Source organism: Diabrotica virgifera, chromosome 5, assembly GCF_917563875.1.
Source record: "Diabrotica virgifera virgifera chromosome 5, PGI_DIABVI_V3a".
NCBI lineage: Eukaryota > Metazoa > Arthropoda > Insecta > Coleoptera > Chrysomelidae > Diabrotica > Diabrotica virgifera.
Genome location: NC_065447.1, coordinates 223908844 through 223980932, shown reverse-complemented (window position 1 = coordinate 223980932; position 72089 = coordinate 223908844). Strand labels below are relative to the sequence as shown.

At 33.4% G+C, this 72089-nt stretch overlaps 2 protein-coding genes across 2 annotated transcripts; both read left to right on the top strand.

The window, feature by feature from the left end:
- The first annotated feature begins 8596 nt into the window (after positions 1-8596).
- LOC114336721 (T-complex protein 1 subunit delta) lies at positions 8597-33402 on the top strand. Its single transcript, XM_050650757.1, has 10 exons — positions 8597-8851; positions 8988-9040; positions 9101-9190; positions 14314-14481; positions 17967-18120; positions 20977-21284; positions 21394-21625; positions 26431-26723; positions 30382-30561; positions 33254-33402. The coding sequence occupies exons 1-10, from the start codon at positions 8743-8745 to the stop codon at positions 33269-33271; spliced, it is 1605 nt and encodes a 534-aa protein (XP_050506714.1). The 5' UTR covers positions 8597-8742; the 3' UTR covers positions 33272-33402.
- Positions 33403-39665: 6263 nt separating this feature from the next.
- On the top strand, positions 39666-61506 carry LOC114336722 (TBC1 domain family member 23). Its single transcript, XM_050650756.1, has 5 exons — positions 39666-39831; positions 39959-40067; positions 54102-55116; positions 59234-59691; positions 61019-61506. The coding sequence occupies exons 1-5, from the start codon at positions 39803-39805 to the stop codon at positions 61409-61411; spliced, it is 2004 nt and encodes a 667-aa protein (XP_050506713.1). The 5' UTR covers positions 39666-39802; the 3' UTR covers positions 61412-61506.
- Positions 61507-72089: the final 10583 nt, after the last annotated feature.

The window sequence follows — 72089 nt, the reverse complement described above, 5'->3', positions numbered from 1 at the left end:
CTGAATATTTCAAACGTCATGGGCAAGACATTTTTTAGAGCCATTTCCACAAAAACTGACGATTTTTCTTTAACTGTTTTGTTTCTCATTTCTTTCATGTTATGAAAAATTTTCATTTCGTAAAAAAGTGACTCCCCATCCAAAGAGTAGTATTCTGAAACAAACTTGATGCTTTCCTCCACTACTTCATGTCTTCCCGACAATTGGCTCAGGTGGTTAAGTATGTACATCCAAATTGTTTTTCTGCAGCCTATTTTCAATTTCCTGTTCCAAAGTGTCAAGGAGTGGGAAAAAAACGGTAGCTTTTAGGTGCTCTTAACCATTTCAAATGGAGCTTTAGAGCCTCCGCTAAGTTTATCTGGGATTTTTCCTTTTCTTCTCCTTGGGAGCTCCGCTGGACGAAACCCACATTTTTCAGTAATTCTAGAGCAGTAATCAACAGTGGCGGCTCGTGATTTTTACAATAGGGGAGGCTATACCTAACTGTAAAATATCTAGACAAATTTGCACTAGCAAAAAAATGCGCCAAAAAATGTAATTTAAGGCCCCATCTTTTGACCATTTTTTATTTACATTTCATAATATCATCCTAATTCATAATTTCATGATATCATCATTTTAAAAATAGTTAGTCTAATAGTAAAAGTTTAATACCAAAGTTTGTGTCGTTTATTTGTTAACAATTCCATCTATTTGTAGTAAATAGATACTATGCATATCAAAATAAATACAGATTTGAAGTCTTGCAGTCCATACATAATGAAGCTTCAAATTTTTAAGATACTCAACTGAATTTTTTTAATTCTAAACGCGGCCTACTGCGAATTCAAAAACACGATAAATTACCGATATTTTGCTTTGAGTTAGAGATATCGGAAAAAGTTATTTGAGTAAGTTGTTCCAAATATTATTATAACCCCACATACCAAATTTCATAACAAAATTCGCACTTTTAGATTTTTCATTATTTTTAGTCAGGACCCTAAAATTCGTTGTCCCGAGACGCACCCAACCACCCAACGGAGCTGAGAAGCTACACTGCCTCCCTTGGTATATCTCCGGGCAACGTGTAATGGCGCCGTAGATGCCACTGTTAGGAGACCGGGTCTCCTTAAACGCCTGCTGCGCTGCACGGAGCATTAGCAACGGAGAAAGCTGGGCTTCTCGGCTCCGTTCGTGCATCTCGGGATAACCCAGGGTCCTGCCTACTATAATATGTAATAAAACTGAGACGCGATCATGCGTTCTAATGCTAATGCTCCGTACGTATGGATAATTAGTGATAATATGGAATTTACACGTTGTATAATATAGTGAGAGTAATTGTTGTTTTCGCGATTCATGATAAACAAAACAGTATAGAGTGTGTAAAAAATTTATGGGGAGGCTGAGCCTCCCTTGCCTCCTCTGACGAGCCGCCACTGGTAATCAAACAGTAAATAAAATTTAGTTTTGTGGGTCAATCTTTTGGTGGCAAAATAGGAGGGTACAAAACTTTGGGGTGGCAGCTGCCACCCCCGAATTACGCCTATGAAGAGAGATGGTACAGGAACTCGTCGTGGCTACAGAAAAAGTATGTTTAAATATAAACATCTTGAAAATAAAAATAATAACAAATTTGGTAGGTACCCAACCAAAACATCAGTATTTGTTGGCAAGAAATAGAACTCGTAGATAAATATAAATACCTACCTAAAACATAAAATTATGATTGGCAAGGATAATCATATGCTTGAACTGAAGAGAAAAATCGGTCTTGTGTAGGTAGCATATGGAAAACTGAGAAAGACTTTTAAAAGTGAGCTGCTCACATGCCTAAAGAGAAAAGTATTTGATCAATGCGTCTTTCCAGTGTTGATATACGGAGCAGAAACACTTACCTTAACAAAAGCCTCGGCTACCGAACTGCGAGTCACACAAAGAAAAATCGGGCGGTTCATGTTAGGAATAACTCTGCTAGACAAAATAAAAAACGAAGATATCGGAAGAACCACCAAGTTGGCTGACGTCATCGAAAGGATAGCCAGACTAAAATAACGATGGGCAGGACACATAGCTAGAATGACAGAGGGGCAATGGAAAAAGAGGTTATTGGAATGTAGACCAAGGGAAAACAAGAGACCACCTACAGGATGGACTAACGATTTAAGAATGTTAAATAAAATCTGCATGAGAGCGACGCAAAATTTCAACGGTGTTAAAGACTCGAGGAAACACGAGAAATCAAAGGAGGGGAAGGCCTATGTTCAGCAGTGGACTTTTGAGGCTGTATGATGATGATACGTTTTTGTTCGTATTTTCGTATTAGTCCTGTCGCCAGGGGGGGTACAACGGCCTCGTTAATTCAGATGGACTTACCCAAGTTTTTTTTATGTATTTTGACCCGTAGAACACGAATTTTTTGGGTAACAGTTGATCCGGATGTCGATAAGATTGTTATAGACCAAGAACTTGAGGAATCAAATAACAGCGATTTTTGGCAAAACAAAACAATATTTTGTATTTTTTGGGTCATTTTAAGCAAAAAATATTTCTACAAGTTTTTTAGTAGGATGCACAGTTTTCGAGATAAACGCGGTTGAACTTTCAAAAAATCGATAAACTGCAATTTTTAAACCCGAATAACTTTTGATTAAAAAATAAAATAGCAATTCTGCTTAGCGCCTTTGAAAGTTCAAGTCAAATTATGTCGGTTTTGATTATTTGCATTGCTAAAAATTTATTGTGTTATTGTTAAACAAAGCTACAAACAACTAGTGCGTGAGTGATGTTTCTATGATTTCGCATTTAAAATCGAACGAGTAGGTAGAATAGGTACTAGTGCAATCAAGACTATTTCTACGTTACATGCGTTAAAACGCATGTAAAAGCACGGGAAACCCTACGTGTTTATAGCTTTGTTAAACAATAAAAAAATAAATTTTTACCAATGCAAATAATCAAAACCGATATAATTTGACTTAAACTTTCAAATGCGGTAAGCAGACTTGCTATTTTATTTTTTAATCAAAAGTTATTCGGGTTCAAAAATTGCAATTTTTCGATTTTTTTAAAGTTCAACCGCGCTTATCTCGAAAACTGTGCATCCTACGAAAAAACTTGTAGAAATATTTTTTACTTAAAATGGCCCAAAAAATACAAAATATTGTTTTGTTTTGCCAAAAATCGCTGTTATTTGATTCCTCAAGTTCTTGGTCTATAACAATCTTATCGACATCCGGATCAACTGTTACCCAAAAAATTCGTGTTCTACGGGTCAAAATACATAAAAAAAACTTGAGTAAGTCCATCTGAATTAACGAGGCCGTTGTACCCCCCCTGGCGACAGGACTATATACTGTTCTAATATGTTTTTTTATTTTATGTTTTGTTATTTTTTGTAGTTGGTGCTGGGCGCCCATATAAAAATTTTTAGGGGGGGGGGCGCAGACGTGAAGATGTTGTACATTACATTTTTTATACTTTGGATGACAATAATAATATATAGTTTAAAGCACCCCTGCCCATGGGTATCTCCCATGGTGTTACAATGTTCGACTGTTACATACAATTATCGACCAGTTACAATGTATCAAACTGTGTGTTCATATTAGTGTAGGTATATCATAACAGTTTCAATAGTTAAAAAATATATATCAGAAACCAAAACAGTTACAAAGTTTTTTTCAAAATGTGGTCGATCTCGCCCGGACTTAACCTGTACCTGTATAAAATAATTGAACTAACCTTTTGAACATTGGTCTATGATGTATAGCTCTGGATTAGCTCCACATACTTGGTTCGGTTTGCCTGTGATATTTAGTGCATATAAATTAAAGGTATGTTCTTGCGAATACGTTAAAACGATTGACTTGAAAAAGAAGTTTTTTAAAAAATATAGAAGAGTATTGTACACCATATCTTCCTTTTTCATCTGATCTAATTCAACATACAGCAAGATTTTAGCACGTGGACTGTACATCTCACCATTATCAAGCTTTTTCACTATCGTGTCAAATTGGGAATTTTCATCAAGAAAAAGTATGTAGTAAGATATGTCGTAGACTTTGTAACGAGATTTTAAAATAGACGATAATGATGTAATTTTTATTGTAAATGACTTATTTGTAGAATGTATATTTTTTACCACATTATTTTGTATTTCTGCTGCAGGAGATTTAAGAAAATTATCTGTAACTATGACTACCAGAGCAGTACGCTCCTCTCTTTTTTTGGTAAATTGATGGAGTATAATATCCTCTATACAATTAGTAGCAACTGCTTGATATGAATATCTTTTGCAGTTTAAACTACTAGAATATCCAGCTAATAAGAATATCACGACCACAGAACAGACAATATTATTCATTTTGACTGGCTTGAACGTTACTGACTTCCAAACTTGTAGAAAATCAGTACAACATGCATCATTGCGTGTTAACGTAGATAAAAAGACATAAGAATCATTTTATGCAATGAATTTATGAAGCAAATCGGTATTTTATTCACAAACAGAGCCGTAATTAACGCTAGTTTCAGAAAAATACAGAGCATGTTCATATAACTTATTATACCTCGATTGCTATCATAGAGATGTGGTGACATTTGATTACTTTTATGGTTTCTAATTATACTTAATTTATAAATCAGATAATCGCAACAGGAGGAGATTTCTTTGTTCTTTCTTCTTCTTCTTCTTCTTCTTATGCAATCCACTAATGGATGTTCGCGATCACGTTTGACCATTTTTCTCTATCCCTTGCAGTATGTATTAGGTCTCCTATGTTTTTTAGTCCTGTCCATTGTTTGACATTACGGAGCCATGACATTTTCTTCCTGCCCACTCCTCTTCTTCCTTCGATCTTTCCTTCAATTAAGGTTTGTAGAAACTGGTATCTTTCATTTCTAATTAGGTGCCCCAGGTATGCCGTTTTTCTCTGTTTAATTGTGCACATCAGTTGTCGTTCTGTACCAATTCTTCTCAGGATTTCTTCATTTGTTATTCTTGCGGTCCAGGGAACTTTAAGGATTCGTCGATAGATCCACATCTCAAATGCCTCTAGCTTTTTCATTGTGTTTATTTTTAAAGTTCATCCTTCCATGCCATATAGGAGCACCGACCATATATAGCATTTTGTGAATCTTAGTCTTAGGTTTAGGTCAAAGTCAGAGTTCGTAAAAACGTTTCTGAATTTCATGAATGCACTTCTCGCTCTTTCTATCCGACATTTAATTTCCATATCCGACATCCAGTCTTCACATAGCCAGGTTCCCAGGTACTTAAACTTTCTTACGCGCCCTACATCTTGGTTGTTATATGCTAGTCTTGAATTTTGATGTTGACGTAATTGACGGCTGATTATAAGGAACTTCGTCTTTTTTATGTTGATGCTAAGTTCCATGTTCTCGCTATGCTCTCCAATTTTATTAAGAAGGTTTTGGAGGTCTTCCATATTGTCTGCTATTAAGACCGAGTCATCCGCATATCGTATATTATTGACCCAGGTACCATTTACTTTGATGCCGCTTTCGCATTCCTCAAGAGCTTCCTGGAAGATACTTTCTGAATATAGATTGAACAGTAGTAGGGAGAGAATGTATCCCTGTCTTACACCTCTGAGAATTTTTTGAGCTTGCGTTGTTTCATTATCCACCTTGACGACAGCTGTTTGATTCCAGTAAAGAGCCTCTATGCAACGAATGTCTTTTTGATCTATGTCAAGTTGTTTTAGTATATGTACGAGTTTATGATGTTGTACTCGATCGAAGGCTTTTTCATAATCTATAAAACACATCATTACATCTTTCCTTTGATCGTAGCAGTTCTGAGCTAGCACTTGGGTTGCAACTAGTGCTTCCCTGGTACCCAGGCCTTTTCGACATCCAAATTGTGAGCAACCAATAACCTTATAGCATTTTGTGGAGATTCTGTAGTGAAGAACTTTGAGGAATATTTTTAAAGAATGGCTCATCAGACTTATCAGTCGGTGCTCTTGACACTTTGTTACGTTGTTCTTTTTTGGCAAAGGGATAAAGGTAGATACAAGCCATTGGACAGGGAATTTTCCTTTTTTATAGATTTGTTCTTTCTTACACAAGACTAAAATCTCGGGTTCGTTCGTTCGTTCCCATGAGATATTTTTGCATAATCACTTTCGTGAAACACCCCTAAATAAGGCTCAAAAAGTCGCCCCATGCGAAAAGTGTTCCTAATGTATTTAAACTTTTTTTAAAGGCTCGAGCAATTTTTTATACGCGGGCTATCCAGAAAATAGGTTACGTTTTGGAATAGAAAAAAAAACAAGTACTACAAAAACATTTTATTATATACATTTGAAAAAGACACCCAAATTCTATTTTTCTACATAATCATATCATCTCCCAACAAATTCAGCCGCTTATCATAGCCGTGAACTAGCTTTGAAATATCATTGTCATAAATTTCTGCTGTCTGAGACTTCAACCAGGTATTCAATGCCGTCCCGTAGCTCCGCATCGTCATCAAAGCACTGCCAGATCTTCATTGCTCGAAACTGGTGGTAGTCGCTAGATGCAAGATCCGGACTATAGGGTGGATGAGGAAACACCTCCCACTTGAATTGAAGAGAAAAATCATCAATCGAGAAAAGTCAACAATCAGTCACAATGCTTGGCCATCCACTTCGTTCTTCATCTTGCTCATTGGTTCGGCTATTTTTGAATTTAATGCACCATTGACGTACTAAACCTTCAGTGATCACATTGTTTCCATAAAACGCACAAATTTCAATTGGTTTGTTGTTTTTTGGCCAACAAGAACCGTATTATCATTTTTATCCGTATTTTATCATTTCAAACAGCTGTTGTAAAATAAAAAGAAAAGACAGTGACTTCACGCTAGCACGGCTGGACAGCTACTGAACGGAGGAAAGCCAAAGCCATGATATTTAAGATGGTCGCGCAAGCCCCGCCCCTATAGTGGCTACATATCAAAACGTAACGACATTTCTGGATAGCTTTTGTATCTTTGAAGTGAATACTTCTACTTCTTATCGCTCGGTATGCCTATGTGTTTGCACGGCCTCAAAATAATATTTAGCGTGGTCGAGAAACGTATAGTAACCTTGCCATATACAGCAATATACATTAGATTAGAATATGTGAGGTCGTTAAAGCCATACGCCTCACCACACTTCGACCTAGAGATCTTTTGTGCATACCTTAATCTAGTTGACCTCTTCTAGGAGTTTTAGTGGTTTGCAAAACAGTGCTACGTAGTTGCATAGTATGTTCTGCCGTTTCTTTTTCGTTGTCACAGAAACGACAGTTCTCACTGTCTGATTTGCCCATTTTTAGAAGATATCTCAGAGGCCAGTGACCAGTGAGAAGGCCACTGTCCATTTTACTCATTTCGAGAAGGCGGTCTATTGCAATAGGCCAATAGGCGACACTTTTATGAGATTTTTGCTTGCCTTTGTCATGGTGTGTTAGACCAATGTAGTTGTAGTTGGTTGAGTTTAAAGGTGCGGCGTTAGTCTCTGATATGGCTGCACACACATCAAAGTTACTTTGTTGCGTTCCCAACTTATTGAGGGATTGTTTACAGTCACAAACTGACTTTGACCTACAAGTAAATGACTAGAGCCTTTAAGGCAGCTTGGCTAGCTGATAAAATAAAAACTTTGGACCTAATATCTATTTCATGTATTTCTGCCTGAAAGATTATTGGGTTGTATCCAAGAAATTTGGATAGCGTAAAATTGTTCCCAGTAACTGCCACTCCTGCCTTTTTATCTATCTATATCATACCGTACATGTGTGAACCTAATCCCAGTTTCGGTTCAACTTTTTCACCCATTTAGTGGTTCACAGGAATGAAATTTTTCATATAACGAAATAGTACAGTTAGTTGATCGGTATGTCCTTCATTAGGTGTCGAGTCAAGAGAAACTGAATAATATTTTGACTTTTTGATCCTTGAAACTATTTTTTTATGTTTGGGGCTTTGTGACCACAGAATGTGGGGCGTGGGGGCCATAGGCAGCTGCCCAGCGTGCTCCTCTTAAATCCGGCCCTGCTGGGTCAGATGTGTCTTGATAAGCAAGTGCCTAGCCGCTGAGGCTGAGCCATGGCTGAGCTACACTCAGTCTCAGTTATACATTATATCTGAGGTATTACATTAGAAAACATCACACAGTTTCACAGTTATGCATCAGAAAAACTTATATTTTCTTTATTCCCAGAACTTTGCTATAAGAAGTTCTAAGTAGACTTTATGAGTTTTGTTTTTTTTTTCGTTTGAGAAATAAATTGACCCACAAATGAATGATTGTCTATTTTTGGGAATTATTTTTCTATAAATCAATATTTTTCATAACTTTACCACACCCTCCTAAACCACCATCATAGACCATAGCACACTGCAAGCACACTGTGATAGCTAACCACTGATTAGGCAACCGTCATTATAATTCATTAAAAATAATATTGATCATACACAAATATTATCTTGTAAATTTTGTAATTTATTAATATATAATATATTGATCAAAATCTTCAAATTAGTTAAATTAATATAGATTAGGAATTTACTTGAAAAAAATAAAAAAAACTTTTTTGTTGATACTAAATTTAATTTGGCAATCCTGCGTGAGTCATGCTCTTTTGACTTTTGACAGCACCAAAATAATCCAATTTTAGGGAGTGAAATTTTCAAGAATATAATCTGTAAACATCGGCTTCAGGAATATCTTTTTTAAATAAAAAACAATAATAAAATCAAATATGACTGCGCCTACAGCCGGTGGTGATACAAATAGAGGAAGAACCGTTGCATATAAGGACAAAAGTAAACCCGCTGATGTCAGGACCAGTAATATTAACGCCGCAAAAGGTTTGTATTTAAAAATGTAACATAATAGTACTGCAAACATAATTTTTAAACTATTTTATGTCCCTTCTATTGATTACATGCATTGTTTCTGTAATAAAAGAACTGTCACAACTAAAAAATTGATCTAAACTTTCAGCTGTTTGCGATGCTATCCGTACAAGTCTTGGCCCTAGAGGAATGGATAAAATGGTATGTAATCCAATATAATCAAATAAAGAGTTGTCTAAGTAAAGTTCTTGTATTTTTTAGATCCAGGCTGGAAATGGTGAAGTGACAATTACCAATGATGGAGCTACAATCTTGAAACAAATAAACCTCATTCACCCTGCTGCTAAAATGGTTGGTATTTTTGAGTTTTGTACTTACTTTATAGTACAGTATACTCTCTTTATAACAAATACTGGTATTACAAGGTTCTACTTATAACAAGGTACATTAGGTGTCGCATGAAATTTCTATTGAACTATAACACCTTGATAACAAGGCATATTTGGCTATAATGAGGGAAAATGAGATTGAAGAACATGTTTCTTTACCCATTTTTGGCATGGTGATGGCTATAAATAAATACACTAGCTGCCTGTTTACAGAAATGCCTAAAATCTGTATGCTTATAAAGGGATCATCAAGAGATGTAATAAACTCCACCGCCTTTCAACTTCTTTCTGTTTATCCACCAACCCTTTTTCAAAAGTGCCATTCAAACAATATTTAGCATAATATTACTAATGGCTTCGCTAGAAGAAGTTAATCTCTTAGAAAATTACTTATTCATGTGTGTGCACAATGTTATTGTTGTCTGATACAACAAGGTAATTAGTCTGCAATTTCAGTTCTCGTTATAGTGGGAGTCTACTGTATAACCAGTGTTGCCACAGCTCTGTTACAAAATTTCAGTAGTACTGCTCTTAACTTTTAGGTAGAAATCATCAAATTTCAGTAGATTTTATGTTTTGTTTCTTTTGCTATCACGTTGCAAAAAAACAGTGATATTTTAGGTACAAGTGTGTATTTCTCAGGTAAAACAAATAATATTTAAAAAAAATAACCACCTTTTTCAATAATAAACTTTATCTAACTTTACTTTCAGAAATAAAGTATAACAAAGTAAATAAAGGATATGAGGGGTGTAAAATCAAAGGCGGCAATCTCCACTTCTTCATGTTTTGAGTTAGGGACGCCATTTGTTGCGTTTTTTAATTATCTGTTAGATAATACTATTTGTAAAAACCAAAAGCGGTCTTAACTGTATACAAATTGCAGTGAAAAATTCATGTTGGGATCAAAAGCGGCAATATTTATAGCCGAGTGCATACCAAACACGGCAATCTCTGCTGCAGGTCAATAAGAACCACGTCGCGCTCGCACGTGATCAACTGTGAATGTCGTGAACTCTGTTGAAATCTATGAATATATACCAGAACTTCTGGATATTTTGGTTTACGTGATATGCATATAAATTGCTTTTACATTATTGTTCAATATCAAAATATATTTTTCTTCACTAAGTAACCGGCACAATGATGTTTAATTAGTTTCAAAACTGATAATATCCATATAGTTCATTTTCATATCCGTCAATTTCAATGCGTTGCAAACAAAAGCGGCAATCTCCAAACAAAAATATTTAAAAAAAGGAAAATAAATAATTTCTTAAGCTTCTCTTTCTGGACATCTGATCACAAACCAAATTTTATATAATTATTTATCAGTTTTATTGTGTTAATTTAATTTTGCTAGTTTCTACAGTTTTTCGCGGTTTCCCAAAATTATGGAAATTGGACATTGCCAACTTTGATTTTACGCCCCTCATATATGTATGAATAGTATAGGGACCTAACGGCAAAAATTAACTGATGAAATATATGAAATGTACTTGCCAGTTGTCATATAATTTCTAATCGCTCCTTCTCAAAACCATAAAATAATGCTCTGTCGTTCATTTGTCATAACAGTTCACAAAATCATAACAGTTTTGGTCTCTGATATAGAATTTGGTATGGAAAAGTCCCCAGTTTCAGTATTAAGTAAATTTCGCTGTTTTCTTTTCATTAAGTTTATAGCAGAAAAAATTCTTTCAACCTTGGTTGACGAATGCCGAATACAAAGCAGATTAAACACAAAAGTTTTGAACATTTGTATTCCATCTCCTAATTTTGAATGTCTACCAAGGGTACAGCTTCTTCTCAAAAGGATTTAATTTCCTGCTTGTTTTGTAGCATTTGCCATTCTGTATCTATCGTTTGTAATCAGGTCCGGAAATAAGTTTGTTATGTCAGATATTGAAGCAATTGATAATGAAAGAAAAATTTAATGTACTTTATTCTTTAATTATGTCAAAATACTAAGATTTCAGTATAAAAAATAAAGTCAATAAGTGTAAAATAAAATTGACCTATATCGACACCCCCCATCGAACAAGGTTGTAACTCATTTTTAGCGATTTTACAGAGGCAAAAAACAAAAACATGAATTTTTAAAAATTTGTAGCGAAATGATTAGACTCTTTTACACTAATGTGATATGATATTTATAACATAGTAAGGGTTGTGTGAGATGTAATCTTTGTAATTTTATTAGCTATTGAAAATCTTGAGTTTGATTGAGATACAACCTTGAGATTAAACATGAGTATTCATAGAAAAATGTTGTAACTCGCCTAACAACCATTTTACACTCTCCGTGTCAATTATTTTTCCTGTTTAACTATTAAAAGGTTGTACGTTTTAAGTTATGTGCAATATAGCTAGGAGAAAATTAGTTTTTATAGTACATTAAACAAAATATCAATCTACAGTTTACACAATTTTAATTGGAAATTATAAATTTTACAAAAACAATAATATTCTATCACTATGAAAAAAACATGGTATAAAATATCTTAAATTTTTCGCATTTTTATTGCATATCTGTAAATATTTAAATTTAAACCATTCTACTTTATTACTTTACTCTTTTACTATTTATATCTACTTCAAAATTAACATGTGTTTGCTTCTGATTTATTTCAGTTACGGATTTAGGCTTTCCTGATACTTTGGCATATCATGGTTATACATTGGTGTGGAGCATATACAACTTAATGGTTTTTTTTTTCGTTTTTCTATCATTGAATCACCCTCGTTTTGTGAATGTGCTATTTCAAAAAATACATGTGTAATGTTAATATTAAACTTTTTCATTACATAGAAGTACATAGCAAACACTGATAGCAAACAAAACATATACTTATTTTGTCCACTGCAACTATCAAAAAGGAAAAAAAGTCCGTTAAATCCTTTTTTACTTTTATTCCGATAAATTGACTTATGAGATGCACCATATGTTTAAATACTTTATAAATTAAACATAAGTGCAACAAAGTTGTAACTCATTTAAAAACCTTGTTAATCGTCAAGTATAAAGAAAGTAAATATTTAACATAGGGAGTATCCAGTTGCCTTTTTCACGCTAAAATGGCACACGTAAGTTAAAATACAACTTTTTTCAATGGAGTATTAGCCAAACTATTGAGAATTAAACTATGTCGTTTATATTGATGTGTGCGCAATTTTTTTCGGAATTCGCCTGTGTTGAAATTTGAAAAAAAATCTACCTTGAGTTACAACCTTGTTCGATGGGGGTGTCGATATCGTCATCGTCACGGCAAAACTCACTAAGTCCATTTTTGTCAAAATTGAGATCCCTGTCCTAATCAATTCACAATATCAATTTTCATAGTCTGGCAGAAATATCGAAGTCCTAGAAAGTATGTAGAGATGGTTGCCTAAATCACTGAATATGCATAAGTCCAAAATTACCATTTTCTTGTCAGGTAGAAGCCATTAAATGTTCATTTTCTCAGATCTGTTGATTTGGACTTAGTGACTTTTGCCGTGACGACGACGATATATACCTAGATAATACCTAGAAAAATTAAATTGACAGTATACAAAACACTAATAAGACCAGTACTAACATATGCTTCAGAAACTTGGTCACTAACAGAATGACCAAGAAATGCTTAAACTTTTTGAGCGAAAAATACTAAGACGAATATACTGAGGCATAAAAGAACAAGGTTTGTGGCACATGCGTTACAACTTGTGAGTTGTATAGGAGTTTTAGAGAACTTGACGTTGTAAAATTCATTAAGGACGTCTTAGATGGATAGGCCATGTAATCAGACAAGAGGAAGATGCCATAGTCAGAAAAATTTTTGACCGAAGAGGGCCGATAGAACAACTTAAAATCTATTGGTAGAGCATGGAGAAGAGTTGTTAGAGACAGGGAGTATTAGCGAATGGAGGATTGTTCTGAAGAAGGCTTTGGCTCATAAAGAGCTGTAATGCCACTGATGATGATGATGAAGTGTAAAATAAGTTAAATTCTGCTGTTTTAAGATTTCAATCTAATATAAACCTATTTTTAGTTTGATATTAACAGTATTCAGGCAGATATACATAAGTCTCAAAATCATAAATAAGTGGTCATAAAATTGATATCTACTGAACATCTGTGGCAAGCTGATAACTGCAAATTCAAGGGTTCCAACTAGTGATGTAACGAATGTCATTTTTTGAACATTCGCGAATACGAATGCGAATATATGTTACCGACATTCGCAAATGCGGATCCGAATGCGAATATTCAGTTTTTTTAATTTGTTTCTATTTTTGTAATGTTTCCTTTTATAATGAAAAGTTAATTGATATTTAGTGTAAATCAATCTGAATCTTAAGCTTTATTATATAATACCAAATAATAAAAAAAGTGAAGGCTGATAATGTGATTATACAAGGCTAAGTTCTATCTATCTATTGTCCTTCATTTGTCCAAAGTTGAACGTAGGTCTACGTAGGTCTCCCCTTATTTTTCTACTCTTCTCGATTCAGTGCTAATGCTGTCGATCTGATCCCTGCATATCTTTTTAGGTCATCCGACCATCTCATCTGTGGTCTGCCCCTTTTAGAGTAGCTGCATGTTTGAGGTTAAGTTACCTTTTCTTAATAAAAAAGATGAAAAGTGAATAGATTTTGATTCTATTAACCTAATATTATCTTAAAATTATTTTTTTTCTGGTTTTCATATTCGCAAAACATTCGCACAAATTTCGCGAATGCGGATGCGAATATGTAAAAGCATGCGAATATTCGCGAATGCGAATACGAATATTCGTTACATCACTAGTTCCGACACAATTGCCAAATCAACTGGTTAAACCATCAGGGCAATTGTTAACAAATTTTCTATTAACTGCAATAATAATTAATGTCTAAGCAAACAACAAATATTTATTAGTTCATGTTTTATATAAATTAAAAAAGCAGAATCCATAAAATAATAGGGGAAATTAAGAATTTTTATTTTTCGGTAGAAAAAAAAGAGAAATCGGTAGATCTACTGAAAAATCCATGGACGTATAAATAAAGAAAAAATCGGTAGCTACGGCGTCGCTTAGTACAACCTTTATTGTTTTCTAGTTGGTAGAATTATCAAGGGCCCAAGACATTGAAGCAGGAGACGGTACCACATCTGTTGTTGTAATTGCAGGAGCTTTGTTGGATGCTGCAGAAAAGTTATTACAAAGGGGAATTCACCCTACAGCAATATCTGAATCTTTCCAAAGAGCAGCCCAGTTGGCAGTTGATGTAAGTAAAATATTTATAACAGAATCATTTAACAATTCAATATAAGTCTCTCTTTAACCCCTTCAATATGGTGGTGCACCCATGTGCATCATGCTTGACTGTCACACTGTGACATTCACACAGGTGTATCATGAGTGTGTGTTCGCCATATATGGTGGTGCAGACGTCTGCATCAGGTTTAACCCTTAAATGCCCGTGATATGAAAATAACCATAAATGCCCATGTGGGGTCTCCTAGGGACCCCACTAAAATTTTCAATTTAGTAACGTCATTTAGCACTGACTAAAAGGAAAACACGGTTAAAAATAATTTTAAGCATATTTGAATAATTTTTATTTATTTTTCATACAAAATTAACGGCTTTTCTAGAAACAAATTATTTTCAATTCGAACAAAATTAAAATTAAATAATAATATAAGCATATAACTTTTAGTTGCAATTTTTACATACAATAGTTTTTTCTTCTTTTCTGTGCACCTGGCATATAAATTTTTTGCAAAAAGAGCAAACGGTATTCACTTTTCTGTCACAGTTTCGCGGACACTGGTAACAACGAGCACGTTTCTTAGCTGAATGGACGGATTGAGTTGCAACTTCGGTAGTTGGGTTTACCATTGGTATGCCACAATCTTTTAGAGCAGATTTTACATAGGCTTTATGTTTTATATATTTCGCTCTTTTTTCCATGTTGTTTCGAGCAAGCTCAGCCCCTAATTGTAACAGGAAAATACGTCTTCGTGAAAAATTATTTTTCTTCCAATCAGGATTTTTTTCAATGTATAAAATATAGGCATTTAGTGCACATGTCTATAATATTCATAAAGAGCCTGAATGGCCAACGAGCAGTTCTTCTTTTACAGGAATATTCCCTAATCAGTTTGTCGGCATTATCAACACCACCCTTGGTATTATTATAGTCTAAAATCATCAAGGGTTTGTTTTGAGAGTCTTGACAAATTATGTCACTATCGTGTTGACTTGAAAGAAGATGTACCATCCTGTGTATTTTAGGTATGTACGAAACCATAGCTAATTCTTTAGTAAAAGCAAATATTGACGACTCCGCAGGTCTTTTTGTCAAACTTAGTTGTGGTGGTGTATCAGGTTTATTTTTGCGGACGGTCCCAAGTAAAGTAAGGTTTTTAGATAAAAGATATTGAGCAAGAGGAACACTGGTAAAAAAGTTGTCAGTTGTAATTCCTCTCCAACTGCCATGATATGGTTCCACCAGATCTTTCACAACACGAAATCCCTGATTTTTCTCTATTGTACCACCTGGTAGTTTTCCAAGGTACACCTGAAGTTTTGATAAATAAGATGTTTTAACATCCGCGGCAGCCCAAATTTTTATCCCATAGCGGCAAGGTTTTGATTTTATATATTGTCTAAAAGGACACTTTCCTCTAAAACTCACTAACTGTTCGTCAACGGTTATATGTTCGTATGGTTCAAAGGCTTTGTCACAGTTAGAGACGAACATGTCCCAAATTACTCGTATCGCCGCTAACTTATCCTGTTCCTTCCGCTCCACCCTGGTCACTTTGTCATCAAACCTCAAGAAACTCGATAATTCTTCAAATCGGTTCCTAGCTAATGCGGCTGTAAAAAATGACCGGCGTATTGAGGTGTCTGTAGACCATATCTCTCGTGTCGATTCTTTCCCACACCTTAAAGCACCAGCTTTGATAAGTGCTCCTAAAAAGCTATCCAGTTCATTGTTGGTAAGTACCGTCCACTCTTTTTTGTTATTCGGATGTTTTTCGTTCCACTCTTGATAACGCCTAACAGCTTCTTCATTAGTATGAAGGCATATGACATTCTTCATCTCTTCGGTCAAAAATAAATTGAAATAGTCTAAAAACGTGTTGGAATTTTTACTATAGTTTGTTAAGCCTGGATGTACATTTATAATATTTTTTTGTTGCCTCTTGGATCTCACGAAAGGTAGGCTATTCCACTGCATTCCAGATTTGGATGTATATGTTGGACCACTAACCTCACTAATATTATCGTCCACTTCGGTAGGTTCTGCATCTGATTCCTCGTCACTGTTGACTTCTAAATTGTCCTCAGTTTCCGAAACATTTTCCTCAAAAACATCTTGCTCTTCGCTATCTGATTCGTCGGTAATCTCATAGTCGAAATCGGAGTCTGATATCCCTTCTTCTATATTTCGGATAATTTTTTCATGTTCTTGGTCGCTTATTGTCATTTTCATTCTCTTACGGTCCATTTTTCAATGTAAACTGACGAAAAATGTTAAAAATAATAAAAATATTCTGGTGCCTCTAAATGCCCAATCGGGGTCACAGCGAGACCCCACTTATCTGAATCTCTCTTACAGACCACTGCACCTCACGAATGTTCGTGGTATACTAACAGAAAACGTAGGAGACACGTTCACACAAATACCTGATTGCGCGGTTGCCAAATGTTTCAAATAAAGATATTATAGCCAAAAATGTATGTCTGGGGTCCCATAGTGACCCCGATTGGGCATTTAAGGGTTAAGGTATTTTTGTTCGATCCGAATGTTCATATTCAAATCTAGAGGTGGGGAAACCCGCCTTTAATTAGTTGTATCCGTATATAGGAGCGAATTGCCATATGACGGTCTGGCGCGAAGGGGTTAAACAACATTTTTCATTTGTGGCTTCTTTTAGTTATCTAGAAGTTCCTTCATCTAGTTATCTTCATAAGGTTTTATTTATATGGCCATGAGATCTATATGACAGAAGAAATTGAAAAGACACTACATTACAAATAAGTAAAGATGAACTCAATAAAAAGTGCCAGAAAAAGGAGAAAGACTGAATAAAAAGTGCCAGAAAAAGGAGAAAGACTGGATTACCAGTGTATTTCTCAAGTTGTGGATGGTTTCATCAATGATGGATAGTAGTTTATTTGATGAATAAAGTTATTCAACTAATAAAACTGACGTTTCTACATTTCACCAACATCAAATAAGATTTCTTTTATTTATTTATCAAATAAATGTTTACTCTTCAAATAAATTGACAAGTTAGCTTATAACAGTGAAAATTCGTCAGTTTAACTTTAAATTATCAAAATTGTACTGAAACAAAATAAAAAAATGTAATCGACTAATAAATAAATAAGAGCGAAAACGTTCTGTCTTTTAATGTAGCCCTTTATTGGGGTTTTAATAAATATACCTTTTACACAGAAGTCTTTCTTCAATTTTTGTAATTAATGGTATACAGCCAGTTACGGGAAATTTTTCCTTATGGATTTTAATAAATTTTATTCCACGAATAATTCACTGATTTATTTGTTGTTGGTGAAACCGGCCTTTAATGCATTAACATGATCAAATATTGTACAGTCTTAAATATTATTCTATTACTTTTTCTTTCATAAAAAATCATATAGACGCTTTATTTTAGACTTCTACAGTGACTTTACACATAAAATAATTGTATTTGCCCTATGCTATTTAATAACTACTTTTACCTTTTGTAGATTTTGTCAGACATTTCTACTCCAATTGAAATTACTAATAGAGAATTGTTAATTAAAAGTGCATCCACTTCCCTAAACTCAAAAGTTGTTTCCCAACACTCAAGCTTTTTGGGTCCACTTGCTGTCGATGCAGTTCTTAAAATTGTTGAACCTGGTAAGTAAAAATCAAGCAGGCATATAAAATTAAACGAAGACATTTTTATAATCATGTCTTTGTTACTCAGCGCCATATCTGAATGTGGAATTTAAAAACTAATCTTTTGGTTAAGAACTTTACAAGAAACGAAATGAGATAAAGTTTTTCCAAATCTGTAAATATGTTGCTTGAAAAGAATGATCTTTATGTTGTTTTTTTTTTTGGGAAAAAGTCAACATTCAACTGTCCAACAAAGAATTTTTAGCATAGTTTCGATAATTTTAAAATTTTCGGGAGAGAGCGGGATGGTAAAACTATGCAAAAACAACAAAATATTCTCGTTTTCTGTACGCCTATGTTTTTGAAAAATCTTCAAATTTTTCATATTAAAGTTTTGCAAACTTAAATTTTCTAATTTACCAAAAGCAAATTTTGGCAAGGCATTAGTTTTACGTCTTTTCTTCAACAAATTTTCACTTTTACGCAAAGGAAAAGTTTTGCCATACATAATATTGTATTTCTCCGGATACTCAAATATTATCGATTTTTCAGCTAGGGTGCATTGAAATTCTAGTTTTTAGTCTATCAAGTCTAGTGAGCCGGCAACATCGTCTCCAATAGTTAATTTCCATGGTTTTAATTTTCAATTTGTTTCCTTCATTTATTTCTCAAAGATTCTTAAGTATTTGGAGGTTTAAGTTGATTTTATTGTTTCACATTTCAATTTGAAGGCTTGCTGGTTTTCCCTTTTCAACTAAGTACTCAGTTTTTTGTGTATAATTTTACACTGGTGTACCCCTCTTCCAATTTTATAAGCATACAGTTTATATCACTCTCATCTTCTGCTAAAATGGCTTGGTCGTCAGCGAAGTGTATCATGTACAATCTCATCTTTGATTGAGATGCCCATATTGAAACACTTCTTTCTCCACACTAAGAGCACCCCATTTAGATATATTTCAAAAATTGTAGGTGCTATGCAGTAGCCATTCTTTACACCCTTGCTAATAGCAATTTCTCTGGTTAATGTGTTGCAAGGTTTTAATATTTGCCGTCATATTTATGTAAAGCTGTTGTACCATTTTTAGTTTTTTTGTGTATTCCTTGCTACTTAGAGTGTTGAAAGTAGTACACGATCATATCAATAATTATGAATAATAATTCCCAATATACAAAGTGTTTGGTAAAGAATGGGCCATAGCTTAACCTTAGATTCTCGAGGTCAAAATAGGTCGATTTAACCTTTAACTACCCGCGCATCAAGTTATAACATAACTACACGCGTGGCGTACTTTGTACGCCACAAGAAAATACACTTAAAAACAGCGGATTTGTTTAATTTTTTTTGAAAAAATACACTTAGTTGTTTGTTGTAAACCTTATTCGGCATCAGTGAATACTTGGAGTTCCTTTTCAGTAAGCCAATTGGGATTTATAACTGGAATCATGGAATAACTGGATTCCATGATAAATAAAATTACTAATAAAAAAATTTTTTAAATGGATTTTTTACAGGAGAAAGTATTGTTTACAAAGAAAAATATATTTTTTGCCATAATGACTAAAAAACAATTAAAATATGTACTTATATTACGACTTATAGTAATATAATCCTGGGGTATATTGTCCACCACCGGAAACAACAAATAATAAAATGTAAATTACGATCTTTCCAGAACGCCGATTATAACGAAACTAAAACCAAATTGTAAAGCACATTCCAGTGATAGGTTAGAAAAATAAGCAAGGTCAAAAATTAAATTTTTAAATATATTTCCAGCAGAATTCTTATATCTGGCGTACAAAGTACGCCAGCGCGTGTAGTTAAAGGTTAAGCTAACTTACTTAGTACGAAAGTTGATAATAACCGAAAGTTAAGCTTTTATTTTATTTATTCTCGAATATTTCCTAACAGGCACGGGATAATGAAAAGGCACGAAATTTGGTAAGCGAAGGTTTTTTGGGACAAGAAATCTAAATTCGCCACCAAAAATGATGTATTATCCAGAGGGCGCCACATACGCCATTCAGCAATCATTTGCTCAATTTTTTTTATTAACCACTCTACATACTTTTTGAATTAAAACCAGTTAAAACTTTTATTCTCTTAACATTTTTACTTAAAAAAGGTATACTACATTCATCTCGCTAAACTCAACCGTTTTCGAGATAAACCAATTTTAAATCTGCGAGGCAACATAATTTTTTGCATAATATCATTGTAGTTACATCTGAAAAATAACTGAAGGCCATAAAAATTTCCAAAAATGTATCGCAAATTTCTTCAAATGGAATTATGGAATTTGCGATGCAAAGACATAAATATGAGAACTGGCACAATTATTATGGTTTCAAGTTTATTTTTCGGGTGTAACTACATTGATATTATGCAAAAAATTATGTTGTATGATTTAAAACGCGTTTATCTCGAAAACAGTTGAGTTTAGCGAGATGAATGTAGTACACGTTTTTAAGTAAAAATATTAAGAGAATAAAAGTTTTGATTCAAGAAGTATGTAGAGTTAGATGTAGTGTAAAGGGATAAAAAAATTGAATGTATTAAATGAGCACTGAAAGACGAATATGGCGCCATCTGGGTAATACATAATTTTTGGTGACGAATTTAGATTTCTCTTTGAAAAAAAAAACCACCGCTTAGCAAATTTCGTGTTGTTATCCTATGCCTTTCAGGAAATATTCAAGAATAAATAAAATAAAAGTTTAACTTTGACACCCTGTATTTCGGTTATTATCAACTTTCGTACTATGGCCCATTCTTTACCAAACACCCTGTATAATAACCAAGTAAATAATTAAAAACATAATAATTGTACACTTGAATGATTTGATCATAAATATACTTTTTTATTTTAGGTAGAGAACAAGCTTGTAATTTATCTGATATCAAAGTTATTAAGCAACTTGGAGGTACAGTAGAAGATACCGAATTAGTAGAAGGAATTTGTTTCCCTCAAAGATCTGCAAATGTCTCTGGACCAAAAAGGATTGAGAAAGCTAAAATTGGTTTCATCCAGTTCTGTATTTCACCTCCAAAAACAGATATGGACCACAATGTCATTGTTTCTGATTACGCTGCTATGGATAGAGTATTAAAAGAAGAGAGAGCATATATTTTGAATATTGTCAAGCAGATAAAGAAAGCTGGATGTAATGTACTTTTGGTAAGTAATAAGTATACATAGTATTAGAATTTTGATAAGTAACATACTTTTGAATTATTAACTTCTTTGCCACAAAATTCCATATATATTTATTGACACTCCATTGTAGGTTCAAAAATCAATTTTGAGGGATGCAGTTTCAGATCTTGCCTTACACTTTTTGGATAAAATCAAGTGTATGGTTATTAAGGATATTGAAAGAGAAGATGTCGAATTTGTATGTAAATCTTTAGGATGCCGCCCTATTGCATCTTTGGATCATTTTGTTGCTGAAAACTTGGTTACTGCTGATTTAGTTGAAGAGGTTGGATTGGCAGGAAATAGAATGGTCAAAATTACAGGTTCGTATTATTTTGATTAACATCTTCAAATTATAATCTTCTTAATCGGAAATTAATAACAATTCGTTACAAAGAGTTGATTACGAAACATTACCAAAGTCATGAACATAGGTAGAATTGACAGCTATATTTTGCTTCCCATGAAAATAAATGATTTCAAATAGATAGAATGAATAAAAAACGGTAGATACTATGGTTCAAGAATACTTGTCAACAATATTCTTGTGAGGGTATTAAGCCACAGTCCGAACAAGCACTATAAATAATATTCTAAAATGATCTTCTAATAGTGAAATTTTTAAACGGTAATATAACTTAATTTCATCGTTATTATTATTATGGCAAAAGCTACACATTAACACTAAGACGAAATCAAGAATTTTTAAAGCTAGAGTAAGCCCAAATGTGACATCAGAAATATTACTCAGAATAGCCAAAACACAGAAGCTTATGGAAACAGCACATATGAGTATACTGAGAGGAAATATAGAAAATATGCTGGAAGATCAAATAAGACATGAAATACATTAGAAAAAAATGTAATTTACAAGAATTGTGGGATAAATGAAATAATGATCTGAATGGATGTCAGAATGGTCAATATGGTAAGGAACAAATTATCAAACGGTAAAAGTAGTATTGCCGACTGCTCAAAAAATGGAGTGAAAACCTATAGATGTATCAATCCACCAATGAACAAATATAACTGCTTATAGGTAGAGAAGAAAAAGTGGAAGTATCAACATCAAAATTAATGTAAAGTTTCATAATGCATAATTGACTTTTTCATACTTCAACTCTATTGTGATGTACATAAAAGATGATTGTACGTACAATTGGCTCATGTCAATATTTTGAGGTTTATATATTAATAATTAGAATAAACTGTACGTTATTATGTATTTATACACATATACAAATAATCAATAATATAAATAATTTATTTATATTATATTTATTTATTAAAAAAATCAAAAACTAAACTTTAATTATAAATTCACAAAATTTGGGAATATTCTTGCTTCCACCACAAAACTTATTTTTTACTATAATAATAAGACCATTTGTATTATAAAATAAATAATAAGCATATACAGTAAAACCTGTCAGTAACGGCTACTAAAAATGAAAGAACTATTGGCCGATATAGAAAGGTGGCCGGTATTGCCAGTTTTTGTAGTCTACATATAATTGGTTTGGGGAATTTTTAAACTAGCCGTTAGTACAGGTCTTCGGCTTTGGCAGGTGACCGTTAACACAGATTTTACTGTATACATATTATACAGGGAGTTAAGATGTCACCAGGTGATTTGTCCACCTTCCTGGAAATGGCAGGATGGATAATGAACTAAGGACGACAACCCCCTGGGAGGATGTACAATGGGTCAATTGTGGCCTAAGTGCTGTGGGACTTGACTCACACTCCCTACTCTACAGATACAGAGAGAGATACAGGGAGTTAGTAAATAAGTATGAAAAACTTTAAGGGGTAATTCTACATGAAAAAATAATGACAGTTTGCTCTATAAACGTATGTCCGCAAATGCTTCTTTCTGAGATATGGGGTGTTGAAATTTTTATTTTAATCTGCGAACTATTTTATTACTTAAGACCGTTTGAGCTATGGAAATTAAATTTGGTGGGTTTTAAGAGGTAGTTATTGCGTATTTTTTGATATACAAATAACAATTTTGTATTCATCATTGGCGCGCCTACGGCTAATGGTCTGAATTTTTTTAAAGAAAAAAATAGTACGCTAATGAGATATTTTAAATTAAAAATTATTTTTGTATTCCGCGTGCAATTTATGATTTATGATTAAGAACCTTTCTTGTCTTTTTTTCATATGGTGCACCGTTTTTATGCAAAAAAATTTAAACATCTTCGCGCGTATTTTTTATTTAGAGAACATTTATTTTTCATTTCGTAGAACAATAACAGAAAATATTTCTAAAAAGATTTTAACTATGTGCAAGGCTACAACAAATGTTCAAAATGACCTTCTTAAAGGTGGCAGAGTAATTTTATATTCACCATTGGCGCGCGTACGGGTAATGGCCTGAATTAAAAAAAATAGTACGCCACTGAGATATGTCAAACTAAAAATCATTTTTGAATTCCTCGTTCAATTTGCGACAAAAAATCGTTCTTGTCTTTTTTTCATATGAAGCGCCGTTTTTATGCAAAAAAAATAACATCTTAACGTTTACAAAGTAATTGAAATCAAAATAAAAATGTATACCATTTTTATTCATTCAGTTGCGGTGCGAAACCAAAACTGTCTTAATTTTTACTCAGATCAGAGAGTGCAGCCAGCACTCTTATCGACGATTTCACCTCTTTTTAGAGGTTCATCAGAGACTGCATAGGCTGCTTTTCTCTGGCCCAGGTAAAAATCTTCGACATATCCATCTCCCACCGCAACTGACGAGATGGTAGTAGGTGCCTAGCGGCATCTGCTAAATAAAAGACTAAGTTTTTCAACCTAATAAAAATATTTGTAAATTAAATATTTTTAAAAGATTTTTAATTGAAAAACTTTATTGGCCCATTTCCTGGTGACAACCTCCAAGGCTTCTACAATATGCAAGCACATGGATGCTGCAGTGAAGACTAAGGGGAAGGAATTCTACACTATGCAACGGGGGTTGTGAATTGCATAGTGTAGAATTCCTTCCCCTTAGTCTTCACTGCAGCATCCATGTGCTTGCATATTGTAGAAGCCTTGGAGGTTGTCACCAGGAAATGGGCCAATAAAGTTTTTCAATTAAAAATCTTTTAAAAATATTTAATTTACAAATATTTTTATTAGGTTGAAAAACTTAGTCTTTTATTTAGCAGATGCCGCTAGGCACCTACTACCATCTCGTCAGTTGCGGTGGGAGATGGATATGTCGAAGATTTTTACCTGGGCCAGAGAAAAGCAGCCTATCCAGTCTCTGATGAACCTCTAAAAAGAGGTGAAATCGTCGATAAGAGTGCTGGCTGCACTCTCTGATCTGAGTAAAAATTAAAACAGTTTTGGTTTCGCACCGCAACTGAATGAATAAAAATGGTATACATTTTTATTTTTATTAGTATTACTCCTATAGAGTAACTAGGTCCATTTTCCGCTGGGCTGCAGACGGGGGTTGTGAATTGCATAGTGTAGAATTCCTTCCCCTTAGTCTTCACTGCAGCATCCATGTGCTTGCATATTGTAGAAGCCTTGGAGGTTGTCACCAGGAAATGGGCCAATAAAGTTTTTCAATTAAAAATCTTTTAAAAATATTTAATTTACAAATATTTTTATTAGGTTGAAAAACTTAGTCTTTTAATTGAAATCAGTTCCTATTAGGTCTGGGTCCCGCGTATGAAAAAAAAGTTGATTAATAGCAAGCTGAAAATTTGTTAATAGCTTAAAGGTATCTAGTCGGATAAACTTTGATATATGGGAACACTGGAACAGGGGCAGTTTTAATTGTGGAACAGGTTAAAAATTTGGAACGGTCACACCACGAAAACAGCACATTTATTTTGTCCGACAGAACAGACTTAAACTGTCCGAACAGAGATTAAACTCTCATGCAGAAATCAGACTGCTATTTATTATCACATGGGCGTTTTAATGAGTGGAACATGTAGAATATGTCAAATGACAGGAATTATGACCGGTGATAAATAGCAGTCTGATTTTTGCATGGGAGTTTAATCTCGGTTCGGAGAGTTTAAGTCTGTTCTGTCGGACAAAATAAATGCGCCGTTTTCGTGGTGTGACTGTTCCAAATTTTTAACCTGTTCCACAATTAAAACTGCCCCTGTTCCAGTGTTCCCAGTGAGGACTTTAAAAATGATTTTTAATTTGACGTTTCTCAGTGGCGTACTATTTTTTTTCTTTAAAAAATTCGGACCATTACTTGTAATGGTGAATATAAAATTATTCTGTCACTCTTAAAGGAGGTAATTTTGAACATTTGTTGTAGCTTTGCACCTAGTTAAAATCCTTTTAGTAATATTTTCTGTTATATATATATATATATGTATTTTATATTTTAGAGTTCTTGATTATGTATTAAGAAATGAAAAATACGCGCGAAGATGTTTTATTTTTTCGCATAAAAAAGGTTCTTTTTCATAAATTACACGCGGAATACAAAAATAATTTTTAATTTGAAATATCTTAGTGGCGTACCATTTTTTTCTTTAAAAGAATTCAGACCATTACTCGTAGACGCGCCAATGATGAATACAAAATTGTTATTTGTTTGTAAAAAAAATGCGCAATAACTACCTCTTAAAACCCACCAAATGTAATTTTCATATCTCAACCGGTCTTAGAGCAATAAAAAAATTGACAGTTTAAAATAAAAATTTCAACACCCTGTATCTCGAAACGAAGCATTTGCGGACATACGTTTATAGAGCAAACTGCCATTATTTTCCATGTAGAAGTACCCCTTAAAGTTTTTCATACTTATTTAATAACACTCTGTATATAATTGGAACATGAAGTTACATGAAAATAATATAATTATTATATAAACCAAAATCTTAGGTCATGAAAACTGTTAATCATGCATAGTTTTGTCATTATATTTCAAAATGGGTGACACTTACCTTAGCAACAGGAACAGCTACGTTTCCTGGAAGCTTCTAGTGACGACTTAGATGCCCCAAACGCTCAGCGACGGATTCGCGCTATTTAGAAAGAGAGAGCAATACCTTTAAACTGCATGTGTCAATTTTACGCAGACTATCATTCTAGTGTCAAAAAGCTTACAATGTGTCATATTTTATGGATTATTAACATTACGATCATCTTTCAGGTGCACAAAATGCAGGCAGGACAGTAACTCTGCTGGTTAGAGGATCCAACAAATTAGTTCTTGAAGAGGCTGATAGATCTCTTCATGATGCTCTCTGTGTAATTCGTTGTCTTGTTCGCAAGAAGGCACTTATTGCCGGAGGAGGAGCGCCCGAGGTTGAGGTGGCTCTTAAACTAGCGGCTATGGCCAACAAACTGGAAGGCATTGATGCCATTTGCACACGCGCATATGCGAATGCCTTAGAGATTATACCATTTACCTTGTCTGAGAATGCAGGATTAAATCCCATACAGGTTAGTATAATCTAAAATCTAAAAACTATTTTTAAAGATGATACACTGCAAAGTATGGGAATAAGTATGTAAACGAAGAGGAATTTTAGCTGTCTTTTATAAGTTTTTTTTTTATTTTCGTAGCTCATTTATGTACACATTCATTGTATATTTGTACACAGTTGTTTACCTTTCAACATTTCTTTATCATCTTATTTTTGCGACGTAATTACTATTAGTCCAGGAAATAAAGCATTTTGGCTCGCACTTTTTTCGTCCAGCATGGATTTACTTGAAATTTTCACAGAAGGTAGAGAATAGTCCAAGGATCATTTTCTATATCATGCCGCTGTACGCTAAAACCTTGGGGATGGTTGCCACCCCATCTCGGGGGTGGGAATTTTTTATTACATTTGAACCATATAAATCGATGTAAAAAGTAATTCTAAGAAAAAAATCTTTTTTACATTTTCTTCGTAAAACTAATATTTTTCATAATTTGAAATATTCAAAGCCAAATAATGGAAAAACTTTGCATTTTTCGAGGAAAACTTAAATAATCTTTTTTCAAGTATTCAGTTAGACCTTTCAAAAAATAATAAAAAGTTTCTAGTCAGAAAACTAAGCGACTTATGATCAAAAAAAGGTCAATACCTGCTTTTCTTTGAAAAAATCAGTGAAAACTACCCTCCTAATTAAAAATTGGTGTTCACCTTTCTGTAATTTCTTTGATATTTGAATTATCAATACAGCCAAGAAGTTTGACCTATTTAAAAGGCCTAATTTTAGAAAAAATGGAGTTTAAAGAAAAATTAATTTTTTGCAATTTTTCATTTTTCACCTTTTACTTCAAAATATCTCCGAAAATATTGGAGATACGAAAAAATGATTGACTTCTAAATTGTAGCTTTTTTAATACTAAAATTCTTTGTGCATAGATTTTCATTTCAATGAACAGTTAGCGAGATATAGCTGTTTAAAACCTCTATTTAGGAGCAAAACATCCCCTTATTCGAGCTCTTTAAACCCACTAAAATTAAAAACTAAGGGATCTTACGAAATTTAGTTTACACAGTTTTATAACTCTTTAAAAATCGTACAAAATCATTTTTGGAAAAACTTTTTATCGAAAAAAATGAAGGAGCTATGTTTATAAAACGAATTTTTTTTCGAAAAACTCGAATAGTCCGCTTATGGATAATTTTCAATGTATGTATACAGAACCGGTTCGTATACTGGAAGATGACTAAAAAACTATTTGTATTTGTATTTTATGGTACATATTTGTAAATTCGTATTTTTGTGTAAATAAATGTTTTTGTAAATCTTTAATTCTACTTTTTTTTCTGTAAAGATCTATTAAATTAAATTATCTACTTATAAAAATTGTAATGTTATTAAGGGTGGTTTTTAAGGGTTAAAATATGATATTATATCCTAAAGTATAAAACAATCATTATTTAACCAATCAAAACCAAATTTTACCCATATTAAAGTTTACAATGTTTTTATATAATTTTTGACAATAAGGGGTAGTTTACACCCCTAAAAATAATCAACGCCCTTTAGCATGATATATAATAAGTACAGGGTGAGATGATCCTAATCCAAAATTTTTATGTAAATCGATGCAAGCCGAAATTATTCTTTTAGGATAAGTAGATTTTTTATATGTAGCTTCAACAAGGGTGGTTTGAAGGGTTGAAATATTATGATAGTATATCTTAAAGCATAAAACAATCATTATGTAACTAATAAGAACCGAATGTTGACAGTGTTAAAATTTAAAATATTATTTTATAATTTTTTACAATTAGGGGTAGTTTTCACCCTTAAAAAACCAAAAGCGTACAACGGCTCAATAGAAAATGAACTAGATTTAAACAAATTTTTGTACAAATCAATGCTGGACGAAAACATTGCGAGGTTTTGCCATTTTTTCAGTTTCATTTCCTCGACTATATTAAATTGTCGTTCCTTCAATTTCTTCTAACAGCGGTACAGGCATTTAGTCTTATGGTTTCCAAAAACTTGGTTATTTCACTCCCTTTTCTGATCCCTTGTTTTTTCTCTCTAATCGATCACGCCTTTTTCTGAAAAGTTTTGCTTTATTGCTTCCAACCTTTTCTTCTTTGGATGTCCTCTTATTTTTTCGCCATTTCTCCCTCTTTCAGTATTGTCTTAACACGGGAACAGTCGCGCTCTTTTCTGTCACGTAATCGGTCGCGCGTTAGATTTTATCTAACAATACGATTTTACAAATTTTTATTTTATAGTATTTTTATTTACTTGTTATGTTAGAAATATTATTTCTAACAATTATTAAGCTAATTGGCTCTCACCAGAGCCATAAATTCCACACAAAAAAAGAAGAAGACGAAGAAGAAAAAAATAAACCTACACATTACTACACCCTTCCTCGAGGAACTTACGAGTCGAAAGTTATGTTGCACAATTTTTCATCAAGTTAACAGGGCAAAAGGATAAAATGTTAGATTTATTCTAAATAACGGCGCGACTGCTCCCGTGTTAATACTTTTGTTCTCTGGTTGTCTAATCTTCGGGCTCAGTGGAGGATGATCTTCAGTTTATTGAAACACAAATAGCACTTAGCAATTTTATTGATATCGACTCACACCACGGTAGTAAACCCTACAACCCCGAGAGACCGTTTGATGTACTGGTATGTTGCTTGTACGCGAATTAGTTGAAGACTCTATTTGATGCTACATATTGATTCTAGTGATTGAAGTTAAAGGCACCTCTGGCCTGGTTTAAGTGATTCTTGAGAATGATTCTAAAATGTATTATCTCTTGTTGGCAACATGAATTGGGTCATAGCCCACACGCCAAAAATAACGAAGGTTTTTAATTAGTCAGCTAAAATTATGTCCATTGCCAAAATAGTGTTTATAAATTGCTACAATTAAACAAATGAAATATCCCGCACATGTTTAAATATGATAACAAATTGGTTCGTGTGATGTACGGGGTGATAAAAATATACTGTTCAATATCGGATATTAATTCTGAATATTTGGTATTGGACATTGGCATTCATATAATGTGTTCAAGTACATAATATGAATGTTCTCGGTCGTCTGTATTTCTCAGAAGATTTTCTCCCAGAACCTTTCTTTCCCAGATCTTTACTTTCTTTTCTTCCTGCTGATTCATAATCCACGTTTTGCTACCATACACCGCAGTGGGTTTGATTACTGTCTCGTTGATTCGCGCTGTAGCTGTTCTTGACACATTTTTGGCGTTCGGTAATAAATTTAGTGACCCTACCGCTCCACTCCCCATTATATGTTGTCTATCTCCTTTCCTTTTTTCCCCTGTATCTCTGGAATGTCTGGAAAACTTTTTCTAAGTGTTTTTTTATTCTTCATATTATCACCACCGTATCCGGGTACACTATGCACTGTTCCTTGCTATTGAAAATAGTTTTGTTTGTGCTCATATTAGATCTTCCTACGATTGGTTCTAATATTAGGTTGATAGCAGATCACCTTGTTTTAAACCTCTATTCCCTGTGAACTGACTTGAAAAGATTTCTTCCATTGTTACCATATTTCTCGTGTTCCTTAGCGTCATTCTCACAAATGATGTATGCCTTACTATGTACATTATAATTCATCTGCTTAATATTTGTAAATATTTTATATATCTATTTTAGACCGTTACTGAACTAAGAAACAGACACGCCAAAGGAGAGACATCTGCTGGAATAAACGTTCGTAAAGGAGCTATTACAGATATTCTCGAAGAAAATGTTGTTCAACCACTTTTAGTTAGCACTTCAGCATTGAGTTTAGCTACAGAAACTGTGAGATCCATCTTGAAAATCGATGATATTGTAAGTATTACATAAAATATAAACTACATTAAAGGTTTTCTCTATACTACAATCAAAATAAGGATGCACTATGCTGTTTTTAAACCAGGAGGAGTAATTCAAATTTACCGCGCCGTAAATGCTTGTTTGTAATTAGTTGAACCTCAGGCAAGTTTACTCCTCTGTTATGAAATTTTGACACTAATGACATTTATGAAATTTTGACACTATCGGCATTTCATAGGTTAATTAAGTTATCAGAGATTTTTGTGTTTTCTGCGTTGTTTTTAGAACTGTTTAGCGACATATTAATATAATATAATATTTATGGATTACTGTCGAATGCCGATATGATCAACCAAAAAAAAGGTGTATTTGGTGATTTTTCTAGTGATTTTCTTAAGTCTGAATCTGTCTTTTTAGTTTACTCCTCCTGGTTTAAAAACAAATCATAGAAATAAGCAAACCAAGACACATTGAATGTTAGGAGAGGTACTCTCGAATCATGATTTACATTGTATAAACTTTGTAAATCATGATATAATATATATTATATAATTTTTATGGGGAAAATTTAGAAAATTAATTTATGTCAAAGACCACGAGATCATAGATTTTCATCGCCCTGTATATGGCCAAAAATTGTAAATAGTATAATTTAGTCAATAAGCATTGTTTCGTGGAAAGTGAAAATCGTTCAGTATTAATGATTCTATGACCGGACTTATACAATTAATACGGTCGGATTAGAAAGTACATGTATTCGCTTTGAAGTGAACAATAGGACGTTTATAAATGCTTCTTAGAAGGAAAGACGGTAAACACAATTGTTGAGTTTTTAAATATCGGGTTTTTATAGCATGTAGAAACACAAAAGTAATTTTGGTATTTCCTGGAATTTGACGAAACGGAAAAGTTGTATACAAAAATAATTTGTTCTTAAGAAATGAAAGTAGGGATGCAATGTGTAGAGAGGATGTTTTGTGATTGGCGAGAGAGACGGATGGGGGGAGAATACGAGTGTTTGAGTCTGAGTTTGAGGAGGAAAAAAGTTTCACTGTGTAATGAAGATCTGGAGAGAGCAGTTCAGTTTTTGAAAAGTAAGAAGTCTGTGTAAAGTGTTGAAGTTGGCGGCCGTGTAAGCAGAATCGTGTTGAAACGAAATCGTTGATCGAGTTGAGAAGTTAAATCTCCTTGTGTCCGAAGAGATTCCTGTTTCTGTCTGGAACGAGTAGCCGGTTGGTATCAATTTGCATAAGATATCGAGCAGAGAGAAAACTGAAAGATTTCGAGCGAGTGCTGTTGTTGTTTGTGAAGCAGTTTGGACGAGAAGGATCGTCGCAGCATCCGAGGAGCACGTGTGGGAGAAACGAGGACTACACAATCCAAGAGAAGAAGTAAAGAAGAGAAAAAAAAAGGTTAGTCAGATTATTTGTGAAAAGGAGAGTTGTTTTATATCACATATCATATTTGTTTAATTTTCTATTGAACAGTTCTGCAGCATCATTTAGTCATTCATAAATTCAAAGAAGAAATAAGTAATCTATTCAAAAGGTGAAAAGTAATTTTTTTTATATAGTAGTAAGAACAGTCTAACGAATTATTTAAATGAACAATTTGTTAAAAAAGGAGAAAGCAGAATTAAAGATTAATTTATTAGATAAGATATAGTTGCAACAAAATTGAGTTTTAGCATACATTTAAATCTTATATTTATGGTATATTGGATAAATAAATAATATTTATATAATTTGTATGACATTGAGTATATTTATTTTCCCTGTTCTGTCCTGGATGAAGTAAGCAACTAGAGATACTAGAAGCCACAAACTAAAGGTAATACATTAATATAATTTAGCCCTGAGAATAAATTTTATTGGAAAGTTTTATTTAATTTTTGTTTGGTTTCCATAAGTAATAATTAAAATAATTAATTAATTAATCGAAATAAGAATATGCTGATTAATCTCATAACAGAGAGAAAATACAGAGCATAACAATATGTTACAGTTCAAATTAATTATCCAGTTAGAGTTGACTATTTCTAATTGAAGTCAACTCAAACGGCTGGTATTAGTAAAAGTTGATTATAAATATACATTGAAGATTTTTATTCAACATTTACTAGTAAAAGTAGAGTCCAACTAGAAAAGGTATACTCTTTCCAATGCCATTTAGTATTAGTTGATTCACACAAACAACCGATTCTACAAATTAAATGTTACTGGATATGTTCAAATCGTGATAAGTAGTTGAAACGGTCAAAACAAAGAGACGCACACTCATCAAACAAGCATGTGAGATTATATTCCTATAATCAACATTTACTGAATCGATCCAGGAATATTTAACTCAAACTAGTAAGAGTTGATCCTATTTTTCCCGCGATCTACTTTTACTAACAAGCGTTCTTAAGAGTCTACTTCAACTAGTAAAAGTTGAATTAAATTTTTCAAATCAACTCTTACTGCTCGTTTTAGTTGGAGTTGACTCGAACTAGGAATAGTCAACTCTAACTGAGAATCAACTTGAACTGTAACATATATACATTATAAATCATGATTTGGGAGTGCTCCTTGTAACATTTAACGTGTCTTGGTTTGTTTATTTTATGTGCATCTTTATTGTGATTTTAGTATATTTTTATATATTAACCCTTTCAGATTAATATTAAAATTATTACTAAATTATTAATATTTTTTTCTCTTTTTAGGTTAACACATTCACATAAGATCTGCCACCTCTTAGTGACCTATTTTAACTTTCGAACACATCTCAGCTTTAATTCGTTTCATGTATTACGTATTTTCATAACGGTATTTAAAATCTTCATTTTATTAGATTACTAAACGTTTATTTCTTGTTCTTGTTTTATTTATTTCCTTGTCCTTTAAATACAATAAATTAAGGAGAGTTCTATATTGACAAAAATATTTGGATGGTGCATTTGGAAGTGTTTTCCTTCAGCTTATGATAAAAAACACATGATCGAATTGAGGTGTATTTGTACGGTATACTGGTAAACGCAAGCTGCAGTGTAAGAAAATTGAGAATCTTCACCACAATCTAACCACATCTACTAAGACTAATTCAAAATATTACAATAGCACAGGAGAATAATGCATAAAAAAGAACGAAAACCGCATGGGCTCTTAATTACTAAATATAGCACTAAAACTAACAAGAATTGCTCTATAATATCCTCTACAATGACATACTACTAGAGGAAGATTTAGGAGAAGCGACAGGCTACCGCGGATGACCTGGTATTAATTAATATTAATATTTTTTATATTTTGACGACGACACCCGATTTGGGCCTCGAAACGTTAATAAAATCATTTTTTTAGTAAAATAGCATACTTTAGCATATTTTTTGGGGGTATATATCTTTGGTTCAAGATACAAATCAATACTTCGCAAATACACCAAATCAATAGTGTTGAGTTAAGCTTTCAACTGGTGTCCGTCAGGATCAGACATACACACGGCTCAGAAAAACTGGAAAGCTAAGCTTTGAAAATTTTGTTTTTCAACCTACGAATTGCGCCAATAACTGAGCGTTTGTAGGACTCTAGACGAATCTAACGGTGTATACCTCATATCCGGGAAGATTCGAATTTCACAGTTACAGGCTTCATAAGTATGATCAAATCTATTTCCTATGGAAGCTCAATAATTCCTGTAATACCTTCAGTTATCATACTTACCTTAGATGCATCAGATACTACTTGTCAATACGTTTCACTCATTTTTAGTGATCAAAATCGGTTAAGCCGTTTAGACGTTATTAAGCTACAAAAGTATAATCCAATTAACCATTATTCCCGAAATGGTTTATGCCGTTGTAGTGGTTACGACGCTAAATTTCATCTGACAACGGAAAATCCGAGTTCATTTAGCGGCTATCCCAATATTTTTTTTCAATCTGTTTCGAATAGAAAAAAAAATCTAGTTACATTTGATGGACACTAGATCATTTGGGAGATAATGCGACAAAGCCGACCATTTATAAAGCTTAACGTGTAATCGAGAAACATTGCTTTCAACTTCATACATTTAATTTATAAATAACTTTGAAAAACTCCTGATACAAGAATAAAAAACCGCTAAACGCCGTAAAAATGAGTGGCGCATACAATATTCTAGCTACAAAAGATCTGATATGAATAAACTGCTTGTCAAAAGTTAGGGATATAGAAAATTCTGCTGAATTTTTATACTAAATTTTTTCGTGAACAGATTAACGGATTCCGCTAATTTTTTTTTATTATTTTAGACTTTTCTTTAGTATTTACACAGTTATGCAAAGGTTTACTCAAACTTTTTTTTGTACTTATACCGGGTGTATAGAAAAGAAATGTTTTTCTTATGTAAGTTTGACACACCTTGTAGGGAGAACGAGGTACAAATGTGAGTATACATCAGAATCGTATTGTAGTCTTATATTTTGTGAACATTTTGTTTTTTGAATGTCCCTGATATCTTTAGAAATAAAAAAATAGAGGGTTTTGTAATTTAAGATGTGTTTTAACCGAAACAAAAGATTGAGACACCTTGTAGGGAGAAAAAGGCACAAAGGTGAGTATACCCCGATATTATGTTGTAGTCTCATATTTTTTTAATTTCTCTGATATCTTTAATAACAAAGAAACTAGACGATATTAATCTTTAATATGTGTTTTAACTGACGACATGCGTCACATCACACATGTGAAACATAGAAAAACATATTGAAGAGTAATACCATCTAGTTTCTTTGTTATTAAAGATATCAGAGCAACTGAAAAAATAAAATATTCAAAAAATATGAGACTACAACATAATATCGGGTTATACTCACCTTTGTGCCTTTTTCTCCCTACAAGGTGTCTCAAACTTTTGTTTCGGTTAAAACACATGTTAAATTACAAAACTGTCTATTTTTTTTGCACCTAAAGATATCAGGGACATTCAAACAACAGCATGTTCACAAAACATAAGACTACAATATTATTCTGATGTATACTCACATTTGTACCTTGTTCTCCCTACAGGGTGTCTCAAACTTAACACAAGAAAAACATATTTTTTTCTTCCACCCGGTATAAGTACAAAAAATAAGTTTGGGTAAACCTTTGCACAACTGTGTAAATACTAAAGAAAAGGCTAAAATAAAAAAAATAGCGGAATCCGTCTGTTCGCGAAAAAATCAACTATGAAAATCAGCAGAATTTCTATATCCCTAACTTTTGACGACAGTTTATTACGTGGCGCGAAAATGTATTTTCATTTTGATGCAAAATAAAATTCTAGCTTTATTAAAAAAGATTTTTCCCATAATAAGAGTAATACAGTTTGAATTTTGAAGCTCTTTTGTGGCGCGTTTACTTCAAATTTAGCAAATATTATGGAAAAATCTTTTTAAATAAAGCTAGAATTTTATTTTGCATCAAAATGAAAATACATTTTCGCTCCCCCCCCACCTAATATTCATATTTTTACGGCGTTTAGCGGTTTTTTATTCTTGTGAATATTATGCACAGATTATACAACATATTATGATAAAAGCTCGAAACAAACGAGAGTCGAGGAAAAGCCCTGTTGGCAATACTATGAGGGACCAGCTGACAATAGCATATGCTATTGTCATATATATGACGTCCGCTTTACAATTGTAACTTTTACAGTGTTTGGTTTTAAAATCAGTAATCTAACTTTAACGGGTAAGGACATAAGGTTTTTCTGTATTAGACATAAGTTTATCATGCTTTGTATAAGCCTATGTTATTTAAACTAAACTCCCACAGAAGACAGGTTTTCTCAAACCAAATGGAGAAAGGCCTGGCGGATATTTACTGAGGTGCTCTAAAATGTTTTATGGAGTGGCACCGAATAAATGCAGACACATTGTTTTACACAAGTAAACAATCTAAAATTTCGTGAAGCCTGGAAAGAAAAAGGCCAAGTTGGTGGTTGGCTGACGACTGGTTTACTAACACACCTGAAAAAAGAACTTGAAGAAAAGTAGACTATAAGATGGCAAAGAAAACCAAGGTTTGAATAAAAATTATTTACAGAAGAGAAGACTATTTTCGAAGAACATTCTTCCGATGAAGACTTGGAAGGAGTCATCATGAAGGATTTTTCTTCTCAATGAAAAGAACATGCAGCAAAGATGCTGTTAAAATCGATTTCATAACTGTAAAATTTTCGTCAACGAAAGGCAAATTTCCAATGAATTTTGTGGCAAAAGTAGAAATAACACGTAAGTTGAGAAACGAACTGTAGCTTTCAATCTACAGACGAAGAAGCTTACTTAATTCGTGAATTTTTCGCAAGTGGTTTTCATTGACTCGAAAGCAGTAGAAGATAAGCATCCCAGATTTAAAGTCATGCTATATTTCAACACTGAACTATCGGGATTCTGTATCTATCACTGAACACTGAACTATCGTTGTTGCCCAAGTAGCAATTTGTCGACGCGACAACGTTGTCTACCGCGTGGCAACGTTTTGTTACAACGTTGTTATTGCCTAGAATTTATTATTATATTGCCTTGAGTTGTCTTGACGTTGCCCAGTCAACCTTAAGCGTTGCATAAGACAACTGAAACGACCATAAAAAGTGCCTGCGTGCAATGGTTGCTCAAAGAGTCGGACTGGTTATGTTTTTTTACCTATATAAAAAGTAAACTATTTTGACATCATATCAGGTATTTAAATTTATATAAATACATAAATAAGGACTTAAACAAAATTACCTGATGTGCAATTTATAAACGCATCTCAGATTACCGTCAAATATGGATATTCCACCTTTAAAAAACACACGCGCTCATTTTTTGTCACCTTTTTAACAAAAAATATGTAAATTTAAAAAATCTAATTTTAATATAAAAGCCAGAATTTATGTTAAAGATGTTTTGTATAAATTTAATGTATTGATGGTGCTTTTAAAGGTATTAGAAAATGCCTGCATTTTTTATATTTTGTGTTTTTATTTTCTTTACATCCCAAAAAAAAAACCAAAATAGTGCATTAAACAACATTACCAATATTACTTAAAATATACCTTATTACCAACCATAGACGGATGAGACAACCGAGAAGTCCAATCGCCGACCAAACACGGCCTGGGACCGACTATCCCAACCACTTTAGAACGCACCCTCTTATTGGGTGACAGAGGTCATGTGACCAGTGCAATGAAGTGCATCGAGTGCATCATTCTCCTTAACAGCGTTGCCACATTTAGTAGATATCTACTGTTTTGGTATATTTTTGATATTTAAAAAATTCTAGTAGGCAATGTTTTTTATTAGATGTTTGGTATATTTCAATATTTTGTTATCACTAAAATAAAATTTGCTTTTTAATAGTATTCACCCTATTTCTAAATTAATTTTCAGACATTTTGTTACAATTTCTCAATGTCATTACCGAAAATAAGATTCAGGACGTAGATGATGATAATAGATGGACAGAGAAATGAAACTGGTAAATACCAGATCTAAATAAGGAAATCTTCATATAATTGGTTTGGAGAATTTTCAAAATGATTGTAACGCTTGGTTTCATAATCAGTTCTTTAAATTTTAAGTAAGTTGGTACCTACCTTTATCACAATTCATATATGGGTAAATGTCAACTTTAAAGTGAAATGTTTACTTTAAGTTGATTATGAAACCGGGCGATTTTGACAGGTAACCGTTAACACAGATTTTACTGTATTTACAGGGCCTAAAAAGAATCTACTGATTTCTATTGATTTTTTGACAGCAAAACTACTATCCGCTGCAAGATAATTCGGATGGAATTCAGACAAAATATGTACAAAAAGTACATATTTTGTCGGAGTTTCAGCCAAATTATCTTGCAACGGATATAGTACTGAAAGAGTAAGAACTGGCCTGGCAACCCTGTCTAGCAAAGCTGATACAAAGATTTAAGCTTATCAAATCTACTGATAAAACATGGACAATGGAGAAACCAGCTAATAACAAACACATAAACAGGTTGTTAAATAAATCGAAAATTTCCAGCAAAATAAAATATAAAATAATAAGAAAAAAGTAAGGTTATAAAGTAAATTCTTTTTTTGCTCCTGAAGTTGCCGTAAACGTGAAACACATCTATAGAACTATACGTAAAGGCCCTGGGGTCATGACAGACAACTACCTAGTCGGCCAGAAAACCCATGGGCGTAAATTAGTTTAGCATTATAACGTTTTTAAGTAGTTGCGATTGTTGAAAAAACTTAACTGTGATATGTAGTTGTCACAATAGTAATAACTTAGTTGCCCATATAACTAAAGATTTTACTTAAAGTTGTAACATCGTAATGTCAGTCGGGTTAGGGGTCGTTGGCCGAAACAACTGAAAGTCCACTGTGGCAACGTTATATACAGTGCATTTGTTTGTACTGACAACCAATGCGTCGAAAAATTGCTACTTGGGTGTGCTCATAACTGCTTGTCCATTATATCCCCATGTGTCTTCCAAATTCCAAAGTATCCCCACACACGGGGATAGCTTGGTTAGATATGTATTACCTACCTAAGTTGATTACTGCCTCTAATTTACGGGCATTTTTTTTGAAAAAAATGTGACTCGTAAAGTGTGAATAAATAAACTTAAATGATTGCTCTAAACATTAGCCTAACAACCAAAGTGGTAAACTATTTAGTTAAAGAAACAGAAAAGAAAAAAATGTCCAAAGCACCCGCCCCGGTCTCCCCTACTCGTCCAAAATATAAACACATTTTATTAAATTTCCGATTCATGATATTATTTTTGATTCGAAATAAACTTTTTCTCTATAATTCCCTGAATTATATTGATTGCTGATTTTAGATAATTATTGGCATCCTTTCCACTGCCGATTCGCATATTTATTTCAATTTAAAGTAAATATTTTAAAATACATACTGTAGTATATTTTGATTTCAAATTAAATTTAGATATAGGTCAATTGGAATTTATTTCATCTCAAGTAGAGATGGTTTTGCCCAATTAAGCGAAATAAAAAAATAGGACCCCATATCATTTTTTTCTTGACCGCCTATGGTGCCATCTTTTCTTTTCTGGCCCCTTACCTTTAGACAGATCACCCAGATTATGCACTTAGGTTGGTAATGCTGAAAGCAGCTGAAAGGTATTAACTGCAAACTTCACACCATTAAAGTAACTCAGTTGATTTTTGTCAAAATTGACACGTTGTTTTTTTAGAAGAGTAAATAAATTAAGAAATTCTTAAATATTAATAATTTAATTATGATACAATGGCTGGCCCCATGGAAGAGAGTCATTGGTAAGTGAACTTTAAAACGAACATGTCTTTATTTTCCAATTATATAAGATTTAGTAAAATTGGTAAATAGGCCATTTTTCTAAATATGGTTTGTCTATATGGGAAACTAATAGTTTATTTGTTACAGGATTAGTGATCTTGAAAATGCCTTATTAGAGGAATGTTCAGCAACAGACGTCTATTGTATTTGTAAGGGCAAAGCCCTACCAGAAAATTTAAGATCTGATGTGTGGCAGGTAAACTATACTCTAATATGACTCATTATTTATCATATCACAAGGTAAATATTGCAAAATTTACAGTATAAATTATCGGAAATTAAAGGATTACCGAGAAAACAGCTGTGTATGTATGATTTTCTAAGAAACAAATCAAACTCCATCCTCAGATCTATTGCCTTCATTTTCTTACAAATTTTTTGAACTAATTATCAGTAGATTGTATTAACTCATCACCACCATCATCGTAAGTGGCTCAACAATCCGTTGTCAATTTTGGCCTGCTTGCAAAGAAGTAACCACTCCTGTCGATTCCTGGCAACTTCCCTCCATCTTCTGACCCTTAGAATTGTTAGGTCTTCTTCCACATCATCAATCAATCTTCTTCATGGTCATCCTCTACTTCTCGTGCCCTCTGGTTTTGAAAATGTTAATCTCTTTGTGTATTTGTGATATGACATCCTAGCAATGTGTCCAGCCCATCTAATGAATTTCACAATATCTGGATCAGTGTATAACTGATATAGTTCAAAGTTGTATCTTCGACTTCATAGCCCATTTTCATTTACAGCCCCAAAAATCTTTCTACAAATTTTTCTCTCAAATTTCTTTCCATCAGTTGAACGTAACTTGAGAAAGACGATTTTGACTTTAAACTGACGTTCACTAGAAGTTCAGGTTAAACTGGAGTTAAACTCGATATGAGAAATTGGCCCTAAGAGGTTACCAGTATCACTTTAAGTGTTGAAATTTTGGTCAGGTTGGGTTGACCCAATAAATTGTCACAGTGGGCTATTAGTACTAGACTAATAGGCACTAGCTGCATATTTATCTGTCTTTTAGCTTCTACAGAATTTACTATTAGTCAATCGACTTGGAAGTACTCGATTAGACAATTGACTAGGAGCCCTTTGACGTGACTATGCTCCTGACTTGTCCCTATACTCTTTTACTTGGACCATTTCTACGAGTAAACTGTCTTTATATTTACTAATAAAGGTAGTAAGAAACCCTCCAAAAATGGAAGTAATGTAGAGGATACCTCAACTTAGCTAGTGTAAAACCTCTGCAAGGTTCACAGGTAGTTGTTAGTATTCAAGAATGTTCTCCCCCTTTGAGTGATATTTGCTTCAGGATTACCATTTATTTTGATAATTTTTTTGTATTTTCTTTTGGTTAGCAAGATCTTTAGACTTAAACCCTCTGGATTACTTCTTATGGGGCTACTTAAAACAAAAAGTTTACCAAAAATGTCCTTTTAATATATCGATCATCAGTCGACCACAAACCTTAGACCAAAGCGGTCGCATTTCGTCCAGCAAATTTTAAAATATTTTATACTGTAACCGTTAATGTGATTTTAATTATTTTAATGTGTTTTTAATATCATATATTCGAATGACCCGGTACTTGTTTTAAAAATAATAAACTCAGTTTTTATTATTGATAAATTGAAAGTGATTCCAATGACAAAACGGAAAAAACTCTCAGCGAAATGGATTACAATATTACTTCGCCGTTTCAACCGATGCAGCCACAGCCACAGCAGAATTTATACGGAGTTCCAACACCAGCGATGATTCAGCCAGGCCAATTTACAACTCAGCCAGTGGCGTACGCTCCGCAAGTTCAGATCAACAACGACCAACTAGTACAAGGTAACGTTTCATTTCCTCAGGTTTTACCCACACCATATTACCAAACAACACAACAACCCCTATACTTTAGCAATATCCCAGCCTTGCCAAACAAAAATAGCCAAGAAATTAGCCAAGACGAAGAATGGAAAACTGTAGAAAACACTAGGAAAAGAGTCAGACTTAGCCCTGAACACAGAGTAACTAAACAGACCAAAATTAATGACTACTGGCTAAATTCACCTGTTCATACATCAAATCGATTTGAGGAGTTGTCTAACGACGCAGATAACGAAGCAAAAAATGAAGAAGTTCAAACTGAAAGAACTGAGATTCAAACTGAAAAAACCTCAAAACCACCTCCCATATTTGTAAATGGAGTGAAAAATGTGACCCCACTCACCACACTATTAAATAATATAGCCAAAAATGGATACGAAATCAAAGTTTTAAATCACGATCAAGTTAAAATACAACCTAAAGAAAAAGAAAATTATAGTACAATAACTAAAGCTTTAACTGAGAAAAAAACAGAATTCCATACATTTAGGCCTCGTGACGAACGCAGCTTCAGAGTAGTATTAAAAAACATGCATTACTCAGCCAATCTGACAGAATTAAAAGAAGAAATCGAAAAGCTGGGGCACTCGGTAGTAAATATGTGGAACATTAAAAATTACAAAACTAAGCAACCTTTATCAATGTTCTTCATTGACTTAAAATCAGCAGAAAATAATAAAACAATTTACGACGTTGAACACTTGCTAAACTACAAAATTAAATTTGAACCACCATACACAAGGAGGGAAATTCCACAGTGCAGTAGATGTCAAAGATATGCGCATACAAAAAAATACTGTCAACATAGGCCCAGATGTGTAAAATGCACCGGAGATCATGCTACTGAACACTGTACAAGAAAAGAAAGATCTGACGATGTTCAGTGCATTCTTTGCGAAGGAAACCACCCGGCAAATTATAAAGGATGTACTATATATAAGGAACTGCAGAAAAAAACATATCCAACCCTACGGCAAAAACAACCTACAACCCCACTAACGAGTAATATTGGAAGAACCATCAATCCAGGCATTAGCTACTCACAAGCAGTAACAAACCAACTACCTCAAGCAAGCACATCTCAGAATACTTTGCAAGCACCAAATTTAACGCATCCTACTCCTGCTAACGACCTGTCTGAACTAAAATCGATGTTTAAAGGATTTGCGGAACAACTGTCCACACTGCTAAACCTCCTAACGATAGTCGTCAATAATTTAACAAAATGAATAAGTTACTAAAAATTGCACTTTGGAACGCCAACGGGCTTGCCAAACATTGTCTTGAGGTAAAAACTTTCATCATTAGTCACGAAATTGATATAATGTTAATATCAGAAACTCACTTCACAAGTAGAAGCTACTTTAAAATACCTAACTACACAACTTACAATACTAGACACCCAGATGGTACAGCCCATGGTGGAACTGCTATTATAATCAAAAACAATATCAAACACTATGAGACTAATGACTTTAAAAAAGACTACTTGCAGGCTACTAACATAGTTATTGAAGATTGGCATGGCTCACTAACAATCTCTGCAGTCTATTGCCCACCAATACACAAGATAAAAAAAGAACAATTTGAAGAATTTTTTAAAACATTGGGTAACAGATTCCTGGCTGGAGGAGATTACAACTCTAAACATACACATTGGGGATCAAGATTAATCACCCCAAAAGGACGACAGCTTCTAGCGGCTATGAATAGTAACAACTACTCGTATATTTCCAGTGGTGAACCTACTTATTGGCCAACCGACGTGAACAAAATACCCGATCTACTTGACTTCTGCATAACAAAGGGAATTCCAAAAAGATCGCAAAGAATTGAATCTTGCTTTGACCTTTCCTCGGATCACTCGCCTGTATTAATCACGATAAGTACTGAACTTGTTGAGGTACAGCTACCACCGAAACTGGACAACAAATATACGGATTGGGAAAGGTTTCGGCGGGTGATTGAGGACAACCTAAACCTAAACATACCTTTAAAAACAAACTATGAAATAGATGAAGCCATACAAAATTTTAACGTAATTATACAGGAAGCAATCTGGCAAACAACACCCCTAAAAAACACGACGCTCATGAAACAAGAGCTACCAAACATAATCAGACAAAAAATCAAAGAAAAACGATATTTAAGAAAAACATGGCAAAGAACGCACGCGCCTCAGGACAAAACCAGACTCAACCAGGCTACACTTCAACTTAAAACTCTCCTAAATAACTACAAAAACGATGGGATTAAAGAATATCTTAGCAACCTATCAGCAACAGAAATTACAGACTATTCTCTATGGAAGGCTACGAAAAAATTTAAACGACCTCAATCAAGCAACCCTCCTATTCGCGCAGAAAACGGCGAATGGGCCAAAAGCAATAAAGAAAAATCAGAAGTGTTTGCAAAATATCTCACAGACGTCTTTCAACCTTTCCCTGCTGAGAATAATCAAAACTTTGAAGCATCCATCCAACAATTTTTAGAATTTCCATACCAGTTAGAACTTCCACCGGAAAAGTTTAAGGTATATGAAGTGATCAAAATAATACAAAATCTTAAATCGAAAAAGTCCCCAGGCTTCGATCTTATATCCAGTAAAATTATTAAACAACTACCCAGGAAAGGAATTGTGTACCTCACTCAATTATTCAATGCAGTATTAAGAACCGCATATTTCCCTCTCCTCTGGAAAGTCGCAAAAATTATACTAATTCCCAAACCAGGAAAGCCGCTGGAAAATGTCAAATCATATCGACCCATAAGCTTACTGCCGATAGTGTCAAAGATCCTAGAAAAACTGATACTCTCAAGAATTCAACCACTCCTATCAGATCGAGAACTAATCCCTGCACACCAGTTTGGATTCAGATCCCAACACGCAACCATAGAACAGGTTCATCGGATATGCAGAACTGTTAATCAAGCATTGGAAGACAAAATGTACTGCACTGCCGCTTTTCTAGACATCTCGCAAGCATTCGATAAAGTCTGGCACACAGGCCTTCTATACAAATTAAAAAATATGCTTCCTCTCACTCACTTCCTAATTTTAAAATCCTACCTCCATAACCGTTACTTTTTTGTACAACATAGAGATGAGTGCACGTCTCTATTTCCAGTTGGATCTGGAGTTCCACAGGGCAGTGTTCTGGGGCCAGTGTTATACCTATTGTACACAGCAGACTTACCAACAAACTTTCAAACCACTACAGCTACATATGCAGACGACACAGCAGTGATGTCAGTACATCAGGACCCACGGATAGCTTCTCAACTTCTGCAAACCAGCCTCAACAAAATGCAAACTTGGTTAAAACGGTGGCGTTTTCAAACAAATGAAACAAAGTCGGTTCATATTACCTTCACAAACCGTAAAGGTCACTGCCCGCCTGTATATATCAACAACCACCAACTAAAACAGCAAGCAACAGTCAAATACCTTGGAATGCATCTAGACCAAAGATTAAACTGGAGAACACACATTTTTATGAAGCGTAAACAACTTGGTCTCAAATTACACAATCTTTACTGGCTGATTGGTCACAAATCATCACTTTCGATGAAAAATAAAGTACTTGTCTACAAAGCAATTTTGAAGCCAATATGGACTTACGGGATCCAACTTTGGGGTACTGCATCAAACTCCAATATCGAAATCTTGGAGAGGTTCCAGTCGAAGGTTCTTCGAATAATCACAAATGCCCCATGGTATGTTGCAAATATTATTATTAGACGCGATCTAGAAATTTCAACAGTAAAAGAAGAAATTACCAACTTTGCACAGAAATACGAAGACAGACTGGCACAACATCCAAATGTACTAGCCAGAAACCTGATGAGCCAACCAGTCAGACGGAGACTTAGACGAAATACACCTAGTGATTTACCATCGCGATTTTAGTTATATGTGCCGTAATTCCCAGAGACAAACAATTTTATATCTATGTAAAATATTTGTAAAGAAAATGATTATTGAATCATTTTCTCCAAGTCACCTACACTAGTGGTCACAACATTTACTTATTGTAACTTGTTTTACAGATTGTAAATAAATTAGGACGTTAAATAAAAAAAAAAAAAAAAAAAATTTGGAGAGGATTCATAATTTCTGAAGCATGTTAGGAAGTTATTCCCAATATGATAACGAATATGATAAACAAATCATCAAATGTATGGAAAGAGATATGAGAAATGATGGAAATGGAGAATGTATAGTGTTGGAAAATTCTCCAGAATGAAAAATCGGAGAATATTCTCGATATGGAGAATTTTCTGAGAATGAACCCCATGACGCACTTAAGAATATTGTTGAAGATTAAAAATAGGGTTTTAAAAATCATGATCTTATATACAAAATTATGAGATGAAACAACAGTGTTCTGTGTATATAAAAAAATAGAAAAACAACAGAAAACACAAAATTTCTTTGATAAAAAAATGAAATTTTCTTATTAACAGCAAATAATAATCAATGTGGTATGATAAAAGATGAGACCTCAGATTCAGAATCTATTTCTATCATTAGCTCATCTTAGTCATCTACAATCTGCATCTCAATGTACTGATAAGTTGTGGGATTTTGTTTTTCACGAGTTGCCAGCTCAGTCATGGATTGGTCTCCATCTAACAATTTTAAATTGTGAGCAATAAAAGTTACCTTACGAGCCCATTCAGCAGTGAGCTGGTTTCTTTTAGAGGAATGGATAAAAAAACCATAAGTACTGAAAAGTCGCTGCACTGGATGAAGGCATGCTTAATATATCAACTACTATTTTAGTTAATTTTGTTCCGAAACATGTACCTTTTCACCATATGATTAAGTCTAGTTTCAATTGATTTTACAACGTATGGTTTTCCAAAAAATCCCTCCTTAGACAGATAAAGTGCCAAATCTGCCATTATTTCAGCAGACTCATCACCATATTTTAAAGTTGCTAAATTATCTACAAACTCAGTTTCCCCAACTTGTTCTTCTCTGCTTAAATGAACACCATTCTAAATATTTGCACGTTAATATTGCACCAAAACAATAAATATTGACACTGTAAACACCCTTGCTAGTGGTTCATGGGATTGGCAAAAACAATATATCTACATATTTTTTAAATTATAATAATGTGACCCATATCTAGTTTTAATTTTTGTTTCGGTTTTTGAAAATGTAGAAAATTTTTGCCGAGAATATTCTCGAGAGAATTTTCTGGCCGAGAATATTCTAGAGAATATTCTCTTCTAACATCACTAAGAATGTATAGAAAGAGTGGGCCATGTGGAGGTTATAAATATTATTATTATAACAATCCAATACTAATTTTAACTATTTAGAATGGGAAATAAGCCACAATATTATTAAAAAATGATTTTTATTAACGTTTCGACGCCCAAATCGGGTGCCGTTGTCAAAATACAAAATACTATTAATATAAACAAAAATGTTGTTGCTTAGTAAAAAAATTCTTCTAATAATTTATTTAATTTGACTCATTTATATCGGCAATTCAGATACCGTAATTTCGGGTGACTTTGACTCACTTTTGAAGTTTAAATGTAGATTTCAGTTTTTGTATACATAAAAGTATGTTTCTTTATTTATGTGTATTTGAGTCTATAACTACTCTTTTAGAAAAATTACACGAAAACACAAAGAAGCGCTTCCTTTATTATAAAAAAAATAAAAATGTGGTGTGCAAAGTCACCCGCTAGTGTCGGGTGACTTTGTCTCAAGCTACATTTTATATTTATTCTCTGTGATTATTATTGTTTGGGCTAAAGTGACCCTACCAGATGAATCAGAAACAAACAATTTGTTAGGTGAAAAAAAAAATTATTTAAATTTCAAACAAAGGAAACTAAAACTAACATGAAACTTTACATAGGACCCTAGGTTAACAAAAAACACCATTTCTTAACAAAAAATGAACAATAAAATGATTTACAAGCTTTTTTTTAAATCTGGAAAGAAATATCGGTTATCTCCAAGTTCCAATGGCTCAGTGAAATCAACATTAGCCAAGTGGTAGGATTTTCTTACGGGGATTTCGAGCCATTGCCATAAACTTCTTTCACCCAGTACCATTACTTTTACCCAGTACTCCGAATTCTATTGCAGCTTTTCTTTGAGATAGAACTCCATTTCTGATAGCTTCTAGAGCTCTTTCGACTGTGTCTGCCGTGTAATTTCCATAATTTCTACTACCAGCAACACATTTGTAATTGGAGGGCATCTAAAAAAAATTAAAGTTACTTACGTCGTTAATGCTATAAAGTTAATAAACCCTGCAGTTGTTACAAGGCTAAATGCAAATTTAAAAGCAGCATTTACTTACTTTAATTTAATATAGAAGCAACCAACGACCAAAATCCAACAATCAACAAACTGGGACAAAGTCACCCGAAAACCGTTAAATTTTGTAGCACCTTGCAAAATAATTTCCGACCGTCTTACTGTCTATGTTTAAACTGAAATAACGATGTACGGAGGTTAAAAATTCACAGATTTTTAATATGCCACTATGCAATTAATCATACTTTTGGAAGTAATATTGGTCGCCAACCAATTTTTGCAGTCAAAAAATCTTATGTGGAATGACCAAATTTTAGAAATTCGGTTTTTTCGTAACATAACAAGTATTAGCATAATTTATTAAAATTTTCAAACAGTTCATATGGTACTGATGGCGCGGTACAATGAAATTTACTTGATAATTTATTGTACAAATGCCCTAGTTACTAAAAAATCTTTTTCCCAAAATGAGCCAAAGTCACCCTGGCGGGCCAAAGTCACCCGAAATTACGGTACATATGATACATTTTAAAGTAGAAGACTTTAAAATGATATTGCCAATATTTATGAGTTGCGTTCCTGGGACGACTTTACTGAAAGATAGTTCATTCGATTACATGAAATCAACCCCAACTCAAGAATATCCGTCACAAAAAAATCATAGCATGTGATCTGTCTTTAAAAAGACAACCACATGCAACGGTGACATTAAAATTCTCGCGTTAGAGATCTCATAGTAAATCACGAGGGAAAACCAGGAAAAACCTCGTGATACTATCCCGACATCGTAAGTATTTGGTCTTACATTTAATTTACTCTCAAAATTAATACCAAATTCTGACTTTACTATAATTTTGTTTAAATTATAAATAATATCAATAATACATGGGTATATAAGTAATACTCAAATATAAAATATGTACTAACTCGACTATTGACTTACTAATTGTGTAAATAGAGTAAATTAAATTGTGTAAATACTAATTGTGTAAAAAGAGTAAATTAAATGTAAGACCAAATACTTACGATGTCGGGATAGTATCACGAGGTTTTTCCTGGTTTTCCCTCGTGATTTACTATGAGATCTCTAACGCGAGAATTTTAATGTCACCGTTGCATGTGGTTGTCTTTTTAAAGACAGATCACATGCTATGATTTTTTTGTGATGGATATTTTTGAGTTGGGGTTGATTTCATGTAATCGAATGAACTATCTTTCAGTAAAGTCGTCCCAGGAACGCAACTCATAAATATTGGCAATATCATTTTAAAGTCTTCTACTTTAAAATGTATTATATGTATCTGAATTGCCGATATAAATGAGTCAAATTAAATAAATTATTAGAAGAATTTTTTTACTAAGCAACAACATTTTTGTTTATATTAATAGTATTTTGTATTTTGACAACGGCACCCGATTTGGGCGTCGAAACGTTAATAAAAATCATTTTTTAATAATATTGTGGCTTATTTCCCATTCTAAATAGTTAAAATTGTAAAAATGCCACAAGAAAATAGCTTCAGAACAACAATCCAATACTGTTATAAATATTACTTATTATTACTTATTATACTAGTTAACTTTTTATATTCTGTTAAATTTGCACAATGAATTATTGATTGAAATGCATCAGTTATGCAAACAGAACTAATGAACTGAAAGGTTATCATGTCTTTAAATAAAAAAGTTTTCTAAATGAGACAGACAAAATATTTAATAACATACATAAATGTATTGCTGTAATATATATTAATAATAATAATAACTGATGACATTAGAAGACTTACATCAATCAAAAATCAAAGACTGACATCAAATAAGTTTTTTTGTTTAATATCATTTATTGATCAAAAATGCGCTTTTTACCAACTGTTGGTTTTAATTTTAATGTGATATTTGTTAAAAACAAAAACAATAATTCTATTAATGGATGAGTTTTTAGGAGAATAATTTCTTGTCAATGAATTTAAGTAGCTAATCGACTTAATGATTTTTAAGTGCCCACTTTTTAAATGAGAAAAGTATGCTTATGTTTTGGCACAGCTGCTGTGTTACTTACTTACTTACTTTACCATGGCTTTACACAGCATACTTTGTTTGTCGTTTACCACATCCCAATGACTATTTCTTCTTGTCTTATATATCTTCTTTGGTGTCTTTTCCATTGCTGTTTTTATTTGTCTGTTCCATTGCAATCTAGGATGCCCTCTTTTCCTCCTATTTGGTTTCAATTTCAAAGTTTTTAGCGGTATTCTTGTCTTGTCCATTCTTTGCATATGTCCATACCAGAGTAATTTTCGTTTTATCATTTTTGACACATTTTTGATACACAGATGATGTATCGCCTATTTCCTTACAAATATTGTGGTCTTTTTTGTTTCCCTTTTTATGTATGGAGCTTAAGTTGCCCATTTTCCATTCCTTTGGTATTATTCTATCAAATTCTTGTATTAAGGCCGACGAGTGAGTTTTAGCAGTTCTGCAGGTATGTCTCCACAGACAGTTGCTCTGTCATTTTTCATCCTTTTTAGCACATTTCTTATGCGAAATTTTCTTAGCAGAAAATGGAATTAATCTGTAATGGGATTTAATTTATATTAGCAGAACTTATATCACAATCAAAATATAATTTATGCCTGGTTGCACCAACAAATCTTAAGATCCAGCTTAGCCCAGCTCAGTGTGTAGATAGGGCCGCTTTAATCCTGGCATACGTTGTACCATAATTTTCAATTCTTATCAATCCAATCCATTGTGATCTAAGACTCAATGGTGCAACACATATATTTTGTAAGCTGAGTTTAACCCATTAGCGCCCACGATATCTGATTTTAAGAATTAGTATATATTTTACATTAGGTATTTATTGGTAATATTATTCGTAACAAAACTTCAATGTAACTATATTTGAAAAAATTAGAATTACTTAGATATAGATATGTACCCAAATGAGTACACTGGGCACTACAGCGCCTTAACAAATAATGTAACAGAAAAAATTAATTTAAATGAAAAGTTTTAAAACAGTCTCTCTTAATTCAAAGAGTTATATTACACTTTTCACAACTCCATCTGGCTCTTTGATGACGCTGAGCACACCTTAATTGTTCAATAATTTTTATTGGAAAGTGTCCTCTTTCATGTTTCCTAACAATAGGCAGAATATTTCCGGAAGGTCTTGATTTCATAAACATTGATTTGGCATTATAGCCTAAATAAATTTTATTTAAGTCTTGTCATTCATGTTAAATGATTTCAAACTTTTCATTCGACCCTGATGTTCCTACCATACTATTATTTGTACAAGTTTTTGTCCATTGCGGGCCTAAACAATTTTGTTCTTTAGGTAGATATACTTATTTTGTTTGTTAACTGCAGTGTCAAAGGTACATCTTCGTTAGTCTTTGTCTTCATCTGAAGAGCAATGAAATTCAATTTCTTCTTTAGGTAGTGTCAAATTTCCTTCTATAAGGTTACCATCCTCAATGTCTTCCTCATCTGTTAGCTTATTTGAGTCTGGAGAAATAATAACAATATCCACCTCAGACCGCGAATTAGAAGCAAAAAATATATTCTAAAGCTGAAGTTAAACCTTCGTATTTATTCTCATAGAAATTTCGAACACTAAAATTCTCAAAATCATGTACAGATGCCATATGCCAAAATATCAAAAATTCTCCCATATGCCCATTGTACTCTTATGAATACACCTAATTTTATCAACCAATAAATCACGTTATAATTAAAATTCTGAAATATTAGTCACTTAAGCCCTTTACTAAACTTATTATAAACTAACGTAAACCATTTGATGGTGAAAAGGAGTAAATGAGAGAAACTTACTGTAAAGGGCCTAGCCGGGTAAGATGATGAAAACTGCCCCCAACTCGATTCGAATTCCATATAGGTCACCGTTTAGAATATATAGTGAAACTCACTTTCTGAAATTTTTAGCCCCCTAGGTGGTCATGTGACCCACCTAGAGCCTAATTAGAGTTTTTATGTTTTTATTTTTTATCTCAGCCGCATCGAGAACTAGCGAAAAACTTTAAATAAAAAAGTTGTAAGCTTTAAAAAGTTCTGTCCGAAATTTTTTTTTTATTTTTGGCGGGGAATTTAAATTTTAGAACGATTTTAAAATTTTAAATGAGTATAAAAAATAACTAAGACATTCGTTTTCACGAAAAAAATATATAACGTGTATTTTTGCATAATGTTTCACCATGAATTTTTTCAAATTTTTAAAATTGGTGAAACGCACCTTTAAAAATAAAAAACCGCATTTTTTCGTTTTTTGATACAATTTTATACATGTTTTTCAAAAAAGGTAACACCGTCACTAGAATAGGTAAAAAACTAAAAAATAATTGGGGTTTGCTTAATAAAAATTTTTTGTAACGCCATCCATTTTCAAGATACAGGGCGTTGAAGAAAACAAAATTTTACACATTTTTTACGATTTTGCCGAAACTACTGGCAACATTGTAATAAAACTTGACGGGTTTTAAGAGGTAGTTATTGCATGTTTTGACATACAATTAAGGATTTGATATTCATCATTGGCGCGCATAGGGGTAATGGTCTGAACTTTTCAAAGAAAAAAAGATAGTACGCCACTGACATATTTCAAACTAACCTAACAATCATTTTTGAATTCCTCGTTCAATTTCCGATAAAAAAAACTATCTTCTCATTTCTTCATACGACGCGCCGTTTTGCTGCAAAAAATAAAATATCTTAACGCTTCCAAAGTATTCGAATTAGTTTTTATAATGGATGTATGAGTTTATGTAGATGTACAAACTACTATAAGTTCGAATATGTACTTTGTAAGGGTTAAGATGTTTTATTTTTTGAATAAAAATGGCGCGTCGTATGAAAAAATAGGAAGATAGATTTTTTGTCACAAATTGAACGAGGAATTCAAAAACGATTGTTAATTTGAAATATGTCAGTGGCGTAGTATCTTTTTTCTTTAAAGAGTTCAGACCATTACTCCTATGCGCGCCAGTGATAAATATAAAATTCTTAATTGTATGTCAAAAAATACACAACAACTACCTCTTAAAACTCGCCAAATTTTATTACAATGTTGTCAATAGTTTCGGCAAAATCATAAAAAATGTGTAAAATTTTGTTTTCTTCAACGCCCTGTATCTTGAAAATGGATGGCATTACAAACAATTTTTATTAAGCAAACCCCAATTATTTTTCAGTTTTTCACCTATTCTAGTGACGGTGTTACCTTTTTTGAAAAATATGTATAAAATTGTATCAAAAAACAAAAAAAAAAACGAAAAAATGCGGTTTTTTATTTTTAATGGTACGTTTCACCAATTTTAAAAATTTGAAAAAATTCATGCTGAAACATTATGCAAAAATACACGTTATATATTTTTTTCGTGAAAACGAATGTCTTAGTTATTTTTTTATACTCATTTAAAATTTTAAAATCGTTCTAAAATTTAAATTTCCCGCCAAAAATTAAAAAAAAAAATTCGGACAGAACTTTTTAAAGCTTACAACTTTTTTATTTAAAGTTTTTCGCTAGTCCTCGATGCGGCTGAGATAAAAAATAAAAACATAAAAACCCTAATTAGGCTCTAGGTGGGTCACATGACCACATAGGGGGCTAAAAATTTAAGAAAGTGAGTTTCACTATATATGCTAAACGGTGACCTATATGGAATTCGAATCGAGTTGGTGGCAGTTTTCATCATCTTACCCGGCTAGGTCCTTTACAACGTCGATGTCGACGAAATAAAAAAACGCATTTGTTGACTTCATAAACAATAAATCAAAACTAACAAACCAGCTGAATCATTCAACGAAATCTATTAAGGTTGTCTTCTTAAGGGTATTTAGTTTACTGTAATTACTAAGAATTGCAACTATTTTATTGTATGCGGCACTAGTATGTCAAAATAGCAGCTGTACTTAAATGAGTACAGTGGGCGCTAATGGGTTAAGGCAAATTTTAAGCTTAAGATATGTTGGTGCAATTAGGCATTAATATTTTTGCTAAATCAAAAGTTGCAAGATTATATTTTTAAAATGTTTCAGATATGCTTAGATGTGAGGGACAAAGGGAACCAGTTAGACCATTTTAATGAAGTATTCGACCTGCCAAATCAAACTGTACTTAGGGAAGACTGTGCGACTTTTGTAGCAAAACTAGGAAACGAAGAGGATGATAGACTTTCTGTTATTTCAGACTTGGAATCAATTATAACGTTTTATTGCAAAAGCAGAAATATTCAGTATGTTAAGAACAACGGTTGGTTGGAGTTGTTGGCTCCTATTTTAACGCTGAAAACACCAAAGTCTACAACTTATAATTTGTTCGAAGCAATAATAGATACTTACGTACCCCAGAGTAGTAAAACCGATGCCCACGCCTTTCATGTTTTAAGATTATTATTACTTTATCACGATCCAGAATTATGTTCTTTCTTGGATACAAAAAGAATAACACCAGAGCAGTATTGTCTTTCGTGGTTTCAATCTCTTTTTGCAGCCACTTGCAACTTAGAAGTGGTTATCAATATGTGGGACTTCTATTTCCAACAGTCGGATCCATTTTTCATATTTTTTCTATCGCTGATAATGGTCGTTAATGCAAGAGATCAAATAATCTCCATGAACGACGAAAACCGAGATAAAATAATTGCTAGTCTTAATAACATGCCATGCGGTCTTGAAGCTGATGATGTATCTGATTTTTGCACGTTAGCACAATATTACGCACTAAAAACCCCAGTTTCTTTTAGAAATGATCTTATGCAGAGCATTTACAGTGGAAAAGGCGATAGTGTTGCAATCGTTTCACAAGCTTTATGTCTCCCAGTTACAGTACACGAATTAGTCGAAAATACCACCCATGAAACAATCAATGTTGATGCTGTTAGATTCTTTTTAGTCGATTGTAGACCTATAGAACATTATAATGCTGGGCACTTGCCTACTGCCTTCCACTTAGATTGTAATTTAATGTTGTCAGAACCTAGTGCTTTTGCGACCGCTGTTCAAGGATTACTTAGTGCACAAAGGCAGGCTTTACTACATAAGTCACATGCTGGTAAGTAGATTTTGCCAAATTAAGTTTTGTTATTGGTTATTTTAATTATTCGAGAATTTGATGCAAGTTCGTTAAATTCTGACAGGTTACTATTTTGATATAACTTTACCTCTATCATAATCACAGATTGCTATAATTTTGCCGACCTTGACCGTCGCTTGAAATACATAGTTCTGCACTACTACATTCAAATTCAAACCATACTCTTCAGTTATTAGGCAAGGATATCCTTTTTCTTCCCACATTTCACTTTCCTCAAATTTTGCCTTGCATAATGAGTTGTAATAGTGAGTATTTTTTGCCCTCTCATCACATGTCCTAAGTTTTCATCTTTTGATAGTTAGTGTTAAGCGTTATGATCTCAGCTTTATTTCCTATCCTTCTAGTAACTTACTCTTTTGATACTTTTTGAATCCATGATATTCGTAGGATTCCTCTATAAAACCAAAATTCAAATACTCTGGGCTAATTAGCAAAATACAAGGAAAAGTTATTTACCAGCAATTTTATTACTGGAATCGAATCTTATGATTCTATATATTAATAATATAGGTATGCAAAGTCCGCAGGTAGTGTGCTACTTTTTTTATAAACAAAATAGCGCCCGAAAATCTATAACTTAAAACCAAAAACACCCAAATAAAAATTCACCGTAATTAAATTCTGCATAGAGACGTGTTTTTCCCGATTTACTTCGACGAAAATTTTCCCCGAAAAATGAGGGTTTTTCCAACAAAATCTTTAATTTTCAACTCAAATTTTAGATAAGTAATTGTTTATCAATAATTAAATAAATTGGTAATATAAAAGCTCTTTTCGTATAGATGATAATTCCAGAAGCTGATGGAAATTGAATGAACAGTTTAGCAACAATTGAATCGTTAATTAAACATTTACGGTCGCTATAATAACCACAATAAATATGATACCTACATAAGAATAACTATGATTTTTGTATAAAAAGACACTAATTAATATAATAATAATTAATAAAAAGACCTATCCAATGTACTTTACAAAATTGAAATTGGACTATTTAAGCGACCTCAGGAATATTTTAAAATTATAAACAATTTTTTGGCTTCTAAACAAATAGAATATCTCGGGAAATATTAAATTAAATTAAATCATGAAAACGGTATTGGAAAAAAAGCGGCAGGACGCTTCTTAAGAAAAAAAAGGTTTAATTGTGATGAGTGGTTCCTGAGATACAAACGGTCAAAGTTGACTGGCATTTACGTCAAAGATATAAACAGTAGGATCATAATTTTCGAACCATCACCTTTTTATTTTTGTCCTCTTTCTCCACACCAATTTTCATATCTTTAAAATACTCATATATAACATATATTATTATAATAAAAACTATCGATATTACGAGTGAAAATTGCCAAAAATAGAAAAATTCCAATCAAAAATTAGGTTGGAGAAAATGTAATCTCAACGTTCAAAATCGGTATACGTTAAAAAAATGCATTTTCTCGGCTTCCCATGGAGCAATTTTCTTCATTCTTTTTTTGTTCCCAAGTAACTCGAGTAGAGCCATCTAACTAACGCATTATTAAATGTCAAGCTTGCTTTTGTTTTGTTATAATAATTAATTTATTTATAAGAAAAGAAAACTACATATTTTTTCCAGTTGTAGACTTTTTTTAGATAAACTTACTACAAGTGTACCTTTTAACGTTAAAAACACAAACATTCTCATTTGAAAGCTGTAATATTGTATAATTATCTAAACAATATTTATTTAAACAAATTAAAAATTTTTGTTATAGTAAATAAATAAATTTATTATAACAAAACAAAAGCAACTTTGACATTTAATACGTCCCGGATACATCGCTGTAGGAAGGCTTTTAGGCATGCTGACTCAAGTGCCATACTGCCTAGGAAATCTTCTTAGTCATCCTAACGATTGTTTAAAATACCGAACTTGCAATTATTTTACTCTCATTTTATCAAAAAATAGTTTTTTATACATTTCATATTATGTACCTAGTTCTAATACGGTAGGCGGCAAAATAAACACTATCTACTGAAATTCGTATGCCTCAAATATGTGTAATGTGTATGTGTCATGTGAGTGGTTTCCGAACGTTGTTATAACGTATTTGAATGTCGTGATAATGTTAGGTGTTTCAGAATGGTTCTCAGTTTTGCAGAAAAAAAATTTATGGTGGAGTAGGTACTATTTTTGGTCATACTAAAAAGGTCACGAAAACGGTCCAAGCTTAAAATCAACAATGGTTTCAAAGGAAGGGACAACCTGTCACACTGCCAGGGAGTCTCTTTGAATACTGCGCGATCATTTTGGGAGTTGCCACTCACCAGAACTAACGCCACCAGATGCGTACATATGAGGAATGCTGAAGGAGTCAGACAGATCCACCGTCTGCCATTTCGGAATTGCGGACTAGAATTAAAGATTTTTTCGTGCCAGAGGCAGTGGCGGATCTAGAAAGGACCTCGCAGAAACCTTATGGGAAATGGCTCTCTGTCAAATACTCTGAAACTTAGGGTTCTGGTAGTCCTTGATGTGTAGAACAAATGACTCAATGGGCGCATAGCTCCAAAAAATCATGGTTTTAAGATATAAGCCTCTGAAGTTATAGGTACAGTGAGGACGTTTGAGTTGAAATAAATTCATTTTCTCGAGAACGGGTGACTCTGGAGATAAATTACCAATTAGGTCGATTTTTATTTTTAAATTATAATTTTTTGGCATATATATCATACTAGTGACGTCATCCATCTGGGCGTGATGACGCAATCGATTAGTTTTTTAAATAAGAATAGAAGTCGTGTGATAGCTCATTTGAAAGGCTATTCAGCTCTTTATCCATTAATATAAACTCTAACATAATTATTTATACAGGCTGCCCAAACATTTTTTTTAATTAAATTAATTGAGACAAAAAGAAGAATGTATATAATTTATTTAAATCGAAATACATTTTACTGTCGTCCGAAAACAGGAAAAAATGTTCATTTGATAAATAAATATTGTTTTTCGCTTAAATTCAATATTAAAGCTGCCACCCACCTGCCTCTTAGCAGTTTGAACATTTAAGTTAAGCGAAAAGCAATGTTTATTTTTCAAATTAACATTTTTTTCTGTTTTCTGACAGCAGTAAAATGTATTTCGAATTAAATAAATTATACATTCTTCTTTTTGTTTCAACTAATTTCATTAAAAATTTTTTTTGAGCATCCTGTATAAATAATTATGTTAATACTTATATCAGTGAATAGAGAATTGAATAACCTTTCAAATGAGCTGTCACCCTTATTTAAAAAAATCATCGATTGCGTCATCACGCCCAGATGGATGACGTCGCTAGTATGATATATATGCAAAAAATTATAATTTAAAAATAAAAATCGACCTGATTCGTAATTTATCTCCAGAGTCGCCCATTCTCGAGAAAATGAATTTATCCCAACTCAAACGTCCTCACTGTAACTATAACTTCAGAGGCTTATATCTTGAAACCATGATTTTTTGGAGCTACGCGCCCATTGAGTCTTTTGTTCTACACATTAAGGACTACCAGAACCAAAAGTTTCAGAGCATTTGACAGAGCGAGCCATTTCCCATAAGGTTTCTGTGGGGTCCTTTGCCTTGGGAGGAGAAATTTACCTTAGGGGGAACTTCCAATGAAAAACCAAACAAAAGACAAAAACATAGTCAGATTACATAAAAGACATAAATAATAACTTTAGGCATTAAGTTCCATTAATTTTCCCATTTAACGTGTTTATTGGGTTGCATTTGTCTTTCTGTGGTTTCGGTTTCATGTCAGCTAATATATTTTTATGTTTGAACAATTTTTTTTCTTTAATTTTGGACCTTGTTAGGGGGAGAAATTTCCTAATTATCCCTCCCCGTAGATCCGCCACTGGCCAGAGGACATCTTTAACATCAGTTTTATCGAAAACGTGCGTCGTCGTGAATAATGTTTGCAATGCTATATCATGTATACTCTATACTAGATGTATAAATAATAATAAACATTTCAATATCCATTTCAGTACTGTTTATTTTGCTGCATACTGTACATATTTTATTAAAAGCCTAAAGAACGACAATTTATTACATGTTTTAATTTTGTAGGAGGTGAACACTTGTGTTTCCTGGGTTCTGGCAGAAACGAAGAAGACCAATACACTCATATGGTAGTTGCGTCGTTTCTTCAAAAGCATACACAATACGTTTCGCTACTGATGGGTGGCTACATAGCTGTGCACAACTATTTCTCAGACAACGTCGATGATTTCCTTCAAGATCACAACCCCAAGAGCTGCATCGTGTGTGCTCCTACATACGCTTCAAAAATGCTGCAGTCTAGTCAAAAACCATCACAGTCGAACGACCTGTTTGGTAAAATTTCAGCGGCCATGAAATCAAAATCTGCTGAGGTCAAAGGGAGGCTGATAGATTATATTGTTAACCCCAATGGTAGTCCAGTGCCCGAGAGGCATGTGTCTAGTACTGATAAAATAGGCAAGAGGTACAGGGATGTTGCACCAGTGTTTAGTATTGATGATGATCACGATAACGTAGCAAATGAGGTAAGATAATGATTTGTTATATTTATAATTTTCTTTGCTTTTATCTCTACTTCTCAAATTGATTAATCTCGTCTACACCTAAAACTAGATGTAATTCATTTATAAATATGTATTTCCCAAAATGTGTACTGATCGTTACATGATCTTCCACTTCTAAATCCTTGTTGTTCATCCGATATATTTATGCACGCCATTATTTTCTCCATAAGTATTTTTGTTGTGAGTTTCAGTATAGTGCTCAGTAAATTTATCGCTCTATAGTTACTGGGGTCTGCCCTATCACCTTTCTTAAATAACGCTATCATTTGAGTGGTTCTCCATTCTTCTGGAATTCTTCCTGTATTTATTATTTTACTTATAAGGATATTCAGTTCTTTGTGAAGTCTATCTCCTCCGTATTTTAAAAGTTCATTAGCTATTCCATCTTTCCCAGGAGCTTTTTTTTCATCTTTTTTAAGGCGTTCTTTATATCATCCTCTTTAATTTCTGTTTTCTCATCCGATTCTAATCCTGGTGTTTCCAGTTCTTTGTGATTAGCTGTTTGATAGAGGTTTTTTAGGTAAGTTGTCCATGTATTTGTATCAATATGTTTTACTTCTACCAATTCCTTCATTTCTGCTCTTTGACCTCTTATCATTTTCCACATTTCCTTTTGCATCCCATAAAAGTCGTGCTCCATCTCTTTTGAAAATGCTTCCCAATGTTCTGTTTTTTTCCTTCTTACTATTGAGTTTAATTCATTTCGTACTCTTTTATATTCTTCATATGTTTGCCTCGTTCTTTTGGACTTGTATTCTAGGTAGATTTTCTTTTTTTCTAGGCATTTTATTTTTATTTCTTCACAGAACCGTGGAGTTCTCCTTTTCATTCGTATATGTTTACTTGTCTTACGTTCTCCCAAGTGTTTCCGTTGCTGCCATTTTGATATTATCTCTGATCTTCCTCCAACTTTCTTCTATGTCTTCATCCGGTGTAATGTAGTTTTCATTCAGTACTTTTTGCAGTCTTCTCTGGTATAGATCTCGTGTTGACAAGTCTCGTAGCTGTTCTACCTTTATTCTTGTCTTACATCCAACAGGGTCTTCTTTCCTGTTTCTTTGTAGCTATATTCTGCTTTTTCCAAGTACTAGGTTGTGATCGCTTCCAATATTAGCTGCACTTAAACATCGTATGTCTAGTACTTGAGAGTGGTGGATGTTTCTGTTTGTCATTATATCATCAATAACGGATCTGTGTCCTCTTGTATTTTGGAATGTATATTTTTGTTGATCTTTGTGTATATTTTTGTTGATTTTGAATAAGGAATTAATATTATTTATTATTTCAGTACGTTGGCCCTGAAGACAAACAAGAGATGGTGCAAATTCAGGCCTACCTAAAACAATCAGACGTCATCGAGCACTTCCCGTGTCAGGAAGTGAAACTGAATGGATTTATGTACAAGAGTCATTTGATTGTTACCAGAACCGAATTAATCGTATTACGAGAAATCCCGAATATCAAAGGTGCTGCAGAAGTCATCGTAAAACGGCCTCTGTCGGCAATAGTGAAAATCACCGCTAGAAAACGCCATCCCGAATTAATCACATTCAAGTATGGCGTACCCGATGGCGAGAATTTGAAAATATCGGACATGGATAGGTTTCTTATACCGAATGCGGATAAAGCAACGAAAGTAGTGTCTGATCAAATTCTTAATCAATTAAAAGCTAAAGAGTGACCTTTTTAGAATAAGCAAAACTTCTTAAATATTTGTTAATGTGCATTATGACTTAAATAATTTAATATATTCTAAAGTATTTTAACTGTGTTAAATATTTTGTTTTATTTATCATACCTCTCATGTTCCAGTAATACATAGCATATATCAGGGGTGGCCAAGCTCCTTGATAGTCAGAACCACTTTTCACAAGTTAAAATTTTTCGCGATATTCAATTAAAAACGTATTCAAAAAGTATGTAAAGAAGGTATGTACAATGTTTTTTAAAAGAACTCTTATTTATTATTGAAAACAGAAATAAGATTACGAAATATTAAAACTTAATTACATTTTTTTCATAATTCTTCTCGTTGTCATTATGCCCAATAAGAAAGTCGAACTTGCTATCACTTATCACCTATCCATCTTTTACCCATTTCGTCCACGCCTTCCGGTCTCCTGCCATGTTCTTCACCTGTTGCGCTGTTTTGCCGTCTCTTGGTCCCGATTTCCTGGATTTGTTCCATCCACCACTTTCTAGGTCTGCTCCTTCTTCTTTTCACCTGTCTCTTGGCATCTGTCACCTTCTTTACTAGTCTGTTCTCGTTCATTCTAATTATATGTCCAAACCAAATCAAGTTTCTTTTTTCAATTTTTTTCTCTATTGGTCCCTGTCTTAGCACGTTTGTAATGTTTTCGTTCCTTTCCCTGTCCAACATTTGTTTTCCTTGTTTTGGTAATTCTTTAAAATTTGGTGAATAATTTGTGGTAGCACAATGGTAATCTGTGGTAGTGTTTCTTAGTAATTCTTTCTGTGTTAGGATTTCACGAATTTTAAAATGGAATTAAATGGTTCATACAAGTACGTTGTTCCTAATATGGAAATAATTCGACCAATCATCCTTTTTTAATTTAGGGTATGAGCTTCGATTTTGGTACAAATTTCCAAAATTCGGTAATCGGCGTCGACTTATACTTAGTTTTATTTTCGAGCTTGATCTTCTTACGTCTCTATTAATTTTCCAAATGTTCGTTGGGTCATATATTGGTAATAAAAAAGTCACCTTATGGACTATGTTTATTTTAAATGAATTCAGAAAAAAATGAAGAGACGATTTAAAATATTTTAAGTCTTGAAATCAATTTTGGAATTCGGTTAATATTTCTTCTGGCTTTCTTATTTACTCGTACTCGTTAAGATTTTCTAGTTTAATATTGTAAGAAATTTGTTTAAGTCGAGTAAAATGACTAAATACGTATACAAATCGGTCTGGAGTGATTTGATTACTAACTTTTGTGTCTCGCCACTCTTAATGTTCTTTCGCGTAGTTTTCGATGTATCGTATCTCTCTAAGTTTGGATGGAAATGGAATTTGTTACAAAGTTGCATTTGGTCTTTCGTTTGTTGTCAGTAATTTAAAAGACATTCTGAAACACATACGGAACGATAATAATTTTTTTAAATGATAACACAGAATTGAAAAGGATCTCGGGTACATTTATCGAGAGCCACAAGTAATTCTTCAAAGAGCCGCATGTGGCTCGCGAGCCGCAGTTTGGCCACCCCTGGCATATATGATTCTAAAACACCACAATCGCTTACAATACCTATAACGCTCAAGTACCTAGGGGTGACCCTCGGTAGAACTGTCGTGTTGGTACTTAAGGGACGGTAAAAAGGGCCAACTCTCGAACTTGGGAAAAACACTGAATCTACACTATACTTTTATTTAAAGATACAACGTCCATAAGCGTAGGGCTTAAGGCAGGCAGGCACATCAAAGAAACATGAAACGTAAATCACGTTTCATGGAAATAAAACACTGCTAAACAAATAGACGTCCGGCCATTTATGAAACTCTCCGAAAAAAAAAAATGTTTTATGAGCATGAATCACACTCGTTTCATTGGTAGGCGGACTTCAAGATTTGTTTACCTGTGTTTTATTTTCATGAAACGTGTTTTACGTTTCATGTTTTACGTTTCATGTTTCTTGGTGTGCGGCTTGCCTAAGGAGGTGTTGTTTCACGGGGTAGTCATTCAGACACCTATCTCGAGCAATGCTAACTATAATAATAATCCCTACTTAACCCCTCATAGGGCTTATTTATATCTTCCTTTATCTTGGAATTTGAAATTAGATTATACGTGAGTAACGCAAGGTTACCCAAACAAACTACATCAATTTGCTACATTACCAACCTTCGCTTTGTTTGTTATTACAGAAACAACACCTCTTCAACGACCTACTTATGTTTAAATTATATACATTTTAGGATACATATTATATTATAAAGTAAGGTTTTTTCCCCTTACTGTATAGAACCTTATCCTTTAAAGAGCATATGATGAAAACCATCATTCAGAAGCTGTGCAGCACAACATGGGGAGCATCAGCATCAACCCTGCGATCATCTGCCTTTGCTTAGTCGCAGCGGAATACTGTATTGGTGACTTCAATAGCCACAGCATCCTGGGGTGAGAGAAACCAATAAAGATGTAAAAAGAGTGAAAAGCTGGGAAGAAAATAACGAACTTACTCTCATCCAGAACTAATCTTTGCCTTTGACCTAATAATATTAGCAACTTGTGCGTCAAAAGGGAAATTCTCAACACAGACCCATCATGATTCAAATTAAAGTAGCCGTTCAACCATAAACCAAAAAAAGAAAGCCAATTTGAAGATATTTTTCAAAGAAACTAGATGAATACCTAACATCCATGGAGCAAGACCCTACAAACACGATGGATTTTTGAAAGCAATCAAACTGGCTTAAAGAAAGGCCATCCTGAGGGGACAGGGGACGTAGAGCCAACTATATCCCTGGAACGACAGAAAAATTTAAAACTACGAAAACTACTGCCAGTTACGTGATGAGAACCCCCTATCTCCAACGACGATTATCAAGACAACGTAATATCAGAAACTAGACGCCAGGCATGGATACAGAGAGTTGAAAACACTAATATGACACAGTAAGAGGAAAGCTATGTTGGGCGTTTCACTACAAGACAAGATCCCAAACCGCCATCTACAACAAAGGTCGGGAGTTGCTGATGTAGAAGAGATAATAGCAACACTAAAATGGAACTGGGCAGGTCACGTGGCTCGAATGACAGATAACAGATGGTCAAAGCGGATACTGGAATGGAGACCAAGAGATGATACCTACCGAAGCAGAGGTCGTCTAACAACACGTTGGACCTATTATCCAAAACGTCATAAGAATTGGATGCACGAGGCACAAGAATGAAACAGATGAAAAATTATGAGGGAGATCTATGTCCAGCAGTGGACAAGCGAAGATTGAATGATGATGAGGAGATAAGCTTGGACCGGGCTCTTGTCTTGTACCCGGACAGAATCTGACCGGGTACAAGACGGTACAATCTACCCACTCCCATATGTAACTCCAAGTCAGATAACTACACAATTTCTATAGAACGGTAACCCACGTGTAAAGGACAAAAATATCTCAAACGGTTTATAAACAGAGGTCAGTACCTGGAACCTGATAGATTCGACCAAGAGTTTTCTCGATGAACGAACTGGACATGGACATCGCCATTTCAGAACTTTATTTATGAAACATAACTTTTTCTTTATTGTATTTTACTGTTATTGGAGTTATCCCATTAATAAATAAGTAAATAAAAATAAATTAACTTTAGATAGGTAAAGCGGCAGGCCTAGATGACATCAGAAATGAAATACTTAAAAAGTATGAATAGTTTTTCGAAAACCTGGCTATTAAACTCATAAATAAATGTTAAGCACAGGCTAAGATCCCAAAACTATGGCGAAAATCCAAAACCAGCTACCTCTTATCGCTCTCTATTCTGTTCAACATTCAAGCTGTACGAAAGATTGATATTGAATAGAATTAATCCACACATAGAAGAAAAACTTCTACAGCAACATTACAGGTTTTAGAACATGAAGCTCTAATACTTGGTATACTAGCTAAATATTTAATCTTGCCCAGTACATAGAGGACAAACTAGCTAGCATTGAGGGAAATAGCAGCTGTGCATGCAAAGGCAATTTTGATAGTCCCATGTTTAACCATTTGAATTGGCATTGTACAGTAAAACCGATTTATCTGCAACCGCCAAGAGAAGACACGACAGACGTTCGTTAATGCGGTGCTAGTAACCTTGCGGCTTTCAGTTAAATCTGTTTATCTGTAAATACATCACTGTTGAGTATGGGTATGGGGAGAGGGGAAGGTCGACTCACTCTCACGCAGTGGCAACCTATTTGTTATGGATTCTGCCGTATTGATTTTGGCTCTGTTTTTGTGATTTTGAGTACCATCACAAATAATGATATGTATCATCAGTGCTACATGTACCACAGGTTGAGAACCGCTGCTCTAACGCATTTACTTATTTAAAATTGTCAACTGTAATGTTTTATGTTAAATTTACGAAATTTAGATATGGAAAAATTAAGGGAAAAAAAACAAGAGTATAAAGAGAAAATAAAAAACATCATGCCCGATAAAAATCAACTCATAAATAAATGAGTCGACGAAATCAATAACATTCTAACACAAACATTACTGAAAGCCGGAAAGAAGTGGCACCCATGAGACAGAAAAGACAAGAATGGATCTCACATGAAATAAAAACATTAATGGAAAAACGGAGAACACTAGCTCAACAAAACAAGAGAGCAACAGCAGAGTATTCGAAGATAAACAAAAGCATCAAGAAAAAGATAAAAGAAGAGAAAAGAAAGAAACAAGAAGAACAAGTTGAAAAAGTAATTCAACAAAATAAGAATATGAAGTGCTTACGACCTTAACTGGGAAAAACAGAAATAAATGCCATTAAAAATACTCAGGGAGAAGAGACCAACGATATACATGAAATATTAGCAATAACACAACAATATTACTTAGACTTATATCAAGAAAAGCAACCACCGACATAAGAAACTCTTCAAAAATTGAAAACTAAAATAAAAAATGCTAACTCTGACCTACAACCAGAGATTAGCAAATCAGAAATAAAGAAAGCCCTGAGAGAAATGAAAAATAATAAATCACCAGGAAGAGACGGTATTACAGTGGAGATGATTAAAAATGGCGGAAAGATTACAAGGGAAGTCTTATATATATTATTGAACAAAATACTAAGTACACGAAACATACCCAGTAATTGGAATGAAGCAATCACCCTATTATTATTTAAAAAAGGATACAAAAAAGATCTGAAAAATTATAGACCGATTACCTTGCTTAATGTTATGTATAAATTGTTAACTAAAATATTAACCAACAGGCTAACTCCTAAATTCGACAATTATCAGACAAAAGAACAGGCAGGATTCAGAAAAGGCTACAGTACATGTGATCACCTACTGACAATGAAGTTACTTATTGAGAAAATAAATGAATACCAAATACCCATATATATGGCATTTATAGATTTTGAAAAGGCATTCGACTCCATAGAACACTGGGCAGTGAAACAATCACTACACAATAGCAGAGTAGATTACAGGTATACAGAACTAATCTCTAATATATACAGTAAGGCCACAACTACGATCCAACTTGAACAGAATACACACCCCATACCTATCAAAAGGGGCATTAGACAGGGAGATACGATTTCGCCGAAACTCTTCAACCTAGCACTAGAAGACATTTTCAAGAGATTACAATGGGAAGAATATGGAATCATCATTAACGGCCAATACTTAAATCACCTAAGATACGCTGACGATATCGTCCTTATCGCTACAGACAAGGAACAACTACAAATAATGATACAACAACTAGACCAAGAAGCCAGTAAAGTTGGATTAAATATGAATTACAGCAAAACAAAAGTGATAACAAATCGAGAAGATTAGTTAAGGATCGTAGTTAAACAAAACCAAATAGAGGAAGTGAATGAATACATATACTTGGGACAAATAATAAAATTGAATAGAGACAACCAAACAGCAGAAATAAAGAGACGAACGAAGCTAGCGTGGGCCTCGTTTGGTAAGCTCAGCTTCATATTGAAGAATAAAAAATGCCCTCAATATCTAAAAACGAAAATCTACGACCAATGTATTCTTCCGGTCCTTACATATGGATGTCAAACATGGACGTTCACAAAAGCGAATATGGACAGAATTGCGAAAACACAAAGTGCAATGGAAAGACAAATCATCAACGTAAGACTGTCAGATAGAAAAAGGAATTCCTGGGTAAGAAATATCACAAAAGTTAAAGATGCTACTCGTCAAACAGTTAAACTAAAATGGAAATTCGCCGGTCATACGATTAGACAAAAAGACGAAAGATGGAATAAAATTATTACAGAGTGGAGACCATGGACATATAAACGAAAGAGAGGGAGACCACAGATGAGATGGGTAGATGACCTCAAACACCAAGCCGGCTCAAAATGGATGCACATGGCTCAGGATAGAGAAAGATGGAGGAGCGAAGGGGAGGCCTATGTCCAATATTGGATGTCGCAAGGCTAATAGAATGTTTTATGTAAGTCCTTTCTATATAGATTTCATTTATATATTAAGATAATGATATCGTTTATTAAATTGGTTATCGCACTTATTTTATCATTTCATTTATGAAATAGTATTGATAATTAAATGAAAAGATAATATTAGCCTTCAAATATATTTCAAATAAGATTGACCATGAGATATTGGTAATTTTAAAGAGATTTTAGAGTTTTTTATTTTTTTATATCAAATAATTTTTTATTATTTCAGGATTCTTGAAGTTTATTAATTTAATCATATCTTTAATAACGTTTCAACAGACTTCAACTTTTAGCAATTTTGGAAACCTACACTCCTACACCTCTACGGAGGATAGCAATTACTTTTTTTGGTCTTTTCTTCTTTTTTCTGCCAATGTAGGTATTGATTAATATTTTTTGTCACTGTATTGTGGGAGTTTTTATTAGTAACATAATTCATTACAAAGAGAAGATTGACACAGGGTGATGTACTGACGTGTCTCCTTTTTAAAACTACGCTTGAAAAGAGCTTGAAAGATACAGAACACAAAAATTCGATGAAGAAAGAAGATTGATGACAATTTGACAAGGGCGGCTCGATAAGTATCATCATCAGTCAGCTCTGATTTGTCCATTGTTGAACATAGGCCTCCTCCAGATATTTCCATCTTTTTCTGTTCTGCGCTTCTGCTATCCAATAGATCACAATTCTTCTGAGGTCGTCAGTCCATCGCGTAATGATCTTCCTTGGCTTCGTTTGTTTGTCCATGGTCTCCACTCAAGCAGTTTTTTGTCCATTTGCCGTCTTTCAACAGCTTCAGCTCTATAAGTAACCTGACATAAAATCCTAGGAAGATAAGAATTTTTTTTCTATATTTTATGTTTTAAAACGAGAGTGACAAAAAATTAAAATCTACCGGATTTATGTGAGTTTCACCATAAAACTGTAATAGTAACCATATCATAGTAGGTCGAACTAAATCGGGAAAAACACTTCTCTATGCAGAATTTAATTACGGTGAATTTTTATTTGGGTGTTTTTGGTGTAAAGTTAAAATTTTTGGAGTTATAGAGCAAAAATTGAAAAAAAAAACACGGGCGCCATTTTGTTTATAAAAAAAGTAGCACACTATCTGCGGACTTTGCATACCTATATTATTAATATATACAATCATAAGATTCGATTCCAGCAATAAAATTGCTGGTAAATAACTTTTCCTTGTATTTTGCTAATTAGCCCAGAGTATTATTACATCCAAAAGTTATCCAAATATATTGTTAAAACCCTTACTTTCAATTCCTTACCTCTTTGAAGTCCTTATTTGAAGCAGTCTTTTTTTATATAGTTAAGGAATTAGTCCTTTTGTATAGTTAATTTCTTTTGCTGTCTGGAGGTTCAGTAAGTCTTTAGCAATGAAAGAATAAAAGAAAAACACTTATATTCTTCCTCTTACGGTGCCTTATCCATAAGGACGTTGGCCATTACATTTTGCATATTTAATCTTATTTGCAGCCGCCCTGAATCGTTCTATGGAGGTCACATTCGTCCATTGTCGTAGGTTTTTAAGCCATGAGTTGCGTCTTCTTCCTCGTCCCCTTTTGCTATTGATTTTGCCTTCGATTATAAGTTGGAGCAGTTCATACTTTTCAGGGGCGTCCGGTGAAATTTTAAACAGGGGAAGCAATTTAAAAAAAAATTGTAAAAACACCTATTTATAATGTAATTCAATTCTTCTACCTCAACGAAAGTCTCGGTCATCAAAATTCTTAAACCTATTTTCCATTCAGTGGCATATTTGATCTAAAATCTGATAGTATTATAGACTATAATAGTCGGCGGTAGCACTATTGGACATCTCCAATATTATCAGTGCGTATGCGTTTCCTTTTAGGCTCAAAACTTCTTGCCATCATAATATTCCAACATTCTTCAAAGTCATCTCTCTTTTTGTTAATAACATATTTAAATTCGCTAATTTTTTTACACAGAAACCAATCTCGTTTATCTTGCATTGCAATACATTAAATAAATTACCTGAGAATGTAAATATTTCTGAAAAAAGCAAAGTTAAAAAACTCCAAAAATCCTCTCGAGCTATTTTATGGTTTCTGTATCCCACTTCTTACATTTTCGCCATTCTCCAAAACCCTAATACATATATTTATATAAATATTTAGTATTTATAATATAAATAATTCTAGTATATTTATTTATATAAATAATTAAATAAAACCAATCTTCATAATTCCACAAAATCAGTCGACGAAGCCCGTCATTGTCAAATGATGGTAAATCCCATTTAAATTCACGAAAACAGCTCCTTGTATGCAGTTGACAAAATTGCTTAAGACAGTTTTACATTATGCTATTTTCATGCTAGGCAAGAGCCATGCAAGACAGATCACGCTACTGCGCATGCCCACGCGCTATTTTCATGCAATTCCTGTGCTAGACGAAAAATTAAAACGTGTTCTATTTTTCATGCTATTTTGATGCAAGTCCTGTCAAAATTCATGTTGCCAATATGACAAAATTTATAGTTTAGAAAAAAACTTAACCTTATTGTGTAAGTTTAAATGGTATTTATTGGATGTAATAATTTGTGGTTTATATTTGAATATATTTAATTATGGACTGAAGTTTTTAAGTGAAATATCTAAAGTTAATATTTTGATATATTTCTTCTATTGGCAACAATGAAAGTGGTATCTAAAATTGCACAGAAATAGCTTTTTTTTTTTTTTTTTTTTTTTTGGCTTTAAGGTAAAACCCACACAGCCAGATACAAATTTTGTAAAAGAGAGGGCAAGGATTTGACACAAGGATTACACTCTTCTCGCCCAGGGGCCGATCAGGGCATTTTATAAACGATCAAAGGTAGGCCTCGGATAGATAAGGTATATAATACATTAAGGAAAGACATAAGGTAGCAGCAAAAGGTATTATTAAATTTGTATTTTTGTTATTCTGACGAAATATAACAGACAATCGTAAATTTCTTTTCTGTTTAAAGCAAGAAGATGCATTATGTTATATGGGCTTTCAATGTTCAATTTTAGAAGTTTTCTGAACAGCTCATTGGATTGAGCCCTATATTTTTGGCAATCAAAAAATATGTGGTCCAGGTCACCGATTTTATTACAAAATTCACAAAGATCACTCTCAAGTATTTTGATTTTATGTAAGTGTGCTGGATAACACGCATGACCAAACTTCATTCTACTAATAGTGGTTATGCTTTTGCGATTGTAATCGAACTTATTGTACCAAGGTTTTTTCCTCAATTTGGTTTCTATTCTGGTGTAACGTGTTGGATTTGTAAATGTGTATTCTTGCCACAAGTAGGACCATTTTCTCATCATTTTATGTTTTGATATGTTTATTTGTTCATCTGTAGTTAATTGGCAATTTATCTGTTCCCCCATTTCTATGCTTTCTTTGGCAATTTTGTCTGCAATTTCATTGTTTGTTATTCCTACGTGTGCTTTAACCCAGAAGAATTTTATAAATTTATTTTGATCTTGTAATTTTTTAATAATTGTTTGAATGTTAAAGATAATATCATTTGTTGTGTTTGAGTTGGATTTCAGAATTTTAAGAACTGAAAGTGAATCGGAGAAGATAATGGCATTCTGTTCCTCTTCCTGTTGTACATATTCTAGTGCTTTTAGAATTGCTATTGCCTCGGCTGTGTAGATAGATGTATTTTTATGTAGCTTATAGTGTTTTTGTATACGTTTAGGTATTACGAAGGCACAACCTGTGCCGTCAGTGTTTTTTGATCCATCAGTGTATATTGTGACATAGTTTGGATGTTGGTCTAAAATTTGATTAATAACTATGTTATTAGATGATGCTAATTCAGAGTAATGGGGTATATTCACATCACATACAACAAAGTGAACAAAGTAATCGATCTCTACCTTTGTTTGTGGTTGTAGGGTCACCTTTCTTAATGCTTCACAAATAGGAGGAGAGTTCTTATGTATCCAAAAAGGCTTAGTTAAGTCGTATTCGTTTAACTTGTATATGCTACTAATGAATGGTAAATTTTTCTTTAGTGATTTAATAATCGTTTTTTCAGCTAAAAATGATCTTCTCAGTTCTAATGGAGGTTCGATTGCTTCAGCTCTTAATGGTTCAACTGGTGTAGATTTCATTGCTCCCAGACATATTCTAAGTGCTTTGTTTTGTATTATGTCCAG

Bases quoted from the DNA above. Each gene is read 5' to 3' on its own strand.
- LOC114336721 (XM_050650757.1), top strand. From the start codon at position 8,743: ATGACTGCGCCTACAGCCGGTGGTGATACAAATAGAGGAAGAACCGTT. The intron at 9,041-9,100 runs GTATGTAATCCA...TGTATTTTTTAG, and splicing joins CTAGAGGAATGGATAAAATG to ATCCAGGCTGGAAATGGTGA. The intron at 21,285-21,393 runs GTAAGTAATAAG...ACTCCATTGTAG, and splicing joins CTGGATGTAATGTACTTTTG to GTTCAAAAATCAATTTTGAG.
- LOC114336722 (XM_050650756.1), top strand. From the start codon at position 39,803: ATGGCTGGCCCCATGGAAGAGAGTCATTG. The intron at 39,832-39,958 runs GTAAGTGAACTT...TATTTGTTACAG, and splicing joins CCCATGGAAGAGAGTCATTG to GATTAGTGATCTTGAAAATG. The intron at 59,692-61,018 runs GTAAGATAATGA...TTATTATTTCAG, and splicing joins ACGATAACGTAGCAAATGAG to TACGTTGGCCCTGAAGACAA.